The following is a 70096-nucleotide window of genomic DNA, read 5'->3' as shown; positions in this document are numbered from 1 at the left end:
GGTGGGGGGACTGCCTGAGGGAGTGGGGGGTGCTGGGTGGAGGGGGGCAAAGGGGGAAAGATCAGGACAACTGTGATAGCATAATCAATAAAGTATAATAAAAATAAATAAATTGGGCCTCTGAAAAGAAGACTACATTTTACCATCCTAAAATTATGAATGCATTTTAGTTTCTTCAGAATGTGATATGTTTTTGCTGACTAAACAGCATTACCTCTTAGCAGAGGTCCAAAGCCTAATCTTCTCCCTCTGGCAAATTAAATACAATTATGCAAACTACTAGGATTTGGGCATAATCTAATTAATACGGTGCACAGGAAGCAGAGAATAATTTCCCTGGTTGAAAACTAGATTGGCTTATTTCATATTTGAACTGAGTTTTAGAAACACATTGTACTATGTAAGCAAGATTTCATTCTATTTGCTCAGTTTCATAATGGATATGTTTAGAAAAATAAAGCTCAAATTGAAATCTTGAAACAATGACTATTTTTAGAAATTTATAATTACGAACAGTATTTCATGAAACCAGGAAAAATAGTCAATTGGAGATGATTGTCATTAAAAAAGTGTAAATGTAATACTACTATAATTTTTCTGTTTATATAAGCAGTGTCAGGATTTAATGGAAGTAATTCTGTTCATTTAAACATAAAAGTTTAGGAGCTTAAAATTGATCCGGATTAAATTCGTACCAATAAATTCCAATTACAGACTTTCTGAATGACATTTACAATCACGAGATCGAGTGCACGCTGGTTTAAATACGTGAATCCCATTAGCATCAATCAGCACTGACTACGGGTGTGCGCTGAGCAGAAACCAGGATTTCTTTTTTAGAGTCCCTTACCAAGGAAACGAAAGACATGATCCCTCTCACCCAAAGAAAAGGGAGGCTGTGGTTTTTCCTTCCTCCTCTCACAAAAGTGAATTTCATACGTAAGAGAAGTTCTGGCTTCGCAGCGCTGCCCGATTAGTCTTTCCCAGGAAGGAAGTGTACAGGGTGTACCGGGGCCTCCGGTGTGGACTTGTCCTTTCCGAGGGCGTGGACACGGGCCCTGCTCATTTGTTCCGTGGCTGCTTGGGGAGCCCGCCAGCAAGCACGCCCGCTCGCGGGCTGTCCTGTGCAGAGACGCCCAGACCGCGAGCATCTGGGCTTTTCTGCACAGGTAATGTCGGTGTCACAGAGACCCCCGACCCCGGACAGCTGTTGGGGGGGGCAGGTCACAACTTTTGGAAAGCAGCAGTCTGTGTTAACCCTCTGTTACATTTTAGTGGAGAAATGCTAGTTCGGCGGATACCGAGGAAGAAAAGATTCTGTCAAGGATTCGAATGCTGTGTTTCTGAATGTGCTTGTTAACCTGGAGGGACAAATGCCTTCCTGAGAAATAAAGCGGGGTGAGCAGTGTTTGTGCTGTGAGGGTTTGTAAAGGCGCTAATAAGTCCTGGCTGGTGTAGCTCAGTGGATTGAGTGCCGGCTGGGAACCAAAGTGTCCCAGGTTCGATTCCCAGTCAGGGTACATTCCTGGGTTGCAGGCCACGGCTCCCAGCAACCACACATTGATGTTTCTCTCTCTCTATCTCCCTCCCTTCCCTCTCTAAAAATAAATAAAATCTTTTAAAAAAAAGGCGCTAATAAATAGGCAGGGCTCTCAGTGACATTTCCAGCCATTTGAATTATGCCAGGAGCGTCCTGCCCTGGTGCAGACAGACCCCTTGACGGGCAGTGTCAGAATCTCCGCCAAGGGGCGGGGGTGGGGTGGGCAGTAACCCACACGCCCATCTAGGTTTTCTTGATCAAGTCTTATTCAAAATGCCGCCACTGCAGTGCAAGAGGGGAGGGCTCTCAAACGTTTCATATTACAAACAAAAAGAAATCCTCGAGTATCTGGAATTCGCTTGGGAATAATCTGGGTGGAGTTGGTGGGTGGAGTAGATAGGAAATGAGGTTGGCCGTGAGCTGGAAGTTGTGCCGCTGGGCGATGGGTACACGGAGGAGTGGTCTGGTCTTCGCTTTCACTGTGTGGTGTTTGAGATTTTCCCATACACGAAGCCCCACAAGTATTGTACTCAAAGTGTTGGGAACCAGCGCTTTACGTGGAATTATGAAGTCATTTTTTAAAGATGGATTTTATATGTATATATATTTTAAAGATTTTATTTATTTATTTTTTAGAGAGGGAAAGAAGGGAGAAGGAGAGAGAGAGAGAAACATCAATGTGTGGTTGCTGGGGGCCGTGGCCTGCAACCCAGGCAGGTGCCCTGACTGGGAATCAAAACTGCAGTGCTTTGGTTTGCAGCCCACACTCAATCCACTGAGCTACGCTAGCCAGGGCTGGAATTATGAAGTCATTTTGCTTTAAAATTTTTCCATTGGATACTCAGCTGTCAAGTTGTTAAAAGCAAAGATTAAAGTTGAGAGTGCCCGGGCCTACTCTTGTCACCCTCAACACCAAGAATTACAAAGCGAACAGCCCCCACGCACCTCTGGTGGGGCATGAGACGTATGGGAATCAGAAGGAATTTCTCAGCGGCCTGCTAAGCCCTTGTCCCTCCCGTCTTCCCTGCTGTTGTTTTCCAACACAGCTGTGTGTACCCCACGTTGCAGGAGAATGCCCCATTCCAAAACGTAAGCGGCGAACACAAACGAGAATGCATCCTTTCGGCCTGTCCCAGCCAACCCGTCTTCCGCCGCCGTTCCACTTTCTGCAGCCTTGGCAAGCGGCTCGGAACAACATTTCCTTCTTTTCATTCTGGGGCTGGGCGATTGTTCGCTGCTGATACTGGCTTTTCCCCTCATTGAGCCGAGTGTTTTGCACCAGGGAGTTTCAATGTGTTCAGACTGTAGAACTTTCCAGAGCTCTCTCGTAACGGAACTCCGTGTCCTAAGAGCCCCAGTGAAGTTGTTTTGTTTTTTTTTTAAATACTCTTCTCCTGACTTTTCACCAAAAATCAGTCCCACTTTAGCTTTGATGGTTTACATTGTCACTTGGCCCCCCCAGAGAGTTTAAATCCTGCAGCGAGCCCGTCATTTCCTGTCTGATGTGTTGTCTTTCCTGTGTACAAGGTCCATCTTTTTCACTGTGGCAGATGCCATTCCATGGGGGTCAGTAACTTCCCGATGAGTCATCAGGGAAACTGATGTAACCCCACACGTCAGCCAGGTGAGTTAGGACGGGGGTCAAGGTCATGGGGTCACGTGTGTGTGTGTGTGTGTGTGTGTGTGTGTGTCTTTACACTATATAAGAAAATCATGCATATTATTTGTGGCTAATCACACAAAGTTGTGTGATTATTTTTCACTTCTGCTTCCTATAGTCTTATTTCTCCCTGGAGTTTATAGGGAGCTTCCTCTAGCTTCCTCTAGCCTGGTCCACGGCGGAGCCAGCCAGAGGTTTCAGGCCTAGTCGTGGAAGAACCGGGCAGACGGCTGTTGGGCGGGGGCTGGCTGAGACACAAATGCGGCCGCAGGTCCCGTTTGCTTTAGTAATGAAGTGCTGTGATTTCGGAGCTTCTGTCTTCTTCAGAAATGACTGCGTTTCTCACACAGCTATTCGACAAGGTGCTCTATTCCTGTAGCACAGTGGTCTCTAAACGCCCCTGGTCACACACAGCCTGATCGGATTTTGAAAAACCTTGCGTCCCTCTGGTGTGTTCTTACAGCTGGACATTTTTAAGTGTAAAGAGTTGCGGAGAATGAAATTTCCCTCATGCTGTAAATTCTACTTAGAAATGGAACTGCTCCGTCACTGTTTTTAATAGTAACTCGTGTGACCTAAACACCATGTCAAGTCCATACCCCACCATCCATTTCGAAAGTAAGTCATGAAGCTTTCTTCACAGACATTTACACTATTTTCCCCTTAACTCATGTTTCCATCCCCCTGCACCCACGGAACTTTGTTCTAATATGTGCTCATGCTTGAACGTCTTTTATCATGACCATGACACGTTTCACTCCAACAAACATATTTTTATAAGTTGACACTGAAAACGAAAAAATTGTCCTGTATTCATGAAACCCAAGTTTCTTTTGGAATGAGTCACCATTACAATGACTGTTAATACATGATTGGTCAAAAACGTTACACTCTTTGACTGAGAAGTCAATCTAATTCCACTAGAAATATATCTCGGTGACGTGAGCCAGGCTAACAATTGTAAATTCTACTTTTTTCGGTTTTGTTTGGGGGCTTTTGTTTTGTGTTACTATTAGCACGTGTAGCATGTGAGCAGTTATTGCTTATCGCTGGATGAGACAGGGCCTGCATCGATGAAATCTCTGGTTTTTACTTGTATAGACGCGTCTCCTAGGATGCCTTATCCATATGCATAAGTAGCTTGCTCTGGAAGGAGAGCTTTTTGGGTTTTTAAACGAAAATTTACTTAAACTCTTTCCATTGCGTCTGGGTCTTACACCCCAGCCCACTCTGCAATCTTTCATTAAAAGATAACTTGGAGATTTATCAGTGGGCAACTTAAAAGGGATTTCACACTTGGCCACTACTTCCCGTTGCTTTTCTTCTAGGATGTCTTAAGTGAGAGGCTGGGATCTCAGAAGGTTCACCAAGACCTGTCAGCCAGAGTGCAGCTTCTGTCACTGCTGCTTGCTTCTCTGACTAGTGGGTCTGCAGGGGAGGGGTCCGCAGGGGAGGGGTCTGCAGGGGAGGGGTCTGCAGGGGAGGGGTCCGCAGGGGAGGGGTCTGCAGGGGAAGGGTCCGCAGGGGAGGGGGTCTGCAGGGGAGGGGGTCTGCAGGGGAAGGGTCCGCAGAGGAGGGGGTCCGCAGGGGAGGGGTCTGCAGGGGAAGGGTCCGCAGAGGAGGGGGTCCGCAGGGGAGGGGTCTGCAGGGGAGGGGTCCGCAGGGGAGGGGTCCGCAGAGGGAGGGGGTCCACAGGGGAGGGGTCTGCAGGGGAAGGGTCCGCAGGGGAGGGGTCTGCAGGGGAGGGGGTCTGCAGGGAGGGGGGTCTGCAGGGGAAGGGTCCGCAGGGGAGGGGTCCGCAGAGGAGGGGGTCTGCAGGGGAGGAGTCCGCAGGGGAGGGGGTCCGCAGGGGAGGGGTCTGCAGGGGAAGGGTCCGCAGGGGAGGGGTCCGCAGGGGAGGGGGTCCGCAGGCAGCACACCTGCAGCCTGGCTGTGTACCTGCAGCCGCCGAGAGGCCACCTTGCCCCTAGACAGAGCCACGGCAGCCCCGGGGCTCAGTGAGTGCAGACCCACCCGAGGAGCTTGTCTTCAGTGGAGTCACGTGGTTCCGTCCCATCTTCGTCTGTCAGTGTGGACACGGGCACCATCCAGCTCACAGGGGCGATTCCGGGCTCAGTGGAGACGAGGCCCGTGAAGCTTCTCGGGAACTTGAAAGTGCTTCACAAATGTTGGCTGCTGCCCGCGGGGGGCGTTTGAATGTCACGTGTCCCAGCCCTCTTGGTCTCGTCATCAGATAAGTGACCTGCGCTCCCAGAACAGGATGATGAGAAACATTAAAAAATGCAGCCCAGCACCTCTGGACCTGCCACCGCATGGTGCGCTCCCGAAAAGGGTCTCGTCGGCCACCCTAGGGCCCTCACGCTGATGAGCCTTGGGACCGGGGCAGGCGCGTCAGCAGACGTCTGTCCTGCAGATAGTTATCCCTGACGCCTCCCCTCTCTTTCCCCAGGGCCCACCGTGTGGGCGGGAGGCCTGTGGTCTCTTCCCTCAGGGTCCGCAGGCCGCACGGATCTCAGACGGCCCTTCCCGGGGAAGGTTGGAGATGAAGGGCATTCGAGAACAGCAGCCTGCCCAGTAGACACCCTGGGCAAAAATGAAGACTCGAAAACACTAAATCTTAGGGAAAAGTGACCAAAGGGATTTAACAGCCAGCTGTGTGCATCTTTGGGGGAGGGAGAGTGTTAACGGCTCATTTTTATTTAAATAAAAATATCAAATTATCATACTTCCATGGGGAAAGATTAGACAAAGAATTCAATAATTCTTAACAGAGTTTTGGTTATATCTTTTTTATGTATTTTTTTTCTTTCTTATTTCAAAGCTCACTTTGATTTACTGACCAGAATTTCGCCTAAGATGGGAAGTAACTGCTGCACTAAATTCAGTTGTGTGATATTGGAAATCCTTTCCTCGCTCCAGGGTCAAGATACGATTTGACGGCATTTCATGCCAAATACCATGATGCAAAGGTGGGGAAAAGGCCACGAGTCGCTGACACTCACTGGCACTGGAGTCTTTATTAACTCAGCAGCAGGGCTACTCACAGTGCGACCGACTCACGGCAGCAGCCGAGGCGCGCCTGTGCACCGGAGGCCGCAGCCCGTGGCCCTTATCTGCTCGCTGCTCCGAGGCCAGCCCGTCCGGCCTTTGCTCGGACTCGGTCCCAGGAGACGTGGCATGCAGTCCTAGGTAGAGAAACGCGCCAGGAGTGTAGGGAATGGTGTTCGGGAGCTGCGTGGAGTTAAACATAGGTAGCTCCTACCTACCTAAGTGTAACTAGCGCAGATCTTCAGGCTGCCCGGTTATTGCTTGCTGACAACGTCATTCACACACCCTTCCTTTCCCCCACGTCTCTTCAGACAGCGCACTTGAGCTTGTCCGAGTTCTGAAGTTCATCTCGTAATACTTTCTCTGCACGCAAGGAAGTGCGTTCTGAGGCCTTTCGAGACTGTTGGAGAACCTGTAAACTCCTTTCTCTGGTCACATTTATAGTCTCCCCATAACTTCACTTTTTTCAAAAATCTATCGATGTTTTCCTTTGCTTTTATTTTTTTTCTTTTTCTTTTTCTTTTAAAAAGATTTTATTTATTTATTTTTAGAGAGGTAAGGGAGGGAGATAGAGAGAGAGAGAGAGAAACATCAATGTGCGGTTGCTGGGGGTCATGGCCTGCAACCCAGGCATGTGCCCTGGCTGGGAATCGAACCTGCGACACTTTGGTTCGCAGCCCGCGCTCAATCCACTGAGCTATGCCAGCCAGGGCGTCCTTCGCTTTTAAAAGTAAGTTTTATTCTGCTAAGATATATACCCCAATAAGTTAACCATTTTTAAGTGTACGACTCACGGGAACTACCCTGTGCCTCTGACGGAGAGGGAGGAAGTGTTCGCTACAAAACAGTTGCCACCCGCTGGAAGGGCGTTTCACAACCACAGAGCCCCGATGAGGACGCGCGAGCACGCACAGTGGCTGGCGGAGCTGCGGAGGCTCTCGGACGCCGCCCGGAAAAGCCAGGGAAGCCGGGGACCGTGGTGCGATGTGCAGCGTCAAGTCTGCGTCGGAGCGGGAGTGTCTCATGTCGGGCCAACAAAAACTTGGCCTTGGTGCATAATTAATGAACTGGGAAATGGATTACGAGATTTCGCTCTCATTAATGTTGCCCTCCTGTTTGGCATGAAAACAAAGCCGCATTAATTAGTACCAGGGGTGCTGTGTGTGGGCGCGGCGTGTCCGTCTGTGGGCGTGTAGTTCGGCGCATCTCATTTGCAGCCTCTTTTCTGCCTCCGTTCTGCACCCCTCACTGGTCCTCCTCTTCTTCTCGGGCTGGGCTAGCCCTTGGGTGCGTGGATGGGGGAAGCGGGGCCAGAGGGAGCGATTCCATTTGCAGCCCGATATCTGGGCATGCGTGAAGCAGCCGACCCTTCAGAGCGGGGCGGGAAAGCGCCTCCCGGTCCTGGAGAGAAGAGGACCTCGCGCTCTCCGTGCGGCTTCGCGGCCATTAATATTAATTACGTCTGCAGGCGCCGCACCTTCCCCGAGCTGATAAGATGCGCCTGCGCGCAGCTGGTCGATTACACGTCGGCCCCAACCGCCCGGGGCTGCGGGACACTAATCCCTCCCTCCGCTGGGCCGAGGCGCCTCGTGGGGGGGTTATTCGCCAGCATCGGGATCGGAACTTAAAGTCTTCATTTTTCCTTTTCCTTAGAACTTACTCTGCTATCGTTAATTAAGTCAAAGACTCCCCTAGGAAGTGAGCCAATGTGTGTGTGTGTGTGTGTGTGTGTGTGTGTGTGTGTGTGTATGGATCGGGCAGGGGGTGGAGATGAACGAACACAGGAAGAGTGTTTCTGCACCCATATATCGGGGCTACAGAATGCGTAGCTCTGTTTTGCAAAATCTTGTAGTGTACGTCTCTGCAGACTTAGCTCCTCCGTGTGGTATACGGTTCTGATAGTTTTAGTTCGGGGTGTGAAATAGCCACCATTGAAGGATCCGCTTCTTACTTGGCTAAACATTTCTTTATTCAACAGATACTTATGAACGCTCTTCTGTGCGGATGATACTCAGTGCTATAAAAATAATGAAGACTAAGTTCTTGTCATCAAGGAGATTCCCGACCAGTGGGAGAGGTGGACACATACACAGGGATTTTGGTTTAATTTTTTGTTTATTGATTTTGAGAGAGAGAGAGAGGGAGAGAGAGCAAGGGAGAGATATCTAACTGTTGTTTCTGTTACTTTTGCGTTCATTGGTTGCTTCCTCCATGAGCCCTGACTAGAGATCAAACCCACAATTTTGGTGTATCGTGTAGAGGCTCTGACCAGCTGAGTTACCTGGCCGATGCCATAAATGGGTATTTTAAAGATTTTATTTATTTACTTTTAGACAGAGGGGAAGAGAGGAAGAAAGGGAGAGAAACATCAGTGTGTGAGGGACACGTGATCAGTTGCCTCTCGCCCACCCCCAGCTGGGGACCTGGCCCGCCACCCAGGCATGTGCCCTGACCGGGAATTGATCCGGCGACCTTTCCATCCACAGGTCGGTACTCAATCCCCTGAGCCACACCAGCTGGGGCCATAACCAGGTATTTTAAAACGTAGGCGTAAGCAGTGCAGTTTGCCAGAGCTGAGGTTCGAGCCGGAGGGTAACGAACAGCAAGGCCGAAGAACCAGAGAGGCCACCCTGTGGGCGGGAAGCCCCGGTCCCGTGTCGTGTCCGCCTCTGGTCAGGGCGGGAGCTGCTGTCACCACAGTGGTCGGACACGTCACAAGTGCTGCTCCCACTGCCGGAGGAGTTGAGTGGAAGCCGTCTACCCCTCGCTCTATGCAGGGGGCGGGGGCTCCTGCCGGCGCCTCCCCCCTCTGTGGACAGAGCAGGGGTGGGAGGGAGAGGTAGGCCCAAACCCCTTCACGCCTCCCCATGGTGGCCACACGCCCCAGCGCACACCAGAATTCCCCGAGCAACGGTCAATACTGTCCTCTTGCACTCTAGCAGTGTCCCAAACTGGACACTGAACCATCCGATCTCCCTAAGTTCTCCACCTTCCACGAGCCAGGAATCAACCACAAAGTGGTGCCTGACGTCAAGCGAGGCTGGTGAGGCAGTGGGTCTGGGCGAATGCAGCGCCCTCCGGGCCTCGCCTACAGGGGGCTAAGCTTTACCCTTCACCTCCGTCGCCTTTTAAGCATTTCCACCTGGACTCCAATAGTGAGTTAACATTAGATCATCCTAAATTTTAGTTTAGGATAAAACTATCCTAATAGTTTAGGATTAGATTATCCTAATTTTAGTTTATCCTAAAAATCCACTTGAATTTTCCATCTTGCTGCATAACGTATTTGTGCTTTCCTTGAAGGAAAAATGTGCTTTTTCTCTATCTTTAAAAATCTTTACAGATAAACAATGCCCCAGGAGTATTTGCCGTGGTTAGTTATTTATTGACCCGTGGGAGATCCATGCGGAAGGCCCAGCCTGGGACTCGAGCCCCTGCACGGTCTTAGACAGAAGCCTGAACTGGTCAGATTTCCATTTCAAAAAGAGCGCTCTGGCCCTGGCTGGGTAGCTCGGTTGGTTAGAGCATCGTCGTGATATGCCAAGGTTGTGGGTTCAGTCCCCAGTCAGGGGATGTCCAGGAATCACCCAGTGAATGCATAAGTGAGTGGAACAACAAATAGATGTTTCTCCCTCTCTCTTCCCACCCTTCTTCTTCTTCTCTCTCTCTAATCAATAAAAAATAAAAAGTAAACACTCTGACAGCTGTGTGGAGTGTAGATTTCCAGGGAGCAGAGCCTGGGGCCGGGCAGAGAGACTCGTTCAGATGGTCGTCGTAGTTCCCTGTGCGGCAGGTCACCAAGGAGCCAATCTAACTCAGTGAGTGACAGGAGGCATGCCAGGAGAGTCAGTCCATAGGGCTGGGCCAAAAAAGAAATCCCTGGCAGATCTGATGATGTAAAAGTCACAAAAGTAAGTTTGAAAAGCCAGGGACAAACTGGGAAAAAACACCCCGTGACACTTGAATGACATGAAATCGGGGGGGGGGGGGGAGGAGGGGTTGGGGTCCCTGATACACAAAGGGGTCGTATGAATCAACGGGAAAAAGCACTCTGATGAAAACCGGACACACAGTGTTATCAAAGACACAAATACGTAGGAATAACTTCCTGGGGCTGTTTTCCACATCAGCCCTGGGGGGCGGGGTGTCTCGTGTTGGCACACACACTGAGTGTGCGAGTGCTAGTGCCACTGCCGGCATAACTGTCAAGTTAACCAACACTGTCCTTCCGTGGGTGGGTTGTCAAACACACGATGGTGTGCCTCCTCGGGGGAATATTACACAGCCATCAAAAATGAGCCCGTACGCCTATATTTGTGGACATAGACAGCTATCCTCGCCCTGTTATTAAGTGGACACAGAAGGTCCCCCAGTGCTGGTATCACACGTCCCCCTTTCTGTAAACCTCTGTGGGCACAGGAGCGTCACCAGCACCATCTAGAGACCTGTCACCACAGTATCAACACTGTTCTTGCTTCTGGAGAGTAGGGCTGGAGATGATTTTTACTTCTTCTCTGTGTTGTTTCTACATTGTTTTGAAATGCAAAAAGCACATGGGTTGTTTATATAATGTTTAAGTCACTAAACCCTCATTGTTTGCGGGGGAAAACCAGCAGGTGTTTTCGTCCCTGGCAGTGGAAAACGAGGAGGAGGACTGGAAGACGAGGCGTGGGCCGGGAAGGGAAAGGCTGGGTCAAGACCACCTGCCAGGCCCCGGGCCCCCTCTGGCCCCGGGTGGAAGGCGGCCCTCCCCACGGGGCCGCCTGCGCTGCTCCCCGGCCACACCCTGTGCCCGGGGGCTTCTCAGCCTCTGCTCCTCCTCAGCCCGGTGTCTGTCCCAGCACTCGCCCCTCCGCGTCGCCTCCGCGAGTGGCGGGAGAGCGGAGAGGAGAGAGGCCCCTGGAACGGACCGGCCCGCGGTTCTCCACTAGGCCTGGGCTGTTTTGATGCCGGCCCGTCCGGAGGCTGCCAGCAGGCCAGACGAGGACGTGGAAGAGGGGCTACCAGGTGTACGGGGGGGTGAGCAGTACTGGGAGGCTGCGACTCCTCGTGTTCAATGGGGCGAAGAGGCCTGGGGGCAGGGGGCAGGGTCCCCAGAAGTTGCCAAGTTCAGAGACAGGCAAGGGAGTTCCGGTTCCCGCCTGGCCTGCCTGTCGGAGCAGGAGCAGAGAGGCTGTGGACTGGGGGGGGTGGGGGGGGGGCGCGGGGGAGAGTGGGGGGGCGCCCCTGCGGCGGCCCCGCCGGCTCCACGTTCCGCATGAGAGCCCTTCGCCTGTCAACAACAAACATCAAAGAGGGAGACCGCGCCGTGTCTGCGGCCCCCGGAGTCGCCTTTTCTGGGGCCACCGCTCCCCAGGCTCTGCCTGCCAGTCTCGGCATCCCCGGATTCCGCCGAACTCCCGGCTGACTCATCCCGGCCCGGCTCGCGGTTCTTAGTCTGCGCTGAGCCCGCGCCAGCCTATTGTCTCGGCCCATTGTTGTCTAAAGACAGCGTGTCCTAGAAATGTGAGGCAGGAAATGTCCATCTGACCTTTCGCGGGAGAGGAAATTTTCCAGGGTCCATGTGCTGATGTAATTATTGTGAGGGTTTTTTTAAAAAAGTGTTTGGTGGCCAGAGCTTTGGAGCAATTGTTTTTGTTGCCGTGTCCCTACATGTAGTTTATTGTCTCTCTTTTAGAGGAATAGCACACTGTCATTGCCAGCAGAAGGTTTTATGTTGTTTTTAATTAGGTTTTAAAGGATTTGTGTGTGTGTGTGTGTGAAGCATATGTATGGAAATGTCTTGCTTTTTCTCTTTTCTCTCTCTCTCTTTTTTTAAAAAAGATTTTTTATTTATTCACCTTTAGAGAGGGAAGGGAGGGAGAAAGAGAGAGAGAGAAACATCAGTGTGCGGTTGCTGGGGGCCGTGGCCTGCAACCCAGGCATGTACCCTGACTGGGAATCGAACCTGCGATGCTTTGGTTACCAGCCTGCACTCAACCCACTGAGCTATGCCAGTCAGGGCTTCTTGCTCTCTCTTTTTTGGAAGTGTCCTTAATTCACTTTGCACAGAAATTTTTTTCCGTCCTCCAAACCTGTGACATAGGCACCCCGATCCCTTCAGTTCCAGGGGTGCGATTTGTACAGTTTCCCGACAACGGCAGCGGGCGACTCCACGCACCCGGGCGGGCTGGCTGGCTCTGTGCCCTGCGGCCCCTGCGGGGGACGTGGCTCAGCGTGGCTAACCTTTCCGTGTTGGTTGGTGCCGTCCTCACCAGCACCTGCCCGGTGCTCTGCGATGAGCTCTCGGAATGGACAAGGAGCAGGGCTTACGCCCGGTCTGGTGGTGAGGTGAGGGGGTCAATCCCTCCCAAATCTGCTGCCCCTGCCCCCTGGGAAGTCAATGGCAGTGAACCTTCATCCGTAAAAGAAAGGACCCAGTGATCAGGAGCTTTCCCCAGCTTTTCCCAGCCTGTTTCCGTTCAAGGTGTGATTCAGGGAAGTGCGGGCCACCGAGGTCTCAGCTCAGGCGTGACCCGGTGGCCTTCCTCTCTCATTTGCAGTCAGGAGCTTCGCCTCCTTGTTTCGAGTTTGTTTGACCCCTTGACCCCTTCCCACCCCCTGTGTCATCGGACACACTCCGCGCCACCCCGTCTGTCAGCTCTTCGTTCCCCCGGTGGCTTACAGGGCCACAGAAATCCGCGTCTGCGGCCGCGACGCCGTCGCTGGCAGCCCGTCCCCACGCGGGTCGGATCGTCTTACACCCCGCAGGCCCCGCGCAGGGCGAGTGCTCGGGTGTCGCTTTAGAGGGTGAATGGGTGGTGCTCAGCCGAGCTCCGCCCGTCCTTCCGCGACCAAAAGCAACTAGGGGAGAGGGGAAAACTCGGTCACCCTCTGGTTTGTCAGCCTGGTCCCAAGCAACCCATCGGGAATACCTTGGAAAAATTTATTTCACCACGTGTATATATATTTTATGTACCTTGATGGTTGAATTTTCTGTATGTAGCTATATAGTAAAAAGTGTTGAGTGAGAAATGTTTTTTTTTTTTTTAAATAGCCATTTCAGAAGCAAACGAGGTCACTGTGCCTCCGGTTTGGGGGTGGGGGTGGGGGTGGGGACGTGGGGCCGGAGGAAGCCCCGCGTCAGAGGCTCCTCCACCAACGTGCGAGCCTGCAGGCTGCTCCTGGAACTGATCGCGACTGCCGTTTGCCCCTTCTCGCACTGAATTACAAAACCAATGCCTTGTAAATACGGTGAATCTTTATTTTTCAGAGATTCCTTTCCCTTCTCTCCCCAACGACTTGCCTTTCCAAAGACCTCCAAAGCTACTGAAGTGCTGTTCAGGAAGAAACGCGCTCTCGAAGGCCCCGGCTTGTTGGCTAGAGGGGCGGTCCTTCCCGGCGTCCTCCAGGTGGCCGGGAAGAGTGCCCGGCTCCGGCTCCAGGCCAGACCTGCCCGTGCCGCGGCGCTCGGGCAGGTGAGGGGCGCGCCGGAACGGCACCGGGGGAGGAATGAAATGGTACCAGTGCCCTGTGTTTCCACGCCTCCAGTGGAAGCTCCCCGTTCAAAGGACACAGGACTTGGGTTTTCCCTCCCAGGTGGGGGTGTTTCAGGTCTGCACTGAAGCGTTTCCCGGACGCACGAGATACTTAGGAACCACACAGAGAGGAAGGACTTGGGGATCGAAGGCTCCTTGTTCACACGACCTGCGTTAGGTGGATCGGGGAAGCAGGCTCCGTCCACAGCCCGCGGCTGGTTTCCCTCCACGCGGTGGGTGCGGAACGCCCAGCAGCGCCGATCGGCTCGGCCCGCGGAGGCTGCCGGGGTTGGGGAGGGGGCGCTTTGACCCACAGGGACAGGAGAACTGGTTTTCAGTCTCAGGAACGACTCATTCCCGTGTGTCTACTTATCATTTACACGCTGACGTAATGTGGCTGCGTGATATTTAAGGTGTCACACCCGGTGGTTCAGCCGCCAAACCCCAAGCCCCGCCCCTCCCCTCACACGGGGCCTGGGGAAAGTTACTAACCTCCTTACCCATCAGCCTCCTCATTTGTTGGAAGGAATAATTCTTTTTTTTTAAATATTTTATTTATTTATTTTTTAGAGAGGGAAGGGAGAGAGGGAGGGAGAGAGAGTGAGAGAGAGAGAAACATCAATGTGCGGTTGCTGGGGGTCATGTCCTGCAACCCAGGCATGTACCCTGGCTGGGAATCGAACTTGCGACACTGGAAGGAGTAACTCTTTATTTCATGCATCCAGTACAGGGCCTAGAGTAGAAGAGGCATTCAACCAAAGGTCATTGGTGTCATCACTAGGCATTTTTTATACTTGACAACCACGTGGGCATAGGTTGTCTGGCGTCTGGACGCAGGAATGCCTGCAGGAACGAGTGAGTGGGTGCATTCGAGAAGAAAGAGCTCCCTACCACACACGGTAGGAAACATGCCATGTGTGCAAGGAGTCAGGAATCCAGATTCTGCTATGGGTTGCACGTCCTCCGAACTGGGCACCGCTGTGTGGACGAGCTCTCCCACCTCTGAGCCCCACTCCCCTCGTCATTAAACCTGCCCTGCAGCGCACCCTAACATCCTCAGATACAGGCTGTCTTGAGGAGCGCGGTCCCGAGTGTGCACAAAGAAGGCACTTCATTCCTCTTTCCCCCCAGACTCACAAGCCAGGGTTTATGTCAACCTCACCTCAGAAAAGTGAGGCTCCATATGGAACTGATTTTAAGAGAAATCTGCTGCTGAGACAAGTTGCCAACTCGACGGACATTTTGTTTAGAGAGGAGAGGCAATAAAGGCGCCCCCACCGAGTTGGGGCCCATCCCCCTGCCCAGGGGAGCAGGAGAAGGGACTGGGAGAGGGGCAGGAGAGGCCTCCTCTCCCCCCCGCCCTCCTGACCGCAGCTGGGGCCAGGACACAAGAAGCGAAGCAGACTTTGCGTGCTGTGTGTTCGGCGGCTCCTCTGGTTTGCAGAGCCACAGTGTCGCTCAGACGACCCTCTCCGAAGTGCTCCTACTTGGTGCCCTCGGTCCCAGCTCGGAAAAATGAGTAGCTGGTGTTTGTACTTTGTATTTGTAAATACATCACAGTGTGGGAACCAGAGAAGGCCCTAAACTTTTAAGGACTAAAGCTTTTAAACAGTTTAAAGTTATGTCTGTTGAACTATTTTATATGCTTCTAGGATGTAAAAAAATTTTTTTTACATCCAAGAAGATGGTAAGACTATATAGTAAAACTATATTGATTCACATTTCTCTGATTTTATTTTCTAATGACTACCTCGACATGTCTCCTGTGTGCTGGTCGCTTTTTGAATACCTCCGTGGTTATTTCTGATTGATTAATGAATATCTCGATCAGGTCCTGAATTTGCATTTGTTTAAGTAAAGCTCACCTTGAAAACTAGTGCAAATAATTTGTGCAAGATTGGGGAAAAAGGAATGTTAAAAATACTAAACGCCAACTTTGGAAGAGACTCTTCCTGTACAAATACCTCACAGGCTGCTGTATTCTAGGCCCGAGTTAAAGGGATTCTGCTTCCAGGTCTGCTTGCCACGCACTTCAGTTCCGAGGGGCATCCCCAGTGGGAGCCCCCGGCTGGCCTGCCTCCTGCTGTTTCTCGAGTCTCTCCTGGGCTTTGCCTCGTCCCCCACCTCCCCTCCTGCCCTTCAACTCCAAGTGTGCCACTTCCCTTGACCTTGCTGTACTGTGCCCCTGCCCAAGTGTGTGCGCAAGCTGTGGGCGCTGTCCTGGTCTCTACGGCATGTAGAGAGAGAGAGAGAGAGAGAGTGAGAGAGAGAGAGAGAGAGAGAGAGAGGGAGAGACAATATTTATTTTTTGGTGGAGAGCTCTCGAAAGTTTTCAGGCATGGGAATGCCACAAGCAACTCCGTATGGTGGGGTAGGACAGAGCCCGGTGGGGGCCAGAGACCAGGCGGGCGGTGTAAGGAGGCACAGAACCCCGAGCTGCAGCACGGACAAGAAGTCGCTGAGTGAGAGACGAAGACTCCGCTCTTTGACACGCTGTCCGCCATGTTTTACGGGACCAGCAGGGAGGCGAGTAGACCAGACAATGACGTTGTCCTCGTTCACTTGGTAGCACACTAAGTATCTGACCCCTTGGAACACAGTAACGAAGAGCACTCAAAAGCAGTCTCTCAGGGTTCAAGGTCAGGCGATAATCTCCGCGTCAACCTCTCTTGCAGCCTCTCCCTGGAGCAATGATACAACAATTTTTAAAAATCTTGTTGGCGCTTAGGAGCCGACTTCTCTTTTCCCTCCAGCAACCCCCCTGCCCCTGCCAGCCTGGGCTGGGCAGCACGTGCAGACCGGACCACAGGACACCTTCTTTCAAGTCCACGGCCCCTTATCTGTGACTCCACACTCCAAAAAGCTCTGAAGACCTCAAGTCTATTTCATGATCGGTGCCAGCTCCGATTTGGCAGCAAAACCCGCCCTGAGCTGACACGAAGCTCTTCACGAGGCTGCGGTTCACTACAGAACTGCTGTGTGCTCACACAAGGCTGCCCTGCGCACTGCTGGGGGGTGGGGTGGGGGTCGCATTAAATGTAAGATAGTAAATTGTCTTTTCTAAAATCTATAAGGAGTGTTGGTGCAGAAACCCTTGTGGCCCAGGTGCTCTGGGTAAAGACGGGTGGAGATGCACTGTCACCTGCCTGCTAGGCGGTGTCCCCCCCAGGTGGAGGGGTCCTTGGGTCAGCCCGGATTCCTTACACCTGCCTGGCACCTGGTGGGTCTCCATGAAGGCTGAACCAAGGAAGAAGCAAAGGAATATTCGCTTTCAGGGTCACAGATTCTCATGTATAGACTCTCTTCTGCTCTTCTTTTTTCCATGTTACTATTTTGAGAAACAGAGTCAGGGCTAACAGTTCTTTTCTATTTCTTTTTTTAACTGAAAACATAAATATTTGGCCAGATTGAAAAGTCAGCCGCAGAACCAAGAATAATATTGTATTTCCTGGTTTTCGCATTTTTTTTCTTACCTCGATAAGACGAACCTTATGAATGCCAGATAACTCCAAGGCCAAGAGAAACAGCTTTCTTTAGAATGCTATCGAACTCTTACTAGCTAAAAGGATGAAAAAACAAACAAACCACACCATGCTATCTGCAAGGACGCGGCACCGTGGGCATTCTCGGTCAGTGCTGGGTGGATATGGAGTGTGTGTCCGGCTGGGGAGCACCCCACCCTTGAGCCGCAGACGGGTAATCCTTTGCCCGTGTGATAGGACGGGCAGGAGAACATTTGGCACAGTTTACCCAAGACACACTTCTGTGCCTGAGGCCTATCGATTTGGTTATCGCTGTAGGAGATTCCGGCAGAGGAGTTACTTTCTCTAAAAGCGGCTGATATTTCATTTTGCAGGGCCTGCTCTGTTCATATGTGTTTTTTGTATGAGAAGTTTTCAAGACTTCCTTTAGTGCAAACCTCTTTTTAAGATGCTACAGTCCCTGTTCCATATGTTTGAACACGTTGTGTGAGCACAAGACAAGGGTGGTTTCAAAACGCCTGCTGGGTGCATGAGACACTTTGTTGGTCTTGGCTAACCATGCTACCTACGCCGAGGTGGCTGGTGAGGTTTGAGCGCCCTGCCGAAGCAGTGTGGACTGCGCATAGTCACCCCCACCTCGTGCAGACAGAGTCCACAGCTGACAATCGGAAGTTCCTGGGAAGGGGCTTGCACAGCCATCTGGAGGGCCGGGAGAGTAAAGATCAGGGAACCTGTCTGCTATAATGTCAGTGGGCATTGTCAGGGTGTTCGGGCCTGAGGACTTTCTTGGAAGCCTGTCTCTTTCCAGAATCTCGGGGAAGCTCCCACCAGCTGTGCGGTGATGCAAGGAGCAACTCTCCAGAGGCCGCCAGCCCGCTCTGGCCTTTGCCCCTGGAGTCCCCGCCCCCTCAGACTCCCTGGAGTCCCCGCCCCCTCTGGCAAACCTGCTACATAGCTAATTATCATTTCAACGAGCATGGGAAGCTCTTGCTACTGAATGGCCAGGAAACTCCTTGTTTCTTCTTATTCCCTTTAGTTAATTTGCTTCTAGTTTTCTCCTTTCATTCGATTTTTGCTAAGAACTCCTAAGTCTTTTATAATCTATGCTCTCCTTCTTGGAAGTGACATTTATCAATAAGGTTAATAGGTAAGCTGTTACTTTAATTTGATAAAGCGTGTAATCGCTACCTTGTCAAGTATTTCGCAGGCCCCCAGAGCAGAGCTGCCGGGGCTGCGCGCACAGGCAGAGGGAGTGATATTTTAAGGTTTCCTGCGTCTAGAAAGGTGTGGAAAGTTTGACTGATTTATATTGTGTCCTGACTTCCTGAGGCCGTTTTCCTCACGGCCTTCCATCTCATTCAAACCCTGGAACAAAGCTTGTTGGGTTGTTGTTTTTTTAAATCAAAATTCTATCTAGAACTGTGTGTTTCATTTTTGGGTTTTGGTCTCCTTAATTTCTATGGAATCTTATATAATAGAAATTTCATTTTATAAAATGAAATTAGTTAGGGGGATGATTCTGGAAGCGTTTGGGGGAAAGAATTCTCAGCTTCGTTTTCAAAATTACTTTTAAAAATCAATAACTTGACTAATGCATGTGTACACTTGCTATTCCGTACTCGCATTTATTGTCCGAGCCACGTCGCTTAAGATTTTATCGTTTGCCATCTGCTCTGATTACTTTGTGGGTGAGAGTCACGTCTTTTGCAACGATGCCTGTGCTTTCCTGTTCCGAAAGCCCGCGCCATGGTGACCCCAAGGCGGCCCTGAGAAGTCGGCGCTGACGTGACTGACAGTCTCTCCCAGTCTCACGAGCCCTGCCCAGCCGCACTCTGTAGAAACACTGCAGGTTGTCCTACGGCCTGGCTTAGTCATAAGGAGCACGACCAGCTGCTTGTACCTGGGTCTCTCTGGTCTGCGCCTTTCCCGTGCGCATTACAGCCGCGATGGGAAACCGAACCTTTCTGAAAAGACCTCTCTCTGTCGTCTGCCTTCCCATGCATTTCCCTTACTCCACTGCAGCGGTCCAGAACGTGGCTCTGGACCCAGACGACGCGGGTTCGAATTCTTGTTCTGCCATTTATGATCTCTGCGTCTTCACAAGGCAGCTCTCTGTGCCTCGGTGTCCTCCATTTCAAAAGCGGGCTCACAGTAGTAGTAACTGCTTAGTGCTGGTGGGAGGAGTAGATGGGTTCGCTCCTACAGGCCAGCGGAGCAGTTCTTACGACACCGTAACGGAGCGACAAAGGCTAGCTGTTGCTGCCGCAGTTCTGTTTTGATGTGATCGTTTCCAGGCTTCGCTAATTGTGTCTTCTTAACGATGTTACGAAAGGCCTTTTGAAGCCATTACGTTGTGAAAATGATGTAAGCACACAGCTGAGCTGTCATCACCAAGCTGGTTTCTCAGCTGCTTTCTGGAGGTTAAAGAAAAAAAAGGCAGGGAAATTTGGATTTTCCAGCCCCAGCTCGGCATCCCCCCATCCTTCCTGGGTAAAAACCCTAAACCACAGGTGGCACGCACAAGGCCCGTGGGCCGGATCCAGCCCTCCACCTTGTTTTATCTGGCCCGGCGCCTTGTTTTTACCTGGAGGCAGCGCCGAGCTCTTGCTTAACTGTTGAGGAGCAGCTACATGTACACAGTCCTGACATGACATTCGGCCCTCGGAAGGCAACCACCAGGCTGATGTGGCCCCCGGTGACAATGAGTTGGACACCCCTGCCCTAAACCATGTGTTAGAGACACTGCTATGACTACATGCCACGCCCCTCCGCCACGCCCCCCCCCCCCCCCAGATCCTTATGCTGGAGCCTAATCCTCCTGGTATTTGGAGGTGAGGACTTGGGGGTGCTTCGGTCCTGGAGGCGGAGACTCTAATCGGAGAAGAATCGTGAGAGCTGATCTCCTGTCGCCACGACGTGAGGCAAGGCGCCCGTCTGCAAACCCGGCTCTCACCAGGACCGACCGAGCCAGCCAGCACCTTGACCTGGGGGGTCCCAGCCTCCGGGACTGTGAGCAGTAGATTTCTGTTGCGTAAGCCGCCCAGCTTTTCGCCAGAGCAGCCAGAGCCGACTAAGACAGACAGATGCCGGCTTGAACACACACAGCCTGTAGCTGGGAAAACCCCACAGTACGAGTCGGAGCACAGGCAGGCCCCCCTGAGCCGGGTGCCCCGTGATGGAGGGCGTGTCCTCGTCATGACGTGCTCAGGAGGACCGAGCCACGCGGCCTGGGGGGTCTAGGAAGTGTCCGCGCGGGTGATGTTAACAGCAGCCTCAGAGGTTGAGGAGAAGCGTGTTGGGCGAAGAGGGGGGGCGGCGCGCTCCAGACAGGCCCAGCCTCTGCGGGGGCTCTGCCGGCCAGGCCTGTGGGGGGCGCACGGCACCCCGAGGGGCTGGAGGTAGAGGAGGCTTGGAAAGTGGAAGGGGTTACCCTGGGGAGGGTTTCTGTTTGTTCTGTGTCGAGTCCAGGAACGTACATCTGTGCGTGGGAGCCAGTTGTACACCCCTCCCCCCACTCCCCTGCTTTCTTTAAGGCAGTAAGATAACTTGACCAGCAAGCAGGTGAGGCTCTCGGGAAAACAGCTTAGTGTCAGAAGGAGGCGAGTTGAAATGCCAGCTCCAGCACCTAGCAGTTCCTAGAGCCCATTACTTCATCTCCCTTAATCCCCTGTGTAGAAATGCTATCGTAATGCAGCTCAGCCGCACACGGGCGCTGTCAGCGGTGGAGGGGAAAGGTATTTGAAAGGTGTGGCGTTGCCCTTGGCCTAGAGCTGGCCCTGGAAGAGGCTCCTCCCGGCTCCCGGGCACAGAGGGGTCTGAGGGCGGGGCGTCGGTGGGCGGGGCAAACCTGTCGGAGAAGCGTGGGACCGGGGAGGGGCATGGGCTTGGGCACAGAACTGGGAAGGGTGAAGAAAGGGAGATTTAGGAGCTGTTTTTCTTCTAAGGTAAAAACACTGTGGCTCTTGGAAGCAGCCGTGTGAGAGAGAAACTGAGACTTTGGAAGCAGCCATGCGAGAGATAAAGCGAGACTGACTCGAGGAGTGACTGTCTAGGAGGCCCGCCACACCCGCTGTGCGGGCCGCGCTAGGTGCGGGCGTGAGCAGGTGGAGGGAGATGAGTCCGTCTCTAGCGCGCACAGTCTGTGCGAGGGAGGACTCCTCGGTGATCAGGTGCCGTGTAAAGATCACTACTCCCGCGGGGGGTGTGTGTTGGGGGGGTGTTGTGCCAGCAGCACCTTTGAGGTATTTCCTAAACGGAGGGATCACCTGTCGTGGACATTCGACTGAACCGCTGTTAAATTTCGTGAGCGCTGTCAGACTCCTGAACCTCTTCCTGGTCACCACCGTGCATTCTCAGCGCTAACGTCTCCCCATCAGCCTTTTTTATCCCTTACACCAAACCGCTTTAAACGCACGTCCCAGTCCCGAGGACCGTTAGAGGCGTCTCACTAAGACTTCAGAGAAGCACGCTAAGCCCTTGCAAGGTCTGGTAATCACACGTCTCAGAAGTCACCAGTTCTTCAAAAGGCAGGACATTGAAAGGAAACAGAAAGAACCGTTAAGAATAATAAAAAAGAAAATGCTGAAATTCAGTGACACATACAGCGACGAGACATTTCCAGATAAATGGCCTGTCATTCTCATTATGAATGTCCCTCCTTCTAAACTGACTAACTGTCACCCCGACAGTCAGTTGTGCCTTACGGGCTCTCTGCCTCGGTGCTGTCCCCGGGACACGTGGGTCCGGGGTACAGCTTTTACTGGGGACCCCGCTGTTGAGGCCAACAGTGGTTTCAGTCTCTCTGCCTCCTCTTCCCGGGCACCCAGAAAGGGAAGTCGTTTCCTCTAAACTGTCATTCTTGCTGCCAGATCGTGGCCCCGTCTGAATGTGCCGGGTTCTCGGAGTCTTCCCCGTCTGAATGAGGTAAAGCACCGCCTGTGGGACTTCTCTGGCGTGCTCCCCACAGCCCCACTTCCTGCGGGACCCGGGGGGGGAAGCCTGTGATGGATGCCGGGGGGGCCCTGGGGGCGCCCAGCCCCCGGTGAGCAGGGCGATGAGAAGACTGTGGGGGCCGTGCACACCCAGGAAAGGAGGCAAAGTCGGACTCGGGGCCCCCGGGGATAAGAGTCACAGGCACAGAAGTGGGGCGCTAACTGTATTTCTTTAAGATGATGACAGAATGTGAAAAGTGGGTGCCGTGGAAAGATTGGGGCGCACGACCAACCATCAGCCCAGTGCCACGCAGCCCGTGATGACAGTGGGGGACAGCTGTGGTGTTCCCGGAGGGGAGCTGAGCCTCTGGAGGCTCAGGTAAGCTTTCCCCACAGAGGAAAAGGCACAGACGGACACGGGAGGGGACACGGGAGGAGACCCAGGAGGGGCTGCTGGCGCGTCCCAGTTCTTCCCCTGGCGGGGGCCCGGGGCTCATTTGGTGACAATTCGTTGTATAGGACACTGACGTTTCAGGCACTTTTCTTGATATGAGTGTCATGTTTCAGTTTATGAAGAAAATATCGGACTTCTAGCTTATTCAATCCTCCTGTGCATTGTGAGCACATGGCAGATGTTACCTAAATCTCTTCGCCACTCGTGCCTTTCTAAACAGACCTGGCGTTTTCCTTCCAGCTCAAGTCAGCTCGGCAAACACTCCCTGGGCGTCTGAAAGCCCCAGGTCCCAGAGACGACGGGCGTGGATGACAGTGCGAGTGAGGGTGGACTGTGGGAGTGGGAGGGGAGGCTGGGCAGGTGGGGGAGGGCAGGTCGGGAAAACCGGGGCAGCGGTCGTAGCAGGAGCAGGAATAACAGTAGAAAAGACCCGCTTTCCGGGCTCTCACAGTCCAGGGGGAGGCGTGGGGCGGAGGGGCTAGAGCAGCGGCCCAGGTGCGCGCGTGGTTCTAAAGCCGGGAAGGCGGTTTTGAGCCGAAGAACCAATTCATGCTCAAGCAGAAACCTTCCAAGGTGGGAAAAGGTGTTTCAGACCCAGGTAAAAGCATGCTCCTCACACGCACACCCACACACACTGCCAGCGTGCCTTGCACGCTGCACGTAGGAGAGTACTGCTGAGTTACACGCCCCACGTGGCCCCCACGTTGCGGGGCTGATGTAACCCCCAGGCGGCCCGGCGTCAGGAGGGGACACTGCCGCTCTGCACCTTGTGTACACACAGCAGCACAGGGACCCAGCCACCCCAAACCAGGTTGGGAAGGTAGGGAAACCCAACAAAGCTCTCCTTTTCCTAAGATTTCTATTCTGATGCATTTTTAATAGCCACCATACCTGGCTGGCGTAGCTCAGTGGATTGAGCGCGGGCTGCGAACCAAAGTGTCACATGTACGATTCCCAGTCAGGGTACATGCCTGGGTTGCAGGCCATGGCCCCCAGGCCCCCAGCAATGGCACATTGATTGTCTCTCACGCTCTCTCTTTCTCCCTCCCTTCCCTCTCTAAAAAATAAATAAATAAAATCTTTAAAAAAATTAGCCACCATAAAAAGTGTTTTCCTGATATTTTCTCTTTTTAAGCTATGTTAAGAGCTGAAAGCTAAAAGCCAAATAACAACAGCAGTTGTAGCTAACTTGTCCTGATGCCTTGCTACTCCTATTCCAGGAGCCACGATAGACCTTTCACGTCGGTTATTTCATTGGCCACCCCCGCCCAGCAGCCCTGTGAGGAGGGTACTGTTCTTGCTACTGTTATTGTTACAGATAAAGAAACTGAGGCGTGGAGAGAGGAGCTCACCCGGGGTCACATGGCTGCGGCGAGACCGAGCGGGCGGATGGACGGGACCGGGACCGTCTGACTGCGGGGCCTGCCGGGAGTGGTGGCGCCCCCATTCCGCCGTGCGCCCCGGCAGCTGCGCTGGGAGGGCCTTTGCCCCGTGTGCTCCTCCAGCCGGGCTGGCACTCCTTCAGTCAGCATTTATTGAGTGCCTGCTGTGTGCAGACACTGGGGGTCAGAGGTGGGCACTGGGGGAGTTTCCTCGGGCCTCCTGGAGTTCTCGTACAACGAGAAAACGGAAACGGAAATGGGAACGGAAATGAGTGGCCGTGCACAGTGAAGTGTGACGAGGATCGTGACAAGGACCGGACTGAAGAAATGGGGGCAGGCGGCCTGCTAGGGAAGCCCCTGTCTGGGGATTTGAAAAGCCGGAGTGAGAGCCACACGGAGGGCCGGGGGGGGGGGGCGGGAATGAGTGGGGACTGCAGCGGGGAGCTCTGGGCAAGGCCGGAGGTGAGGGGACTGCGGACGACCCACGCAGACCCCTCTGAGGAAGGACGTGCAGTCCCGGGGGGCTGGCAGCGCCGGCCGCCCCCGTGGGCCACGCCCCAGCTGCGGAGAGGGGCCTCGACCACGGTCATGGTCACGCGTCCGGCCAGCTAGATGGTCTTTCGGTTTCCCAGCACCTGGGGGGTTGGCTGGGCTGGCCTCCAGGGCTTGATTTCTCCCCTCCCCATTCCCGCTTCCGCCCCTCCCTTCCACGGGCGTTGCTCCCGGGAACACTCCCTAATAAACATCCTGACCGTCTACCCGGCCCAGGCCTGCTTCCTGGGGAGCCCCGCAAGGCGCACAGGCTTCCCTGCGCGAGGGCAGGCACCGCAGGCAGGCCGGCCGAGTGGCCCTGCGCGGCCTGGGAGGCGGAGGGAGATGGCTGTGGCTGGAGGGTGGGCCAGGGCCCCATCCTGACGCCCCGCCCACCTTGCCAAGGACTCTCCTAAAGGCAGGGGCGAGTAGGAAGCCTCTGTGAAATTTTCAGCAGAAATAGGATCAATTTTGTCATTTTAAAATATCACCGTGGCTGCAGTGACCAATGCACTGTGGGAGTGCGCTCGACACCAAACGCCTATCTTTCAAAAAACCTTTCTCCTTCTCGTAGGTATTCATCCTCTGGGAAGGTACCGGCCTGTCTGGCCTGTCCTGAGTCACCGCTTTTCCTTCCCCTTCCCCGATCAATCCGCGCTGCTCCCTCCGCTCCAGGCTCAGCCCCCGCAGCCCCAGGAGATGTCTCTGCCCTTGACCCTGAGGGGCCGTGGAGCCGCTGTCCCCGCGCGGTTTGCCCCGCGCCAGTGAGGCCGGCTGCCAGCCTTGCTGGCCAAGTTTAAAGCCATGAACTGCCTCGGACACAACCTGCAGGTAGAGAGCATCAGAGGAAAGGCCCGTCCCCTGCCAATCACTCGTCGGTGGTTTTCTTGTTTTTATTTTCTCCCTAATAACCCGTATGTGTGCGGTGCATCGTGGTCCTGTTACCGCAGCCCGTCTGGGCTGGAGCAACTCGGCAGTCCAGACTGGAGATCCGTAAGGCTTTACGGAGGTATGATTGGCACAAAATAAACTGCGTGTGTTTAACGCATACAGTTTTGATGTGTTTAGACTTAGGTGTCCATTGTGAAACCATCATAATTAAGATCAAGGTCTGTGGCATCCCAAAAGTTTTTGGGGGTCCCTTTGGAACCCCTGCCCCTGCTCTGTGCTCGGCCCCAGGGGACCGCCGGCCCACTTTCAGTCGCTGCAGACCATTTGCGTCGTGCAGCACCGAAATGTGTAAAAGGAATCGCCAGCATGGGCTCTTTTTCTGGTCTGGCTTCTCACTCAGTCTGAGGATTTGGGGAAATAGATGCACAAGTTTCATTAAATCATATTTCATAGGTGATCAAACTGGATCCTCATAAAAAACCTCGTGTTTAATTACACGGTACTGCATGCATTGTAAACATCACCAGGGAAGGTGACGCTCGGCTTTTTAAGTATAATTATCTGTCCGTTCTGCCTCAGACTGAAACTCCCCTGGTTTCGAAAGCCATTGCCTTTGAAAGCTTACACGAAAAGCAGGTGACCTGTGAGGTTCACCGACAAGCCTGTGTTTAAGAGAACATAGATAAGGCGTTTGGTAAAGGACTCTCCTTGCACTAACACTGCGGCAAGGGATCTAGACAAGCGAAACGGGAGGAGGGCGGTTAGGAGGGGTGGTCTGCCCGCTCCCTAACCTGTGCTCAGTGAGCTGGAGGCTGCCCCTGACCACGGGCACTGTGAGCTCACAGCCCCCAAAGTCGCACGTGTGAGCATTCAGTCCATCTGCACGTGTGAGCTCGCAGCCCCCTTGTTTGCACGTGTGAGCTCACAGCCCCCTCACTCACACGCGTGAGCATTCAGTCCATCCGCACGTGTGAGCTCGCAGCCCCCTCGTTCGCACGCGTGCACGGGCACCACCCCACTGCTTCCTTCATAAACGGCTTTTGCCCAGACGAGTTCCGCCATCGCTTCACGTTGCTGGTTTATTTTTCTTGTATGTCTAAAAAGGATTAAAACTAGAAATAATTTCAAAAGGGAATTACATGCAAACCTCAGAGCCAGCCTATGGTGCGTGCAGGAAACGCAAGCCCGACAGCAGGTCACCAAGTCACACCTTCTGCCTTTTGGAAGAGCGTTTCCCAGGCAGCGGCGTGGTGCGTACGAGCGAGGCTCCCGGGGAACGTCTCTGAAGGGAATGGCACGGAGCTTTCTGCTCTGCGACCGCGTCCCCTCTGCCACGAGTTCCCCGACTTTGGTCACCACTTCCTTCAGCAGAACATGCGCCCGATCGGACTGTAATTCTTGTAAAGTTCACTGACACGCTCCTCTTTATGAAAGCGAACACCCTCATCCTTTAATCTTTCCCTCTTTTCCACGTAGCCCAGGTCCTTTTGCATTGCTCCGGAGAAGGGACGGGCGACTACCTTCCATGTCTTGGTGTCTGCGTTATTATTTCGCACGTTGAACTTCCATGCCTGAGAGAGAATGCCTCTCACCTCGTGGCCCCTCAGAGCCTTGTGCCACGTACCGTGTAATAAGTTCCCAGTGGGTTAAACCCGACCCGTGTTATCTTCCGGGCAGGGACAGTGGGATGGGTCCAGGTTCACATGCGCAAACCTGGGCTGTTGTTTCCTTTCACGCGTCTGGACTCCCACCCACCCAGAGGAGGGAACCTGCTCTCTCTGCGGTCCGGGAATATCCTGCAGCTGCGGTTTCTGTGTGCTGCAGTTCAAGCTGTCTTTTTCTTGTCGAATGTTTTGCCTACTTTTCATCCTTGTGGCCATGTTTTGAAAGATCCTTTCTGTATGCTTCACTGTGGATGCGATCATCTTTCAAGGACCTTTACAATTTTTAACCCTTCGGTTCAGCCACCAGAGAAGGCCATTCCTCGTGGGCCTGCACGTGTGTGTGTGCGGGTGCGTGGCCAGTGCCCGGGGGTGGGGGCCTGGCCTGGGGCCCTCAGAAACTGCAGTGTGGAGGGGGAGTGGAAGGGAAAGAGACGTCCGACTTCTGGATACGTGTGCGAGTCGTTTGCTTCTCGCAAACGGGATGAGTAGAGGTGTCGGCGCCAACCAACTGTGTTTGCAGGCAAATACGCCGAAGACCGAAAATTGAAAACGTGCTTCTTCCTGGGATTTCCTCCTACCGTTTTCTCATAAGTTGTAGCTAAGACACAGCAGAAATGAGTGTCGAGAAGTGATAACCAGAGTGTAATGTTCAAGTGCCGGTTAAGCCAAGGTAATGATACAGGTCATGTCAGTTTTGGTTTTCTTACTACTTCAAAGAGAAATCCCGTCTGACTCTGGTTTGCGCCAGCCACCACAAACGTCCCCAGGCGTGCACGTGGCTGGCTGTCCCACCTCCTCCCCCTGCAGGAATGGGCCCTGGGGCAGCAGCAGCAGCAGCAGCAGCAGCACCTGTCCCCATTATCCCCTCCTGGCCCATCTGCTCAGTTCCTCAGTTCTCCCGAGGAACTCGTTCTGTCCGCCCCGCCCCTCATTCGCACTAAGTAATTCCTCACCGAAAAGCTGGTAAGTCGGCTCGGCCGTGAGTGCATAAACTGAATTTTCCCAGCTCCGCTGGGGCCGGGACACAGTGGAGGGCTGGAAAGCCCGTTCGGACCGTGAACAGGGACAGCAGAGCGAGTGATTGAGACATGGCCAGTGACTTCCTGGAAGTGGAGCCTCCGTCCTGGAATCTTCCTGAAGGAGCTTCCCGTGAGCCCTTTACAGGCGGGTTTTTAAGACACTGTCTTGCCCTGTCTGGTCTCAGCTGGAAAGCACACCAGTTTGTTTGAGAAGATGCGGATAATTAGGTTTACTTTTTAATGCAAAAGCAGCTATGTTATTCCAATCGTCATAGTCTCTGAGGGGGGCCTCTTGTGCAACTTACTCTCCTTCGTCTGCATGTAGATCCCTCCACCTCTCAGGCCATCCGTATGCTAGACCTTTCAGGCGTCGTACCAAATACAAACTGATTCCTGTCATTGACTGTCACTTCAACGGATGGCAGAGCAGCACCTGTTCCAGTTTCTAGGCGTCTGACCCGCGGGAGGCTCGGCAGCACCAGCGAGCTCCAGCTGCGCTGCGTCTGTCGGCGTTCCGTCTCGAAGGCAGGCATGCGGCCCACGGGGACAGGCCACCTTGGCCCCTGCCCTTTCCCGACTGTCCCCTACCCAGGGCCGGGCCGCCTGCGCTGAGTGGCTCTGATGCCAGGCTGGCTGCAGGGCGTCACTGGGAAGGGACAGCAGGTGCCGGTGAGCTGGCGCATCTGAGAAGCAGCGGGAGGGAACGCCAAGGTCAGCCGGTGCAGAGAGGGCCGCCTATGGTCATGCGCCGTCCACAGAAGCCAGGCCAGCCTGGGTGGTGTGGGCTGTGCCGCCGGGAACCGGGCCTTCTTTTGCAATTGGGAAGCTGGTGGGGGCTTTTGAACAGTGACTGACTTGATCTGGTTTATGGTTTTCAAGGCCCACTGTGGCGGCTCTGTGGACCACCGGAGTCCAAAGCAGGGGTGAGGCTAGTGGTTTCCGTAACCCAGGTGGGAGTGGGCGGGTGGGATTGACACGGCAGATTCAGAGGCAGGACTGACTAACTTACCTGAGCACCTACCACACCCAGGCTCAGCTCTGAGGGCTCTGTACGAGCTGAGGTCACTTCTGCAGACAGCCGCGGAGTAGATGCTCCTGCCGTCTCCACTTTGCCAGCAGAGACCTGAAGCACTTGCCCAGGATCCCCCTGTGGGGCGGGGTGAGTGGTGGAGCCGGCGTTCACAGCCGGGCTCCCTGGCCCCTTACCTTGCCGGCCTGCTCTCCAGGACGGATTTGTTGCTGAGCGTGAAGGAAAGGGCGGGATTCGAGGAGACGTGCATCGGAATGGAGGAGACCAGGCAGGGAGAAGGGCATGCGTGTTCTGCTCAGAGCACAGCCCATGCCGCAGAGACAGTCAGGCAGGCGGCCAGCAGGTCCCTGGAGCCCTCTGATCCCCGACACAGGACAGCGCCATCTGAACGTAAGGCAAGAGCATCTGTCAGGCACGTGTGCTGCTGGGGCCGCCCATCAGCCTTCTCGCATGGTCTCGGTCAAACGCAGCTGCCACCTGGGCAGGAGCTGGGACAGTTTGCTAACAGGACAGCGAAACACCCAGGTCAGCTGCAGGCTGTGAGCCAATGTTCTTAGTAAGAGACTCCTAGAAGCCACCTCGCCTGCCAGCGCTGGCAGAAGCGCCACGGACCAGACCGCACCCTCTAACCTCCTGGGGTCTCTCAGAGCGCGGCTCTCCCGCTGGAAATCAAAGTGGCTCCAGCGTCCCCGCCCCAGGGCCCTGCCTCCACCACGGCCTGTGGGTCGCTGAGCCTTGCCTGTAAAACACACAAAATTGCACAACCCCTGACCTGCTGAAACTTACAAAATATCGTCCTCTTGTCCCTGCTGTCCCTGACCTCCGTGTTTGACTAGTCCCTGCCCTCTACCTCAGGTGACAACCCCTCTTAGACAGGCCCCGCTGCAGAGCCCTTCTCCCAGGCGTGCCCACAGCCCACTCCCGCCTGTGCCCAGCCTGCTGGCCCCTGAGCACGTTGGGCAGGACGCTGGGCCGCAGAGGCCGTCCTGACAGTCGTGGCGGCTGGCGACACGGGTCTGTGTGTCCGTCAGTACTCGTCACGCTCTGCTCTTAGACACCTCAACTTAAAAACAGTGTTCCTCCCTCTGGGAGCTCATGCCCTGAGGAAGGCACACTACTGAGCAACAGCAGGCTGTGTGTGCGTGCGGCTGCGCAGCCGGGCAGAATCGCTGCGGGACCTGGATCGCACGGGAGACGGTCACAGAGAAGACAGCGCTTGCCTGGAGTGTTGGCCGCTCGGGCGCCTGGAGAAGCAGCGGGGAGGACGGTCGGCACAGGAGGTCGTGCGAGCCGAGGGGCTGCTGCGGGAGTGGGAGAGAGGCTGGGAGACAGCGAGAGGCTGGGAGACAGCAAGAAGACCAGCCCGGATGCCTCCGAGAACCAGGGGGGATGAGCATTTAGAGAGACATGATTCATTGATTCCCGATCGCCAAGAGCAGTTTGGAAAGTGCTGCGTGGGAAGTGGGGAGTTACCGAAAGTGATCGGACAGCAGGAGGCTGTGATCTGCGTTTTTTGAAGGAAACCTCCACCCCACCCCCACCACATTCCACGGCCAATCATCGTGACTCACAGTCTGAGGCCTCTCGTGCTTCCCATCCGCACGCCTGGATGAGGCCTTCCGGGGCAGGGGTCAGATAGCAACGTCCAGCTCTCGGTGGTCAGCCTTCCCGGCAGCCGCAGCCTGCTTTTCACCCCATTCCAGACCCCACTGTCTTTACTCCGAGTCTGCATCTCCCCATTCTCCTCTGCACCCGAGTCTGCTAGCCCCCTTAAACCCTGTAGGGGCCTGTGTCGGGGGGCCTCAGGCTCCTCTGCACGTGGGAAAACATTCCCAGAGACAGAGAAGGAGTCAACCCCCCCCCCCCTCCCACCACAGCGCTTGTTTTCCTGAGGCCCGTGCCTGCACTGAACACTGTCAGCCTCTCCCGTTTCTCTGGAACTCTCTCCTCCCGTGGATCCTGGGATGTCCTCCAGCTCCCTCAGCTGACCTTCCCTGTCCCTCACTAGCTTTTCTCACACGCCAGCATCCCCACAGTGACCCTTTCTTCAACGCTCTGCTACCGTCCTTGGCCTCCTCGGTGCACCTCCCAGCAGGCTGCCAGCACAGCCTGTGGCCTTGGCCGTCGTCCCTCGTGTGGGACTCTGGCCACCGCCGGTTCCTTTCCCGGGCTATCACTTGGGACTTCTTCTATTTTTAGCCCTTGTAGCGGTAGCTCCCTATCTTTAAATGATACCCATATTGTCGTTTCTCAGTTAACCCACTTTAGACAGGGCCACCGTCCTCCCACTAAGAAGTGAGAGAGCTGATAAGCCTGTTCTTTACAACGTGGACTAGAAAGGCGATCAGCACGCTCTCTGAAACCGTCTGTTCTCTCACTGGTTCCCTCATCAGACGCCAAGTGACCAGAGGATGACAGTCACGTCTCTAACCCCGTTTCCCCCAGACACGCGGTCAGTGCCTTCCAGGGTAGGGGGCACGGGCAGACTCACCACGTCTCTTTATTGAGTAAATCAAAGACTCCAGGTGATAAAGTGACTGACGAGCTGATCAGCCGAGAAAAAGGGAAGATCTCACGAGGGACGGGTTCTCTAAGAAGGAGTGAACAAGTGCTTTCAGGGCTGATGGCCGAGCCGCCCTCCCTGCCGCCCCGACGTCCCAGACAGGATGTGGCCGCAGTTGCCCGGGTGCGGGAAGCCTGCCGCTCGGGGAGGGAGGGTTCTCGTGTTTGCAGATGAACAGCACTACAGGGCGCGAAGCGTTATCTTTCCTGGCTCAAGGTGGTTTTGAGTAATACCATCTGAGCTGGGACACAATTTTACTGATGATTTCAATGAACTGATCTGTTCAAAGAAGAGCTGCAGAGTTATTCCACTTTTAACGATACTTCCAATTCTAATTTTACTCCACTCTGGCTTCGTTATGGTCCATCGTGTAGGGTCGGACCCTTAAAGTCACATGCCCAGGGCCACCGCCACCTGTTTGGGGAGGACCTGTAAGTCCCAGCCCTCATCTTTCCCCTCATTCCCTGCCACAGTCCAAGGCAGCTCCATGGACTGAGCCCTGCAAACCTGAACTTGTGCTACTGGCCTCTCCCTGGTCCCTACATATATGCTGTGACCAGGTCCCGTCGGTTAGTTCTATTTCCATCACCGTCCTCGTATCTGTCACCTCCCACCGCCCCCACTGCTACGCCCTTCATTCAGGCAGGCTGTCGTCACCTCCTGCTTTAGTCTCTCCCGCCACACCGAGCTGTCCCTCTGCCACCCGCCTCCAGAGCTGGCTTCTGAAAGCACCAGCTTCGTTAGGTTGGGTCTTAACGGTACTCCGGTTATTTTGTTTGATGCTCCATATTTCCCTTAGTCTGGAATGCCTCCTGCTGTCTCTCTCCCCTCCTCTCCTCCATGGGGCAGGCTGGCCTAGAGCTTAGCGTGAGTTTAACTATTAACCCATATTTGTCCAGAACACTCTCAACCTAACGTGTCATCTCAGTGTATTGACTGATAGTGACCCTGATAGAAACTTCTCACAAGTCCCCAGCGTATATGTGTGCAAGGGCTGCGGTCACAAAACACCACAGATGGGGGGCTCACCCAGCAGAAAGGTATTGTCTCACAGTGCCAGGGGCTGGGGGCCCAGGATCAAGATGCTGGCAGGCAATGCTGAAAAGTAGAGGCCCTTTGCACCCGAGCCTACTTCTGGGTGCACCCGACACACAGGGCGTGCGCAGCAAAGCCCAGGTCCGGGCCTCGCCCCCACAGTGGACTGATGCTCGCAGTGTATACTGCCTGCTCCACCCCCACCCCCAGGATCCCAATTACTGGATCCTGGAACAAGAGTAAGTCTCAACTCTGGGGAGCAAGAATCAGCATGCCCAGAGGTTGCTCCTAATTCTAGGAAACTCAGGTCTCTTGAATCACATGACAATATAAATCGTTAGCTTTACCACCAGGGAAAGTAATCATCGACACTGCATTAAAACATATCAATGTCTAATAATCCCATGAGAGCTAAACTGTTACCTCCAAGATACACTAAAAGTCAAAACACTACCTGAGTGGAGTCTTGCTCCAAAAAGTAAGAATAACTGTTGTATTCTTTGTAAGCTGTAACTTTTATCAATGATGTGATTAGGTATTTTAAAAATCTTACAGTTTTGGGAGGATGACACTCGACTTTGACTCTTTAAAGCTACTCACTCACTCAATGAGTTTCATGTAACTTGGTCAATCAAATGTAAAATCAAATTTTTCTTTGAATCAGGTGTCCAGTCCGTCTTTGAAAGAAGAGGAGATGGAATCATTAAACTCAGTGACTGCAGCAAAAACTCACCCGTCTCACCCACCCGTTAGGGAAAGGGTAACGCAAAAGCCAGCGTTGGTTTTCACACAAAACAGACTCATTAATGTAAAGACTACGTCCTGTCAACTTGTTCTCCTTTTAAAAGTGCTAAATTTCGTTTTCGTTGTATACAGCACATCTATCACTGATACACCTTTCTTTATCTCTATGTAACAGAATATGATAGTTTATTGTATTTCATTTTCAAATTACTTTTGAAGAACTAAACCCTCAAGGGACACTTCATTGAAGAGAGAAGATTAAGTATTGAAAAGTTTACCCTAAACTCACCTGCAGGTGGGCCAGGGCCATGCAGCGCCCTCACCTGTGGCCAGGGCACGTGGGCTCAGGAGGGGAGGGGCTGGCCTCCAGAGAGGAGTCTTCGTGGATTTTCATAGCGTCCGCTGATGTCGTGCTGGATAAAACAACGACAACGACAAAAAGTCAGAATCACAAGTTTCTATTCAAGAGGGACCCTGGGAGGGTCGGGAAGCCCCTGGATGTCATCACGTGACTAGGAATTCTTATGGATAGAAACGATTTTTAGTGACTGCCTAGGAGGAAGAAAGGGAAAAATTTTATTATAGAATGAGAAGACTTCATCTTCCCTCAAAACAGCGTATGAAACAGAACCTTGTTTTTAAACTACGAAGAACGAAAAAAATACTGCTTTAAAAAGATTGTATTTCTTTTAATGATCAGCTTCGTTGTTAGTTTCAGTGGTTTCCTGAGTAATTTAAGGGCTGCCTGCGCTCCTCCGCTGTGACCCCTCAGTCACAGCGCCTTGTCCTGACGTGGGTCCCTCCGCCCCTGTGATGAGGACCCTTGTTCCTGTGATGAGGATCACATGGAACCCATCTCAAGGTCCTTAACACAGTCACGTGTGCCCAGTCCCCTTGGCCCTGGACACAGCCCGTGCAGGAGGTTTGAGGGTTAGAATGTGGGTATCTTGGGCGGCGGGGCCGGGGGGGGGTTCAACTTGCCATGCCTTTATCTGTATGTGTTTTTATCCTATTGCATTATATTTTTCTAGGTTTATGTTTTACCGTGAGGTATGATGACAGACAATATCATTCGAGTGTGTTTCAAAGTCACCCAGTCTACACGATGGTCGTGCTTTTTTTGGCGCCCCCAGTGCGTGATAAGGCTGACAAGAGACAGAGCCCATGTTCTTGCTAACGGAGTTCAGGAGGCCAGACTCTCCCTGCCCCCAGCCCAACCCCCCCGTCCTAGCACCTGGACTGTGGTCCTGTGACCTCCGCCCAGCCCACGTGGGCTCCGGCTGCAAGTGGCTGAGACCACTTAGATGTCCATCCTAGGCGGGCGGGCAGTGGCAGCCGGGATCCAGTGAGGCCCGGCCGGGGCCGAGTGCCCTGCTGCCTGACCCCCCCCGCCCCGCCCCCAGTCAGCGGGCGGATTCCTGGGCTTGCAGACCCCCCTTTAAGGGCTGCTCACTATCCCTCCGAAGTGGTTCTTTCATGTTCGTGTAGTCAATTCATTTTCGATGCTTTCGCAAACAACCTTCATGGGCGACAGGGTCTTTTCTTCTCCCCTAACGACTTGTGAAAATGACTGATGGTAGCCTGGGGGTCTCCTTGTAATTCTGAATCACTAATTGACGATGAAAGATCAACGTCAGCAGGAGGGACGGCATTGATGGATCCCAGCTCTGGCCCCAGCGAAGAGCCAGCACAGCACCACGCAGTGATGCGTGGCTCCGCAGTCATCAAGGAGTGATGTGCATTTGTTCGGTTACTGAGTTTATTTCTAACTGATATTCCCCCCATGGACGTAACTCTTAAATAACCAAAATATTTGACCAACTGGGCTGCGTTAGCCTTGAACCACGAGATACCCAGAAATGTATCAAATGGCTCTGCCACATCCGCCCCAAGGTGTCGAGGTTTTTTTCCTTCCACGGCCTCGGGGGTGAGAGCGAGTCCCGAGGCTGCACGCAGCATGGTCGGCAGTGGCAGGAAGGGGCGGAGCCCCTCCGGTGAGCGAATTCTCCCGGTCACGCTCGCTGAGCCTCGTGCCGGGTCCAAGGTGAAGGAGGACAACGCCCGCAGGGGGCAGGGGACATTCCACGGCAGCTGTTTGAAACAGTGACGTGATCTCTGCCTGCAGGGAGCTCTCTCCTGCGGGACGTGCGGCAGGCATGCGGGCCGCGCAGGTGCCCTGAAGGGGGACTGAGGAGGGCGGGTGTGAGAGGGGCTGCTGGCTCGTTTCAGACGCCTCCAGAGCTCTCCTGGCTGCGCACCGTCACACTGTCCCGTCCAGTGACACCTCCTGGCTCCCTCAGCATTGCTGCTGCGGCCCCTCCTTCCCGTCCGGCTCTTCTGCCGGCCACGCTGTGTTTGGGCCCCTACTAATGGGCACAGTCAGCTCCTGGGTGGGTCGCATCCCAACGTCCAGCAGCCCCATCCTCACAAGGACTTCTAGGCGCAAAGCCAGCCCTCTAAGATCAAAGCCATGGTCCCTGATAAAGGCTGGCCCCGGATTCCAGACCCACCAGGGCCCTGGAGCGAGATGCATTCCTCCAGGGCCGCATTCCTCCAGGGCCGCATTCCTCCGGGGCCGCGGGGCTGCCCGGGAAACCGGCAGCCCTGCCGGTGCTGGTCCCGAAATGTCAACCGCGGAGGGCCAGGTGCAAGAGGCGCGCAGCAACCTGGGAAACAAGTGTAACCGGTGTCCCCACCTCGCCCCAGCCTGCAAGAGCTGGAGAAAGCGGGGGCGCGGGCGCACTGTAAACGCTTCTGGCTGGAGACCCCGCCCGGAAAACTGCGGGAGCCGGGTCTTGGCCCGGACTGTGTTAACGCGGGAGACGTGTGCGCGTCTCTAAACGCGGTCTCAGCCCTGGCGGTGGTCTCAGGCGAACCGGTCTCTCAGCGCCGCCCCCCGGAGTCTGTAAAAGGAGGGTGTGAGGCGCCCCCCCCCCCCCGCTCCCGCCCTCCTGGGTAGCAGCAGCGCGTTCAGAGCGTCCCCGGGAGATACTGTTAGTGAGAGCTGCTCGTCACGCACGCCGCCCGCGGTCCTCCTATCAGCCCTGTGACCTGGGTGTTTCCACCCCAACAGTGAGTCGACGCTCAGGTTCACTACCCGACTTCCCAGACAGGGAGATGGACACTCACTGGCTGCCTGCAGCCGCCCAGCTCCTGCTCACCTCCGGCCCCTCCTCGTGGCCTGGCCTCCCACCCCCGGCTCCCCCCTGCCCCCCTACCCCCCGCAGTTGCTTGGTGACCCCAGTGGCTCCCTGTGGGCCTCCCCGGGACAGGGCAGCCGTCCTTGCTGTTGGCTCCCCGGGTTGATGAGACAGTCCTCCTTGGGACGCCACCGAGGGCCTCCTCAGGGACCCTCACGGAGTAGCTCAGCTTGAAACAAATACTCAGTTTGACCCCAGCAGCAGAGGTCCCCTCCATCGTCAGCGTCGAGGCTACTAACGGCAGCACGGGCTCTGGAGGGCCTGGGAGTGTGCATTCAGACCTCGCATCGGGGTCGTGCGCTGTGCAGACCGAATCGGGCGCTTCACCTCTCCGCGCCTGATCTGTCCTGCGTTGACGTGTGTGGCTGGGTGTCCTCCGGCTCTTCCCAGACGCCCCTGTCCCCTTCTCTGCTCGTCTCCGTGCCCCACAGTCGCCGCCCCCTCCCCCCACCACCCTGCAGGACTCCGGGCCGAGTGCTCCCCGTGGCATGAGCAGTAGGGCCGAGGGTGGGGGAGAGGGGCAGCGGGGTCGTCCGCCTTCTCCCCCACGTGGGCACCAGCTCCCGCCCCTCCCCCTTGCCCTGAGTTTTCATGGGGCTCCGGGGACACAGTCTCTACCCCTTGGCCCTCGGGTCCCTGTCCACTCCTGCTCACCCCCTGCCTCCGCCGCAGCCTCTGAGTGCCCCTTCCGTGGTGACCAACCCTTCTTCACCCCGTCTCTCCGCTGGGCCCTCGCGGGACCTCCTCCGCCCGGGTCTCGCTCGGAACCGGCGGGTACGGTGTGCAAAAGAGTTTGGGAAAGCTGTGAAGCATGATCTACAAAGGGACAGCGTGTCAGCTTCGTGTTGTTTTGTGATAATTGGCCACATTTTCACCATCAGTACTACATTCCGAAGTTTGCAAAACTTCCCTGCTAACAGCCAGATACTGCGCTGGGCCGGAAATGAAAAAAATGTGAAGCGAGAGGGATGGAGGCAATGTGGATACAGCGGCAATGCGGGTCTGGTTCCTTCCTCTTCTCAGATTAGGGGAGCGAGGCCAGGAAGCTGAGCCGTGCTCGGAGCGCCAGGGTGTCCAGCCAGGGTTCGAGTCCCCTCAAAGAGCGGGCGCCCACGTGCGGAGGGGACGAGCAGACACTGTTCTGGCGCAGATGTCAACCTGTGTGCGTCCAGGCCCACTTACACGCACCTCGCGGGTTTCCAGTAGGGACGCTGTGGCAGCTGCTCCCCCGTCCAGCTGGGACCCTGGCGCATTTTTGACTCCCGCTCTCAGTGCCTCGTAGAAGTTTATATTCATTATAACGCTCGCTTGCATATTAGCAGTTTTGCATCGACACGTTAATGTTTTTAAATAAGACTATGGTTTTTCTAAACACATGGAGAAAAGTTATGCTCACTGCGTATATATTTTGACTGTGCTTTCGTGCCCCGGGGAGTGCATTTCTGAGTGATTCTTAAGGAAAACCAAAATGAATTCTCATTTTTGCCACTGTCAACAAATGTATTTCAAAGGGTCGAATGATTTTTCAAAACCACAGTCTCCAGCCTTTTTCTGCAGGTAGCTTAGGGTTCCTTGGTCGCAGAGAACAGAAGAGCACCCGGACGTATGTGAGGGACAGGGGTTTTCCGGGGAGGATGAGGGTGGCCGCTCAGGGAAGCAGCAACTGGGGGACCCCGTTCTTCGGGGTTCCGCCATCAGAAAGTCTTGGCTACAAAGCCTTTCTGACCTTGCGCCGCCCTGCTCAAGGTTCAAGTCCCGGGAGCACGGGCCTGGCGCGGCTGAGGGCCCCGGCTCCCGGCTCGGCCCAGGCCGCTGGGCCCCAGGACTGTGGTCCTGGTGTGTGGGATGCAGAGGGGAGGTTTGCCCGAGGAAAAGCGGGGTGACGGCCGGGCGGGAGGGAGGAGAAGTGAGGCCAGCTGAAAGGACAGTTGGCACCAGAGAAGTCTTTGGAGCCTTTCACAACTTCCGAAGGCCCTGGATGTGGTGCCTTTCCTTCTGAAACCAGAAAAGCCAGCGTTCGGGCTGCCTGTCATCACCTACCAGACCTAATAAGCAATGGTAGGGATTGAATGTTTTTTTTAAATGTTCTTTTAGAAGACGTTATTTAACACTTTCCTTTTTTGAAGATTTTATTTATTTATTTTTAGGGAGGGAAGGGAGGGAGAGAGAGAGAGAAAGAGAGGGAGAGAGAAACATCAATGTGCGGTTGCTGGGGGCCATGGCCTGCAACCCAGGCATGTGCCCTGACTGGGAATCGAACCTGCGATGCTTTGGTTTGCAGCCCTCGCTCAATCCACTGAGCTGCGCCAGCCGGGGGGATTGGATGTTTCTGGGCGCTTTATTCAGAAGGCCAGCAATCTGAGAAGACGGCGGGTTTGGACCCTAACAGACCGTCTCAAATTCCATTTTAAACTGACTCTTTTTATAAGGAGAAGAACAGCGTAGGTAAGGGGTTTGGAATTCGGCGGAAAGGTCACTCAGATAACGCGCTGCAGCATTCTTTCATCCGTGTCCCTGGGCTCCTGGTCTTTATCTGTGCCCCTGGGCCCAGGGTCCTTATCTGGGCCCTGGGCGGTGGTCTTTCATCTGGGTCCTGGGCGGTGGGCTCTCCTCCTGGAGCACAGCGGCCCCGACACCATCTGGCCGGCGTGCAGTCCGCCCCAGGCACGAAGGTGGGACTGCTTATGGTCTCCCCGAGTCAGGGTGGGTCACTCCTTCAGTTCCCGGAACAACAGCCTTTACGTGCATTGATGACTAGGCTTATTCGCTGTTTCCCCGAAACTAAAAATTTTCCAACATTTGAGTCCCTTGTCATTTCTTCAAAATAATTTTTGCAGTTTGGACATGGGGACACAAAGAGGGTGAACATGAACCTGGGGCTGAAAGAGAGCCGCAGTCAGGTTCTGGGAGATTCCTGCAGAAACCACCGTCCCAGCACCCGGCAGCCCCGAGGGGCTGCTGCAGTGGGGGACCGAGTTCCGTTCCCCACACCTCCCTCTGTGGGCAGGTGAGCTCTTCCTGGTTGAGGACAGCGTAGCAGCGCCGTCCTCATCACCGTGGAAACCAAACATCAGCAGCAGCAAAGCCTGTTGCCTTTTCTTCATCCCTCCAGTTAGAAGCAATAGTTTGGATTTCAGGATCCTTTGGGTGGACAAAAAAACAAAAACAAAAACCCACCCCCCAAAAAAACAAAAAAAAGCAACCCACAAACAAAGTCTTTAAAAAGTAGTTGTTACCTTGAGGGCGAGCACGCTTTTTCTGATCCCCTCTTGCCCTGGAAGTTCCTGGACGAATGTAAAGTATTTGCCCCGGAGGGAGAGCGCGTGGAGGGATCCTTCGCGGTCATGTGCCAAAGCCGGCACTTGACTCCTGTTCGGGGAATGAGTGGATCAACGACACCTATTCATAAAAAAGAGTTCGTGACTGGACGCTTTTTCGGGCAGAAAACGTCTTTCACAGGTAAGACGTTTTTGCTCTTAGTATGCAGACCTTAGAGACCTTTGAAAGGAAAAATATATACATTTCAACCATTTTATGTGTTTTAGATTAGATTTATTAGGTTTAACTCTTTCTTTTTGTATTTTTTTAAAATATATTTTGTTGATTATGCTATTACAGTTGTCCCATTTCACCCACTTTATTCCCCTCTGCCCTGCACACCTCCTCCCACCTGCATTCCCCCCGTTTACTTCATGTCCATGGGTCATACATATAAGTACTTTGGCTTCTCCATTTCCCATACTATTCTTAACCTCCCCCAGTGTATTTCCTACCTACCATTTCTGCTGCTTATTCTGTGTACCTTCCCCCCTCCTCTCCCGCTCCCACTCCCCTGCTGATAACCCTCCATGTCATCTCCATTTCTGTGGTTCTGTTCCTGTTCTAGTTGTTTGCTTAGTTTGTTTTTGTTTTTGTTTTAGGTGTGGTTGTTAACTGTGAGTTTGCTGTCATCTTACTGTTATTTTTTAATCTATTTTTTCTTAGATAAGTCCTTTTAACATTTCATATAATAAGGGCGTGGTGATGATGAACTCCTTTGATTTGACCTTATCTGGGAAGCACTTTATCTGCCCTTCCATTCTAAATGAAAGCTTTGCTGGATAGAGTCATCTTGGATGTAGGTCCTTGCCTTTCTTGACTTTCAAAACTTCTTTCCAGCCCCTTCTTGACTGCAAGGTTTCTTTTGAGAAATCAGCTGATAGTCTTATGGGCACTCCTTTGTAGGTAACTCTCCTTTCGTCTTGCTGCTTTTAAGATTCTTTCCTTTTCTTTAATCTTGGCTAACATAATTATGATGTGCCTTGGTGTGTGCTTCCTTGGGTCCAACTTCTTTGGGACTCTCTGAGCTTCCTGGACTTCCTGGAAGTCTATTTCCTTTGCCAGATTGGGGAGTTCTCTTTTATTATTTGTTCAAATAAGTTTTCAACTTCTTGCTCTTCCTCTTCTCTTTCTGGCACCCCTATGATTTGGATGTTAGAATGTTTAAAGATGTCCTGGAGGTTCCTAAGCTTCTCTTCATTTTATTGAATTCTTTTTTCTTCATTCTTTTCTGGTTGAATGTTTCTTTCTTACTTCTGGTCCACACCATTGATTTGAGTACCGGTTTCCTTCCCATTACTGTTGGTTCTCTGTACATTTTCCTTTATTTCACTTAGTATAGCCTTCACTTTTCCCTCTATTTTGTGACTATATTCAACCAATTCTGTGAGCATCCTGATTACCAGTGTTTTGAACTGTGCACCTGATAGGTTGGCTCTCTCTTCGTTGCTTAGTTGTATTTTTTCTGGAGCTTTGATCTGTTCTTCCATGTGGGCCATTTTTTGTCTCTGTAGCCTGTTATGGTGTAAGGGGCGGAACCTTAGCTGTTCACCAGAACGGGGCATCCCACAACCGTCACTGCATTGTGACGCTGTATGTGGGGGAGGGTCCGAGAGGGAACAATGCCAGCTCTCAGCCAGCTTTCCGTCACTTTCCCCACTACCCACAAGCAAATTGGGCCCTTCTGGTGCTGAGTCTGGGTGGGTGCATCTGTGTACATTCTAGGACCCTGTGGGTCTCTCCAAAGAACTCTCCTGTGAGGCTGGGAGTTTCTCCCACTGCCGCAACCCCCACAGGTGTTTTCAGTCAGAGGTTTGAGGCTTTATTTCCCCAAGCTGGGGCCCTGGGTTGCGGGTCTGTCTCACTCCCCAGTTGTTCCTCCCAGTTTGTCTGCAAGCGAATGAGGGTCCACCCAGTCCTCCAACTGCCTCCTGGCCATGTGTCTTCCCCACCAGGCTCTGGTCTCTGCCCCTCCTGCTGGTCTGGATGAATGTGTCTTCTTGAACTCCTTGGTTGTTCGACTTCCATACAGTTGGATTTTCTGTCCGTTCTGGTTGTTTTTTGTTTTTAAATTTGTTATTGTCCTTCTTTTGGTTCTGCGAGGAGGCACAGTGTGTCTACCTACGCCTCCATCTTGGCTGGAAGTCTGTTACATCCATGTTGAACTATTTCTAATGTATATGTAATTTATTTATTATATTTGTTACATACCTCCCCTTGCTAGAAAGTGGAGTACACAGGAGTAGAGATCTCTGCCTGTTTTGTTTACTGCTGGGTTTCAGTATGTGCTCAATAAGTGTTTTTGAGTAGATTAACACTATGTAATTCAGTTATTATGATATTGATGGTTAATTGGATATTTCTCCTACAAGGCTATAATCCCCACAAGGGCAGGAATATTTTTCTGCTTTACTCAAGTACCTAGAACTGGACCTGGTACATTTTGGGTTTAAATAAATATTTAATGGGTGAATGAATAAATAAAATATTTGAGTAAGAATCAATCCATCTCTATACCCCAGTTATAGAAATATAGTTGGAAGGTATTTACTGTGCGGCTAAGCTGAAGTTTTGCATACTATCTCCTTATCTAAAGAGCTTTTTAAACAACTTTAAGATGCAATTGATATACAATGCTTTATAAGTTCAGGTTATGTAAGTGGCAGTTTGGGGACATTTACATGTTGCGATATGATTAGCGCTGCACTGTTGGCTGACACCCTGTCACATCGCACAGTTACTTCTTTTTTGTGGTGAGAACGTTTCAGAGGTAGTCTCTTAGCAACTCTGAAGTCTGTGATGCAGTGTTGTCGCCTGTGCTCACCGGGCCATGGCTCTCCAGGACTTGTTCGGCTTCAGGTTGCCAGCTGGTACCCTCAAACAATGTCCCCCCAAACTCCTCCCACCCCACCTCCGGCTTAACCGCCTCCTGTAACCACCATTCTGCTCTCTGGGTCTGCAAGTTCGGCTAAGGGAGCTTGGACAGAGAATGGATGTTAGAGGGCCTTATTCTTAGCGATTTTCAGAGCTCCCCCAAGACCGAGCCTTACCAGCTCCTCCTCCCACATCCTGTTCCAAGGACGCACCCTGAGTGGGCGCTGGCTGAACCTCCACCTCCTCAAGTTCACAGTCCTGAAGGTCATTTACAATCTTTAATAGAACTGTAAATGTTGCCTCTGCATTTTCATGTAGTATCAACGTAAGTTTAATCCTTAGTAGAAATAAGTCAGTGGTGCCCACCTTCCAAGATCAGTTACCTTGGTGGGGATTATGCATTCGTGTGTCTAAGGAAAATATAAAAGGCGTGACAGGGTGAGTGAGGCGAGAACCAAGGGACCCTCTCACCAGCCCGGTTCCTCTCGGTCTCTGCGGGCAGCAGGGCCGCCCGCTCTGCATGTGGCCCACAAAGTGCTGGTGGGTGGGCAGTTCACGGGCTGTTTGCCAGGAGGCCCCAGAGGTCAAATAGCAGCATTATAATCAGGAATAATAATTTTCTTTTCTGCAGAGTATCTCTTTCAGAGGGAAAAAAAGGTATGTTATTTGACTTCTTATTATTGCTGTAGTCATTCTGCAAGCAAGAAAACCCAAAATAAAATGTCGTCTTATGTTACCTAATTACTAGGCAAATGGGTAAAAATGATTGTTTATATATCGGTTTGGTTCTTGTGAATGTCTTCTAGTGTGGAAAAGACTGATGGGTTCACTTGGGGCACACACTTGTCTTGTCCTCATGTGCGTGATGATGATGTCATCATGGCCGCACTCACTCACTTGCCCAGCTAGTGCTTACCCACACCTGGCCGGGGGCAGGCTTTGTGCCCGGGAGAGCACAGTAGGTCCCTGGCCTCATGGAGCAAAAGACCTCGTAGGATACCCATCCTGCAAAACAACAACACACGCAGAATCCATCGTGATTTAATATGTGCTAAAGAGAGAGAAGCGAATACATGTGAAAGGCAAGCATGGGCCGTGGGCGCCTGGGCCAGTCGGCAGGCTCGCGGAAGGCTTCCCGGAGGGCGGAGTTTAAGGTGGCACCAAAGGCTACACATGAAGGTGTGAGCCTGGGGCGGAGGGTGGTTGGCGTGGGGCACAGTTGTCAGGAACATTTCCTGCCACGAAAACAGCATGCGAGAAGGCCTTGAGGTGCACAAGGGCGTGGGGCATTCTGAGAAGCAAAGGAACATCCTTCGATGAGAATGAAAGGTGAGGAAGGGTAGGAGGGGACAGAAATGGAGAGGTTCAGAGACGGCCTTGGAGGCCTTGTTCAATATTTTGGACTTCACTCTAATAACAAGAAGAAGGCTTTGAAGGATTTTTTTCCCCAAATTCACTTTTTTAATCAACTTCACTGGGGTGACATTGGTGAATAAAATGAAATGCATTTACGGTGTACAATTCTATAATACACCCTCTGCACAGCGCACCCTCTTAAAACAGAAGTAATGTTTTTACAAAACTGCCGTTGAAGGCTTGACACTACCCGACTTGAAGAGTCAGTGCAAGTCTGTAGTGATGCATGCGGCACGGTCCTGGCGAAAGGAAAGGCAAACGGGAGGATGCAGCGGAAGGGAGAGCCCGGAGACAGGCTCGGCTGACCTTTGACATGAAAGCCAAGGGAGCCAGACGGTCTCTCCGGCAGCTGGTGCTGGAGCGGCTGCACGTCCATGCGCAGAGGAAGGAACCTCGACGTGGGCCTTGCTTCCCTCGACCACAAGTAACTGAAGACGGATCGCAGGCCTGAAAGTCAAACGCAAAAAAGCTGTGAAGTCCAAGAGGGTAACGCGCAGAAAATCTAGGTGACTTTGGGTATGATGGTGGCTTTTTAGACACAACATCAAGGGCACGATCTATGGGAGAACACATTGATAAACTGGACTTCATTAAAGTGAAAAACTCCACGGCCCTGTCACGAGAATGGGAAGACTAGAATGAAGTGCACACAAAAGACGTATCAGGTGAACGACTGTTATCCAAAACACACAACAAACTCTAAAAACTCAACAGTAAGACAATGCACAGCTCAATCACAAAAGGTCCAAAGACCTGAACGAAGACCTCACCAGGGAAGACGTACCGACGGCAAGTCGGCGTATGGAAAGGTATTCCACACCCTCCATGGAAGGTGTTAGGACACGATCGGTTAAAACAACCCGGAGGTGCCCCCGCACGCCGGGTAGGAGAGCCAACACCCAGAACACCGACAACACCGCACGCTGGTGAGGATGTGAGCGGACACTTTGGAGGGCAGCCTGGCAGTTTCTTACAGACGTTCTCCCCACGTGAGCCACCGGTGGTGCTTCTCGGTGTCGACCCGCTCGGATTGCCCGGTCTGCACAAAACACCCGCCCGCAGATGCTGGCGGCAGCTTTGCTCCCGCTGGTCAAAGCTTGGGAGGCGCCAGGACGGCCTTCAGTGGCGAGTGGATGCATGCGCTGTGGAGCACCCGGACGACGGAATATTACTCCACGCCAAAAATAAGTGAGCTGCCGAGCCGTGAAAAGACACGGAAACACTAAAATGCATATTATTACGTGAATGACGCCAACCTGAAAACACTAAGCACCGTTTGATTCCAACCATTGGCCGTGCCGGGGGAGGTAAGAGTGCGGAGACCCTGAAAACACGGGTGGGTGTGAGGGGTGAGGGGTGGGCGGGGCGGGGGGATGGACAGGCAGGGCCCAGAGGGCATCTAGTTCCACGTCGTCCTGTCACAGCAGGTGCGTGTCCGGATACAGTTGTCAAAACCGTAGAATGCACAACACCCAGAGTGAGCCTCAGCGCCAGCTCTGGAGTTCGGGTGGCAGTGACGTCAGGGTAGCGTCATCGGTTGTAATGGATGGACCCCTGGGGGGGGTCCCAACATTGTGGGGATGTTGGCGTTGGGGGGAGGCTTGTGCAGGGTCAGAGGGCACACAGGATCTCCTCAACCGTCCACTCAATGTTGCTCTGAACCTGAGGCCGCTCTGAAAAAATAAAGTTTATTCATTTAAAAAAAAAATGGAATTACCAAGTTAAAGAGCAAAAGCAATAGCCCGTCTCCTCCCGGTTCTCTTGTGGAGAACGGACTCAGAGGAGCAGGTGTGGAAGCTGAAGAAACAGTGACTCAGCGAGAGGCGACCACAGCGCAGACGCAGGGCCGGGCCGCCGTGGGCAGAGAGAGACCTGGACAGGTTGGGTTTCGGTCACAGAACTGGCGGGGCCTGCCCCGGCCTGGACCATCCAGGTGACCCTGGTGACTAATGACATCGTCCTCGCAGCCCTGCGAGGAGGGAGGTCGTGAAGGGTGGCCGGGCAGCGTGGCGGCTTTGTGGGAGAGGAACCACTGCGCCCCGGTCGGGGCTGAGGCGTCTGGGGCACTGGGTTAGAGATTACCCAGGCTACTTTCACTGATTTGTTTTGACTCTGTGGTGATGGAGTTTCACTAACGCCGGCTTCTCAAAAGTGGTCTTTCCTGGGCTTTAACTTTTCATTTGCATAACCGAAGGGCTTATTTTGATGGTTTTTCAAGAATAAAAGAGACTCTGACTCAAATATGTATCACGCATCAAATTCCCCAGAAAACTGCTAGCAGTTTTGAAATGAGTTCCCCCCACTCTGTTTCCATCCCTGCGTGAGGGCTGCAAGGATTCGGGGGCCCTGTTTCAGACCGCTGGGGCTCGGGGGCTGGGCCCTCCTGCCGGCAGTCGGGGCAGGAAGGCACGGTCTCAGGACCTGGGGCCACAAGGACGCAGGCTCCCTGGGCACACACGGCCGCAGGGGAGGCCGGGGGTGGGTGGTGCTGCGCGGACGGGTTCCTCTCTCAGTTGAGCCCGTGAGCCCGTGAAGACCAGCGATTCCATATCCTCAGCAGGGTTAGCACCTGAGTCTGTGCGTCGGGTCAGCACGTAACTAAAGCCTCCTCGACGTGCTCCGTCTGCAGAGCACAGGCAGGGAAGGCGCGAGGGAAACAGGAGGGGCCGGGGAGAGAGCCGGCCCCAGATGCAGTGGGAGACTCCACGCCGTTTGACCTGAAGTCGAGCCGGTGGCGGTGAAGCCTCTTACCAAGCACCCAGCGGTTATTTTTTTGCACGCAGTGGTGAATAGCCAGTTTGACCGATTTCTTCCCCCAAGTTGACAGAACTTTTGCGGTAATTCAGCCTCCATCTCTTCTTTTCAGGGTGTTGGAGGGGCCATAGACGCTTCTGGGGAACCTTTAACCAGGGGCGTCCAGCCTGTGGCCCAGGGTGTCTATGAATGCGGCCCAACACAGGATCGTAAATTTACCTAAAACATCGTGAGATTTTGTGTGTGTGATTGTTACCATGTATTTAACGTGTGGCCCAAGAAAACTCTTCTTCTTCCAGCGTGGCCCAGAGATGCCAAAGGTCGGATCCAAGTCCTTCGATGTTTAAGGAGCAAGAAACAGCGCTGACTTTCTGTGGCTTTCCCTCACTAGCTCAGCAGGTGTTTGAGTGACCGCTGTCTCCCGGGGACCCCTCCCGGCCACCGACACAACCACTCACTTGCAGAGTTTGCACCCTGGCGGGAGCAGACACACAAACTGCACACTGAGCATGTGCTGCTGCTGCTGATGTGAGTGCTGTAACAGAGTGGAGCAGGTTTAAGGAGGTAGAGGGTAGAGAGGAAGTGTGTGTTTTCAGACCGGGGACCGACTGGCCTCTCTGAGCCGCTGACATTTTTTGATCTGAGGGCGACCTGCATGGAGGGAGGGTGTGAGCCGTCCGCGAAGAACGTTCTAGAAAGAGGAAACAGGGCGTTGAAAGGCCCGCGTGGGCACGTGATCACTTCTGAGTGCAGTTAAATAACAAGCTTCAGTGATTGTTCTTTGTGTTGCTCCAAACAGATGCTCATTTCAAATAAGCGAGACAGCCAGGAGCATGGTCACCACGTGACCTTCCAGAAGTCCTCAGTTTCCAGCGGTTTAAATTTAGCGACAGAGACAAAGCTCCAGGGGCCGGGAATTCTGGCTGATCGTGGGAACGCACCCAAGATGCTCTGTTTGTTCCCGTGCCGCCGACGATCAGCTCCCCTCCTGCGGCAGGAAGGGGATTTTTAACAATGACAAACAATGCGTTCTGTGAGAGTTAGAATGGACTGGGGAGGGTGGGGGGGGGGGGAAGGATGCAGAGCGAATGTGTTAAGATCCCGTAGGCACTTGCAAGCATTTGTTTGCTGGTCCTGAGTCGGAAGGAGAGAAGTCACAGTGACGGACGATTTTTGTCGGGAAGCAGGACCCGGAAGGCCGGTGGCCGAGTGCTGGGGATGGGCAAGGCCTTAGAGGCCCAGAGAGGGGTGGGGACTCGCCGCAGGCCCCTGGGTGGGTCCCCTGGGTGGGACCCAGGGCTCCCGCCCTCCTCACTAGGAGCTGGGCCGTCTCTGGCCGTCCAGACGCTGAGGTAGGGGGACCCCCGAACCCACAGAGTGTGCCCGTATCCGAGGCCACTCGCTCAGAGAAGCCCAGCCTGGCCACCCAGTGGGACAACGCAAGGTCACGTCGTCCTGTGTCAGTGCTCAGCGTGGGACCCATCGCCTGCTGATACGTCCTTACGTGCTCTGTGTTTGTTTCTTTACGGTCGGTCTTCCCTGCAGGGATGGGACGTCTCCTCCGCGGCTGCGGTCCCCGCCTGAAAGAAGGCCGGCTGGTCCAGAGCGGGTGCTCTGTCAGGGAAGCACCGCTGAGTGAGCACACACATCTCCACTTTTCTCTCTGCGGCCTCAGGATCGCCTTCCCCTAGTTCGTCCTGGCAGGCGGTTCTTGCTCCTTGAACAGGTGCATGAGATGGCTCTCACCCGGTCCTGCCACCCTTTCCTCGTGGGAGGCAGCCCCGCCCTCCCGTGGAGCCCACCTGCAGATGGCGGTGTGGCCTACGGGAGCCCAGACCAGCCCGAAGGAGGCTGTTCTCAGTGTGGGGTGGGCACCTGGCAGTGACAGTGACAGTGGAAGGAGGTGAGGAAGTGCATTTAGAAGCTCCTTCAGCGGACGCAGTTGGTGGCCAATTTGACACGGGCGATGAGAAGGGGTGGCCCGAATGGGGTCTCAGGTCTAGTCTCACTGAGGAGCGGAGGGGAGACACCACGGAGGGGTGTGTGACGGCCACAGGCCCCGTGGGCCTGAGAAGGGAAGGGCAGAAACCACGCGGTGGCCTCGGAGGTTCCGATCTTGGGGCGCGTGCGATACACGCAGAGGCGGGTCTGCAGGGGCTCTTCGGGCTGAGGCTGGAGGGCGGGGGAAAGCACAGAGCTGAGATGCAAGTGCAGGGCGTCTGCACACCGCGACTAGAAGGCCCTCGGAGCAGGTGAGAAAACCAGCGGGGGGTGAGCGGATAGGACGGCAGACGGGGACGTGGCCTTAGAGAGGCAGTGCGCACAGTGGGAGAGCGGGCACGTGGGCCAAGCTACTGAAGCTTCCTGAGCCTCGGTTTCTTCACCTGTAGAATGGGCAATAGGACCCCGCTTGTAGAATTGTAGAGATAAACAAATTACATACCACATGCTCATTTAGGACAGTGCCTGGCACTTAACGTAAGCTGTGTCATTATTTCCACTCTAGAACAGGGTATTTAAGATAATACAGAAGAGAAGTTGGTTAAGGGTGTGGAGAAAGTGCCATCTGAGGGAGAAGGCAGTGCGTGCTGGGGCGGGGTGACGGAAGAGCAGAGGGCCGAGTTCTGAGTTTCAACTAGGCGTAGTCAACAGCGTCAACTATTACAGAAAGCTCCCGGAAAGGGGACCGAGGAGCCCCTGGCTCAGCTGGTCAGGGAGTCATGGCGTCCTTAGAAAGGTCAAGTTCAAGAGAACCAGTTGCAGCATAAGCAGCCTGCCTGGGTGTAGGAGAAATATGGAAATGACCTCAGTTCAGAGATGGTGCATTGAACACTTTCACTTCCTCTCGCCCCACGCGTCACACACAATAGTGAAGAGATTCTTGTTGTTTGTTTGCTTAAACAAAGAAAGAAAAGGCAAGAAGTGGCAGCAACAGCATTTTGGAAACTGAAAAGCAGAGGGATGAGACTTAATGGTGTTAGTGGAGTTAAGAAAGCTGAAGACTAGGTCGAGGTGGGGGTGCCCAGGCGCAGGCCGAGTCGCTGCACAGAACCCCGGGCGGGCCTGGCACTGGGAGCTTTAGGTCCATCTGACAGTGGGGTTGAAAGTTAGGGTGACAATGAAGCCTGCATTAGAAGCGGTGAGACTCCTTCCCTCTCCGCGCCACGCCCCACCAGGACCTGGCCCAGCCCTGTCTCTCCCACACTGGGTAGAAGACAGGGTGACCACCGAGGCCAAAACGGGAGGGTGCATTGGAAGTCCACGGCGCAGGGTGGCAGAGCCCGGCTCCGCCCCCTCACTGTCCTCCCAGGATGCTGCAGCCGAGTCCGAATCTTCTGGAAAGGAGAGTGCAGATTTTTTTCTTCTGGATAAATGAATATCCAAAAAGAAAAAGACCCTAAAGATACTGATGGTCAAGGGTCCTTGTAGGTTGGCTTGTAATAGTACAAAGTAGCCATGGCACATAGCTTTTTGTTTTAGTTTTTCATAACCCTGACTGGGGATTGAACCCACAACCTTGGTGAGTTGGGACGACACTCCAACCTACCTAGCTACCTGCCCAGGGTGGCATATCCTTTTCAAAGCGATCTAAATGTAGCCCAAAGTTGACTTCCCCTCAGCCAGATTCCAAAAATGCCTAGAGTGACTCCAAAATCATGACCACACAGAGGACACTTCCTGTTGGGAAGACAGTCATTGCTGCCAACTGTGGTTCAAATAACTTACTTCTAATGTTTCCATCACTGCGGGGGCATCTTGTTAGGCCCCTTTCAGGACCTGGGACACGACACTCGGAAGCTTCCGCTACACCAGCTTCCAGGTTCATTTGCCTCTCACAGTAGCGATGCCATTTTGGAAAACAAATGAATGTTTAATTGAGAATTAAAAGTGGGATAACAGAAAGTAAGGTATTCATTGAAGAGTTGAAAGATAAAGTTAACAAATCTCCCAGAAGTCAGAAAAAGTTAAAGGCATAGAAAATAAAAGTAAATACATGTGAGGGAATTTAAAAATCAGCCCAGATGGTCCATAATCCACATGGGGGGTAGTTTCAGAATGACAGGATGGAAAACCAGAGAAGATGAACTTATTGGAGACATAATTTCCAGAGATTTCCACACCAAAAAGGGTCCTTGTCTGTCTAGGACAAAGCTTGGAAAAGCAAGGCGTCTCAGAGCGCAGTCCTGCCCGCTGTGGAGAAAGAAGAGTTAAGAAATCTGGAGAAGGAAAAAGGAGTCACGTGCGGAGCTGTGGAATCAGACAGAGTAGCTTTAGACCTTTCATCGGGGGCCCCGGTGTTAAAAGGCAAGGCAGCAGTGCATTCCAATTTCTCAGGGAAAGTTTCAACCTATAACTCTACCTCCAGCCAAAAATATTATTAGTCGAGTGGAAACACTGGAGCTTGACAACATCAGACATGCGAAGATTTAGGAAGTTTATTAACACAAGCAGTGTCCTCTTAAGGATGAGTGAGTTTAATCCTTCCACATGGCAGAGAATCTACAGGTGCTGTTGAACACTGGTAACCAAGGAAAAGAGATCTGAAATACGAGACTTAGAGCCTTTTGGGAAGGTCCAAGGGCCAGGGGGCCCCTGAGGACAGACGGTCTTCCCTGCAAGCTTTGTGCTATTTGATTTTGTTAACCGTGTGCACGTATTAATTTTACTAACAATAATTTAATTTGAAAATGGGAAAGGAAGTGGATGGAAAGATGGAAAGTGGATAATGAAGCGACGACTGTGACAGAGTCAGGGACGGAGGCGTGGGAGGAAGGGGAAGCCCTTTGTCCCTACTGCAGAGGGTTCTTCACACCCACGGAGCTCTGTGTCCCTCCCCGGGGCGGCCGGAGGGAGATGCCAGCACGCCATTGAGGGACGAGGACACCGGGGCGCAAAGGAGTTCAGGGAGCTCGCTCCAAGTCACGTGGCCGGGAGCCGGCAGCGCGAGGGCTGATCCCAAGCCCGTCTGCCCCACCAGGCAGTTCAAATGCTGGCAAATAAGAGAAGGGAGATCTCTACGGGGACCTAGGACACGAGGAAGACAGTGAGTTTTTGATCGAGGAAAACACACAAATGTTAATGTGAGTTGGAGGAAAAGAGTCACCAGAGGCCAGGCACGGACACCACAGGAGAGCGCTGGAAGCACCGGTGTGAGTCTTAGAAAGCTGTGTGTGTGGCAGGTGGGGGGGGGGGCGGGCGCGGTGCGCAGCCCGTGGCCATGGGCCAGAGTCTGCGCTGGGAAGCAGCAGCCCCGTGGAGGGAGGTCACTGCCGAGCTGGAGCGGGGGAAGCTCGCTGAATCAGTGGTGGTGGTGTCTCCAGGAGGCAGGACGCTGGTTCTTCTGTAAAACACTGAGGAAGGGGGCTGGGCTCCTTCCCGGGGAGGCGGGAGCAGAGGAAGCTGAAGAGTGACTGGCACACTTAGGAAAGCGAGGAGGGTTGCTGGACTTCTCGAATAAAATGACAGCTCTCCCCACTGCATCGAACTGCACTTCAGCAACCGATGATCGTTTTTTTCTTTTGTTTTAGTACATGTTCCAAATGTTGGATGGTACTTCCTCTGGCGAGAGCCTCAAAGAGAGAGACTGAGCCTGCATAAAGAACAGCCCAGCTGCTCTGATGCCCAGAATTCGGAGTAGGGCCCCCTCAGTGTGATCTGGTCCCCCTCAGTGTGACCTGGTCCCCTGAGGGGACAATGTGACCCCTCAATGTAACCTGGGTGCTGTGGGCAGTCAGGCAGGAACGTGGGCACGGCTTCCGGGCAGCGTCGGAGAGGGGGCCCGGCCGGCAGCTGGGAGAGAGCCTGAGGAAGCAGTTCTCAGTGGCTCTCCCGAGAGTAATGATGCCACCCTGATGGGCACGTGTCATCAAGCATTTGTCCAAACCCACAGAAGGCTCAAGGTCAAGAGTGAGCCCCAAGGTGAGCCTCGGACTCTGGGTGACGCTGATGTGACCCTGTAGGTCGGTTGGTTGTGACAAGTGCACCAGGCTGCTAGCGAGGGATGTTGACAGCGGGGAGGCCGTGTCCGGCAGGGGCAGAGAGCACGTGGAGAACCACCTCTGTACCTGCCACTCAACTGTGCTGCGGACCTACAACTTAAAAAAAAAAAGTCGTACTAATAAAAACATGGTGAAAATGACGCTTATAAAACATTCCAGCCAAAAGATGATGCTTCGTGGTGAAAAGCAAAGGGACATTCATTAGCACGCTTTTGCTGCAAGTTTTGCGTAACAGATTTTCAGTCAGGGGGTCCTTTTAAAGTCGTTCTAAAAGGCATTCACTCGCGTATCTTGGGACCCATTTCGTAGACACGTGTCGGCGGGACATTAGTACCCATCCTACACTTGAAAGCTATCGTTCTGTCCCCCTTTCTGTTCCTTTGCCGTTTGTTTATCGGCCGAAGCCTGGTGACCCGGGAGCCTGGCCTCCGCAGTGTTTCAGTTTTGGAGCCCGGCTCTGCCGCTCGCTAGCTGGGATGGAAGCCTCATGAGGGGGCAGTTCCCTCAATGAAATCAGGAACGAAAGGGCTCTTGGCAGCGCTGCGGTGTTAGATTAGATAATCAGACCCACCTGACACCGGCCGGGTGTGCATGTGGCGCCCTTGAAGAACTTTTCAGCTAGTGGGTGGGGTGGAGTTTGACACGTCCCCACGTTGCCGGTGCTGGGCTGACACCTTTTTTGAAAATGAAACACGCCCTCAAACCCAATCAGCGCAGTTCCTTCAGCGTCTAGAGGACCCCTGCTTTGTTTCTAGGTTTCGTGCAAGGTGCTGTTGAATTTGTGGGTAAGGGCTCAACGGTTGAGGAAGGCTTTCAGGGAGCTGTGAATTAACTCACACTTGGCTTTTTCTTTTGCAAACTCATGAAATCCCAGACGCTGGGGGTCTGTTGTTGATTCATGCAGCCCGTTCTGAGTCATTCAGGTACAGGGCGTGCCTGTCAGGGGAAACTGCACAGCAGAGTTTTGCCCTCGCATCTGCAGGGATGAAAGGCCGGTGTCGACCAGGCCCTGGGTGGGACTGTCTCGCAGCAGCGGGGCAGGGCAGGGCGGGAGGGCCTGGAGCTGGTCACACAGCCGGAGCTGACCAAGGCCAGTGCCTCTCACGCTCAGGTTCAGAAGGGGCATCTAAGTGGCAGAAAAGTGGGCGAGGTGCGTGCCCTGACATTTGGGAACGCCTTCCCACCAGAAAGGGAAAGGGCACCAGCCCCAAACCGGGCCCCCGGGGCTCTTCCCCTTCGGAACTTCCTGAGCTGCCCGCGCTGGCCAAGCAGCTGCCTGCCCACCTCCGGAGAGGCCTCTCAGCGTCGGCCAGAATCTGGGGCACCCTAACCGGCCTGGCGCTCAGCCGTGGGGGGGGAACCCCCAGCAGCAGCTTGCCTGACCGCCGCTGGCCCATCTCACCCTGCGCCCCGGGAAAGCCACTTTCTGGCCCGTGGACCTCAAGTTTCGAGACAGCGTTGGGATGGGGGTGGGAGTGGAGGTGAGAAGTGGAGGCACGTCCCGGGGGTCCCTTCCCCGGTCCCTCACCTCCCAGGCCTCCCGTAGCCGCTTCTCAGCCTGTTCCCCGGAGCGCGGCCGGGGTCCCGTTTCCCGCGACTGCGACTGCGCAGCAGCGGCCCGCGGCGCCGGGCCGCGATCTCAGGACACCGAACCCCCAAGAGCTGCGGGGGCGGGGGCCAGAGAGGCGAGCTTCGAGATGCCGGCGGTCTTCTGAGCCCCAGGACTTCTCCGGGGGCGAAAAAAGTTCCCAAAGGCCTTCCACCTCCGCTCCTCCCCAAGGCTCGGGAGAGTGGTCTGCAGCGCTGGAGCCACTGCCAGCCGGGCGTGGGCGCGACTTATAATTAGAACCCAGGGGGCACCAGGCTCCGCCCCTTCTGTTGTGTGTTTTTTTCTTCTTTCTGGTGGTTGTTGGGGGAGGGGCACTTCTGCCCCACACCTTGCCTGGACGGTGCAGCCGACTCGGGCAGTGGGTGCGGGAGATTGGGGCAGAAGCTCTCCCAGGTCCTTCCCAAGGGGCCCGCCCCCTTGGGCTGGCGCTCCGCCCCCTCCGCTACGGCGCCCAGGCGGGCCAATGGGGAGGGCGGTTGGGGAGGAGGGGACCCCGACTCCACAAGTGCCGAGCGCCGCTGTCAGGCGCGGGCAGCAGCAAGATGACGGGCGAGCAGCGCGGACCCACAGCTCTCCGAGTGCCACTCCATCCCGCCTGAGCGAGGTAGGGGCGCGGGGCGGAGGCCCGGGCTGGGGGCGCTGCGTGGCTGGAGGGCTTCGGGGGTCCCAAACGCACTGTTAGATCGGAACCAAGCAAAACAAAAACTTTCCGAGCACCCATCGCTGGGCGATGAAAACGTACCATTCTGGGCAACGGAGGAACCCGGCACGGTCGGGTTGCTCTTGGGCACTGGTGATTTATGGAGTTTGGAAAAGGGTCAAGTCCCAATGGTAGAACCGACTGGCGGTAGGAGGTAGTGGAAGCTGCGCTTGGCCGGAGGGGAAGGAGGGAAGGCGCTTATTTCTGGAAATCCTAAAGACAAAGAATATTGGGGGAGGAGGGGTTAGGGCTGAGACTCGCACTTGCGGGCCGGCGGAGCTCGCGGCGCCAGAGCTTCTGCTGTCCCGGGATGGGTGGGAGCGCCCTCACCCCCATTCCTCCACTTCGACCCCACTGCCGCCGCCGCACCTGGCACCACCTAAACAACTTACAAGTAGACCTCTGCTAACGAAGGCCACAGCCAGGTCCCTCCACACTTTGTAGAGCTCTGCGGGGGAGGCGACGTGCTGGGGGAGGGCGGCAAATGGAACTGCTCCGGGCAGCTCTCCTGTGAGTTTCTGCAGGGCAGCTTTGCGCTGGGCGTCAGGAATGCAGAGACATGCATTGTTGGGGGGTGAGGGAGGGGGGCGCGGGGAGGATAGCTTCTCTGTGTCGGCGATAGCCACGTTAACTAAAAATACTCCTCATACAATCAAGGAGTTTCCAAAACTGAGGGGGTTTATTACAGTCTCTCACAAATGGTTTTTGCCGGGCTGCTGTAGATAGATGTTCTTGCATTGGGGATGAGAAAAAGAAGAAAGGAAGGGCAGTTGCCCGGCGGTTCCTGTTTATCTCTAGGCCAGAGCAGGCTCGGCCACCCAGAGCAAGAAGCGCCCTCGAACCCCAGACACACCTGCTGTGGAGTTATTAATAGAGCCCCAACATGTTTTAGCTGTCAAATGACTTTCACGCCTGTCTCATTTCTGGCAGGACAGTTAGGAGAGGTTTCTGGTCTCCCTGAGCCGGATGGCAGCGGTGTGCAGAGATGTGCGCCCCCACCTCATTGGAGCGGTGGGGTCTCCTCCTAGAAGCCTGGGAATGCTGCTGGCCGGGTGGGGGGAGGAGAGGGAGAGGGAGGGAGTGGGGTCGGAGGGTCTCGTTTCTCCATTTTTCCCATTTTCTTTGGAGTGGACGTGACCCCAGGGAGAGTTTTTGTCAGGTTGGAGTTTTCAGTTGGGGCGAGTTTTGGTTGGTGGTCATTCTCCTAATCTTTCGTCCCCTTCTTCCTTTTTCCTATTTTTAAAACCATTTCTTTTTTGCAAGAGATAAGAATGTGATTATTTAAAAAAAAAAAATCCCTCTCCCCGCGCCCTCCCTCCCCACGTTTCCTTAAAGCAAGTCCACGAAGCTGGAGCAGTGCCCTTAGCTCGGGTGGATTGTGCCAGTGTGCTGTGGCTTTTTTCCCTGACTCGGACTCTCTTTGTAACTCGTTTAAGGCTGCGGTTCCCGAGACCTCTGCAGCCCAGATCCTCGGGAAGCCTGGATCTCCCCCGCTGAAGCACCGACGGCCAGCAGCAGGCTCTCTCTCCGCCTCGCCCTGCCCTCTAGCGTTCTCGGTGGAGCACTGCCACCCGGGCGCCTGGGGACGCGGAGCGCAGCATGGGGCCCACCGGCTCGCCGCTGGTCAAGGCCCTCCGCCGCTCGGTCTCCGACTACGTCAACTATGACGTCATCGTCCGGCATTACAACTACACGGGAAAGCTGAAACTTGGAGCAGAGGAGAGCGGCCTCAAGGTGACCTCGGTGGTGTTCATTCTCATCTGCAGCTTCATCATCGTGGAGAACATCTTCGTCCTGCTGACCATCTGGAAAACCAAGAAGTTCCACCGGCCCATGTACTATTTCATCGGCAACCTGGCCCTCTCAGACCTGCTGGCCGGGGTGGCCTACGTCATCAACCTGCTCTTCTCCGGGGCCAACACCTACAAGCTGACGCCCGTTCAGTGGTTCCTGCGGGAGGGGAGCATGTTCGTGGCCCTGTCCGCGTCCGTGTTCAGCCTGCTGGCCATCGCCATCGAGCGCTACATCACCATGCTGAAGATGAAGCTGCACAACGACAGCAACAGCTGCCGCTCCTTCCTGCTCATCAGCGCCTGCTGGGTCATCTCGCTGGTGCTGGGCGGCCTGCCGCTCATGGGCTGGAACTGCGTGGGCGCGCTGCCCGGCTGCTCCACCGTGCTGCCGCTCTACCACAAGCACTATATCCTCTTCTGCACCACGGTCTTCACCGTGCTGCTGCTCTCCATCGTCATCCTCTACTGCAGGATCTACTCGCTGGTCCGGACTCGCAGCCGCCGCCTCACCTTCCGCAAGAACGCGTCCAAGACCAGCCGCAGCTCGGAGAAGTCGCTGGCGCTGCTCAAGACGGTGATCATCGTGCTGAGCGTCTTCATCGCCTGCTGGGCGCCGCTGTTCATCCTGCTTCTGCTGGATGTGGGCTGCAAGGTGAACACCTGCGACATCCTCTTCAAGGCGGAGTACTTCCTCGTGCTGGCGGTGCTCAACTCGGGCACCAACCCCATCATCTACACCTTGACCAACAAGGAGATGCGCCGCGCCTTCATCCGGATCCTGTCCTGCTGCAAGTGGCCCCGTGGGGAGGCGGCGGGCAAGTTCAAGCGCCCCATCGTCGCCGGCGTGGAATTCAGCCGCAGCAAGTCGGACAACTCGTCCCACCCCCAGAAGGACGATGGGGACAACCCGGAGACCATCATGTCCTCTGGGAACGTCAACTCTTCTTCCTAACGCCGGAAGCTGCTGACCCGTGGGGAGTGTTCTTTCTTGCATGGTCGCCCACCACCCAGGGTTTGGGAAACGTCTCTGTGCCTCAGTGCTGCGGGGGAGGAGCTGCGGAGCCAGGGAGGGTGGGAGAGGAAGACGCGCCTGCCCACCTGCCTGCCTGCCTGCCTGCCTGCCGGGTGGGGTCCTGGGTACAGTCAGTCCTGTGAACAATGCACTGGGGAAGGGTGGAGAGCAGGTCCGAGCCCAGGAGTCTGTTTCCTCCCCGCACCGGAGCCTTGATTTTGCACTGAGCCAAAGGTCTAGCCTTGTCACATGCCCCAAGGGGCTCCCTTGGCCCTCCTCAAAGACCAAGGGCCCCTTGTGGGAGTGGCCGTCTGGAGCTTTGAAGAGGAGATGTCACCTTTCACTTCAGTTTCCAGCCACGTGAGTGTGCGCCCTTCTGCTTCTCTGGCAATGCTCCAGAGCCCACCCTCCCTTCCCCTTCCCCTTCCCCTACCTGGCGGCCGGTGGGGCCCCGGGGGTGTGGCACGGCCCGTTTCTCCAGCGTCCACAGCTGATGGGCGGAGTCCAGGAGGCAGACTCAGAGGGGACAGTTTGCCGTGTCTGGCAGTTTCATTTGCTGAGGCCAAAGTTTCCACGAAACCTGGATCTGTTTTTTTGGAATTTGGTTGTAGTCACTTTGATGTTTTTGTGGACATCTGTACAATGGAATGTGTCACAGTACCCTGCCCTTGTGGCTGGAATCTGCCCAGGGAAGCCCAGCTCATCGAAACGGTATCAGCCAGGGTCCCGGGCGTCCTGGGAGAAACAAAGGCACAAAACATGGTGAAAAGGGACCGAGGGGCGGACTTGGTGAACTGAGAGGGATTCGCTGATGAGTTCGCCTCATGCCTGCCACATCCGTCTTTGGCACTTTCGTTGATGTTGTCATTTCAGAGTGTGGTGTGGGTCACTGCAATGGGACGGTTGGATTTGGCTGTGTTCCAAGCGTTTTTCATGATCTTTGAATGTATTTGTTTCAGCATTTCATTGGGTTTTTCTAACCTGTGTTAACACCAGTGAATGTGTACTTCTAAAGAAAGGATCATCACCCTTTTTGTGCCCTTTAAAGCATTACTTTAACTGACGGGGACACGAGGAATTTTCCAACTCATTCCATAGTTCATGGAACAGGAGTGTAAATGTTACAAAGAATAAAAATACATTGCTGTTTGTTTAGAATGGTTTTCAGTGCAATTAAACCAAGAAATGTCTTTTTTAAAAAAAAGTATTTAATAGGTTTCTGACTTTTGTGGATCATTTTGCACATAGCTTTATCAACTTTTAAACATTAATAAACTGATTTTTTAAAAGAGTCCTTTGTGAAGAGTATTTTAAAAATAATGATCAAGAACTTCTATTTCATTCCGTGGCTCCTTAGAATCAAAGTCAGGGGCAAATGCCTGTTACTGTTTAAATGATTTTTATCTTAACAAACCAGGCTATAAAAAAAAAAACGTGTCCTGGCTGGTGTGGCTCAGTGGACTGCGCACCGGCCTGTGAACCAAAGGTCTGCCGGTTCAATTCCCAGTCAGGGCACATGCCTGGGTTGCGGGCCAGGTCCCTGGTATGTGTGGCGCGTGAGAGGCAACCACACATTGACATTTCTGTGCCTCTCTTTCCCCCTCCCTGCCCCTCCCTCTGAAAATAAATAAATAAAATCTTTAAAAACACTTTAAAGCATGTGGTTTGTTTAAAAAAACCACCCTTTCAGGAAGAGAAACTTCAATATGTGAACCTGAGCGCAGCAAAGAGTGAAAACCACCTCCCTCTGAATACCGCACAGCAGGGAGATGTAAATCTTCGACTCGAATATGGCTTCCACGCCAAGCTAAATTTGGTCCGGTAATTCGGTCCCAAAACATGGGTTTTTAAAGAATTAACACAGAACAGTGTGGTGGTAAACCTAATGTAAATTTTTAAATGATGACACTCAGTGGTCAGCTCAAACGCATCAACAAAAGCTTGCATTCTTGGCTTCCTACCAGCCTGCTGGGGCAGTGGGGATGTGGACCCATACGACAGATAACAGCGAGTCACTTAATTTTTCAAGACGCTGCCTTGGTCTCTCCCAGTCTACCCCCCGAACTTTCTGGAGCTCCGCAGTGTCCCCTGAAGCAGCGAGTTGTAGCGTCAGGCTGAGTGGAAGTCACTTTCTGTCTGCAAATGTCCAATTCATAGTAGCTGCAAGCCCGTCACATCTGCAGCCACTAATTTCTCCAACCCTGAAACAAGGGCAAGCGTCCTTTACAAGCAAAACAGAATCCTTGCCCTCGTTACCGCTCATGGTGTGGTCATCTTCACCGGGGGGCCGAATGGAAGCGTTTTGGCGTGCCCGGCCCTCCGGTGCGATTGTTTTTCAGAACGTGTGCTTCCCAGTGTCGGTGGCGAGTGTGCACAGGACACAGTTGGGACGTGAAGATAAACCTCACGTAAGAGGGTGGATGTCATTTCTGGGTAAGGTTAACTGTGGGAAACAGAAGTGTGCTCACTCAGGAAGGCCTGGGTCGCAACCCCCGGCTTCCTGAAGGAAATGCCGAGAATGCTCCCGAGACAAAAGGCTGGAAGCGGGCTGGAAGGCCTGCCCATCTGTCTGTCTGCCGGGGTGGGCGGCGTGAGCTCACGCCACCCTCACTTCCTAGAGCTCTCATTCCACAGCCAGGCCTCCTGGCGAAGCCAGTCCGTCTGGGGGCTCAGGGAGACGATAAGGGGGTCCTGCCCCGGGAAGTGGCTTTCTAAACACCACAGCGGGACTCGCTCATCCTGGGGGAGATGCGGCAGGGCAGCTGGCCTTGGTGGGGAGGGGGCTGGGCGCCAGGGAGGACGGCCTCACTTGCCTATTCGGGAGCACAGGGTCCAGCCATGAGATACGCTTTTTTCCTGGAAACTGCAGGCCGTGCATTTCATTCCGAGAAAGCCGGGCCGTCACGGACGGTTTTCCAAGGCGGGGGTGGGACAGACCCCCGGTTCCAGTCAGGGCACCGTGGCTGGGGGGAGGGGCATCGTGGTTGCACCCCAGTGTGAGCGAGCGTCTGGGTTTAATTCAGTATGTTCTGAGCATCGGAGATGGGAAAAGGAAACAAACAAAACCCCAGTAACTGTATGTTTATACTGAAATAAATCAACTTTTGATTAAAACACGTAGAATTTTAAACAGTCTGCGCAACACTCGACATATTCCTTTTTTTATTTTGAGATTTTATTTATTTACTTTTAGAGAGAGGGGAGGGAGGGAGAAAGAGAAGGAGGAAAACATCGGTGTGCAAGAAAAACATCAATTGCTTGCTTCTCATATGTCCCCAGCTGGAGACCTGGCCCACAACCCATGCGCGTGCCCTGACTGGGAATCAACCCAGCAACCTTACGGTTCACAGGCTGATGCTCAGCCCACTGAGCCACGCCACGCGAGGGCTTGACAGATCCTTGTAAAAAAGTACCATTGGCTCATCAATATTTAGCAGAGTTACAAAATGACATCAAATAATACCTTATTTCCAACCATATCAAGTCTGATTATAACTTTACAGAAACTTCAAATAAAAATCTCCTTGCCCTGAAGCCCTGGCTGGTGTAGCTCAGTGGATTGAACACAGGCTGCAAACCAAAGGGTCACCGGTTCGATTTCTAGTCAGGGCATACGACTGGGTTGCAGGCTAGGTCCCCAGTGGGGGCATGCGAGATGCAACCACACACAGATGTTTCTCTCCCTCTGTCTCCTTCCTTTCCCCTCTGTTTAAAAATAAATACATAAAAATCTTCAAAATCTTCTTGTCCTGTGGCTCAGTGGGTGGGGCATCCTTCCGCAAACCAAAAGGCTGCTGGTTCAATTCCCATTCAGCGCGAGTGCCTGGGTTGCAGGTTTGGTCCCTGATCAGGGCGCTCGTGAGATGTGACTAATTGCTGTTTCTCTCTCACATCGATGTTTCTCTCCCTCCCTCCCCCTCTCTCTAGAAATAAAGTCTTTTTAAAAAATCTTGTTTTCGAGTATGATAAGTAGAAAAATTACTTTCACTTGAGCCACTATTATTAGAAATTCATACTTTCGTAGTAGTGGGAATTTTGCATTCATGCTAACTACATACTGGATTCTATTTTAGTAACATCAGCACTTGGGTTGTGATTTATGGCATCTCTCCTTTTCCCCTCAGAAGGGGAAAGTCTTGTAAAGATTTTGGTTTTAGTTTTCTTCAGCTTGGGCTAATTTCTGCCCTGGAAATGGCCTGTGTTAAGGATGCGCCCAAGGCCACGGTCCTCCTGTAGTGCTTCTAACCTTGACTGTGCTTTGGGGTGACTGCACCTCCTCGCGCCTCCATTCAGTGCATCCCTGGGACCCCCCGGGTTCGCCAGGCAGTGGCGAGTGCAGCTCCGTTGGGAGCCACGCCCTGAAGTGCCGCTTCAGAAGGACGGCGGGCTCCCCTGGGTGAACCCTCCGAAGCGAGGACTGGACGTTTAAGTGAACCTAAATATTAGCAACGGCGTTTCCGACTGAGACACGAGGGATAATACTCAAGCGACACATGAAAATGTTCTCACTGTAAACCAAAGATTTGACCTTATAGATAGTCACTGGCTCACAGGTTAATCCACGGTACTGGCGCTGATGAGTCTGTATGATCTCCATGTGAGGTTGAGCTCCTGCTTTTTCAGTCTTGCTCGCTGCTGCACACTCAGCTGGAAAGGTGTTTGCTGAGGACATCTAACTGTTTAGAGACCAAACTGCACTGGTCTCGTTTGTCTCCCAACTAATTAGAGCCAATGAGATATGTCTATATTGGTCTAACTAAGTTTTAAACATTCTGAGCAAGGACTCACGAGTATCCAAAAGAAACCTTTATGTAGGATCTTTTATTCTTTCCCTGTGGGCACCTTAAGTTCTGATGAAGAATCATAGTAAATTGCATCATTTCCCCCACCCTACCTTCCTGCTTTTTTGATGTGTGCTGCATGTGGTCCAAAAAAAAAAAAAAAAAGGGACTCAGAATATCCTTCTATGTACACTCTGGCTTTCACTGCCGACTTACTGAGTGGGTAGAGTCACCTTGCGGAACACCTTAGCAAGCAACGCCCACTTGAGTCAGGCAAAACCTCTCTATCTACAAGGAACAAGGATTTGGACCCAGTGGTTGGAGGAGCTAGGAGAGCCAGGAAGAGCACAACTCTGAGTGAGGGTGAGACCTCCTTTAATCCAGTCTTTTCTCAGCCCTTGAGCAGAGCTGGGGCCGAGAGCAAGCTTGGTTCCCAATGAAGAGAGCGCCCCTGATACATCCTGTGTCCCCTGTGCTTGCTCCTTGGATTCTGCCTTTCAAGCGATTCCTATTTCTCCCACACTCTCCTTTTTATCCTTTTGAGGACTGAGGATTAAAAATCAGAGTTAGCTCTGTGTAGATCCAGAGCCAAGTGTGCATTGCTGATGTGATCAGGAATTGCTTACATCTTGTTTTACTGAAGCGCCTTCCTGTGACCAGCCACCAGCCTCTGTGTGCACAGCGGGTCAATCTCATGGTGAGTGCACGCTGTGGAATACTAGTCAGCAATCAAAATGGAACCACGAGCGCTGCTCGCTGCCCCTCGCCCAAATCTCAAAGCCTTAAGTTGAGCTCAGAAAGCTGGCGCACCGCATGATTCCACCTGGGTGAGGCCCAAGGGTGGACGAAACTGGTCTATTGGCAGCAGCCAGAAGCGTGGTTGCCTGGGGGGGAGGATCAACTGCAGGGGAAGACAAGGGAACTTTTTAGATGGTTAGCAATGTTTTACATCTTCATGTTTTAGGGTGTTGTTTACTTGGGTATATATACATGTGTCTGAACTTCTCCAACAATATTTTTAGGGACCCGTGAAATTAAAAAAAAAAATCAGTGTGGTGGACTTCCACTTTTGAGCCTGAGGACTATTTGGGACTTTCCCCGTGAAATGATCGAGCAAGGTCGCCAAGAGCTCAGTAGAGTGGGAGCCCAATCCCAATGTGTCTCACAGAGGGGACAGGCACATTTCAAGTGTCCCCTGAGGCCCCTCAACCAGAACACGAAAGCGCTCAGTCATTGAGACCCGATGACGCTCTCGCTGCTTCTACAGGGCAACACTTTGCGCTCAGAAAGATTTCGGTGTCCGCGGGTGTGGGGGTGGGGGTGGGGGTGGGGGAGTCTTGGGGGTTGTGATGCGGCCTCAGTCTTAGCGATCCATGGTGGATTGTAACGCCGGCACGCAGACGGGGGTGGGGGTCAGGTCCCCACCCGTTTCTTACCACCTGAGCTAATGTAGGAAAGGTCAGGTGATAACACGCATGTGGGGGCAATGCTGCCTTGCTAAACGGTGCTGGGCAGAGACGGGAGACCAGGAAGGCAGGCTTGTGCTCTTGAGGGTGGCGTAAGCTTTTGTGACGGGACAGCTTGTCTCCCAGGCTCAGCCGGGTCAGTGGGCTCCTTCCTGCACGCAGCCCGCGGAGTCGCTGCAGAAGTGCCGTGGGCGCTGTGGCGTGCTGGCGCCCACAGATTAGGAAAACTAGACGGGGTGCAGGGGCGAGGAGTGTCTTATCTACTTCCCTCCAGCGCCAATCCCATTATCATTCCACCTTTCTGCTTCTTGTTGATACCGGCACAGAAAGAACGGCCCTAGGGGAAGCCCTGGCTGGCTCCTGCTCCCTGCTCCCACTCCTCCTGCTGGGTGCACCCAGCGTTCACCCATCTGCTGCCGGATGCTTGCCCCGGGCCGTGCGTTTGCTGGTCCTTGTCTTCACAGACGCCGAGGACCGACGCCTTCCCGGGCTCTGGCCCTGCGGGGACTCCTCGCCTTTGGGGTCCGGAGAGCCTGTTGTTGATGTAAGCGTGTCCAAGCCGGTGAGGGACTTTTCAATACGAGTCTATGGGAGCCCAGACGGATGACAATAGCGGGGAAATGAGATTGCCAAGTGCCCCGGAGAATACCAGGGTTGCAGTTTCTTTTGTGCGCGTGATACCCAGGAGGGAAGATGAAGGAAGGCGACCTGAAAGTGGGAGGAAGCCAGGCAGGCAGGGGATTGCAGGAGAGTTACCTGGATTAGCTGCTCTCTCCGCACTGCATGTTCACCCAGACGCACGTGAACAACGCACAGGGATTGCTTAAGGGAAAGAGAAACCTCTTACTCCAAAGGCTTACGTGCCTGCGACGTGACTGCATGCCGTGACTCACCCAGGTAGGAATTTATGATCAGGTCACCCTGTGAGGTCGCTTTCCCCAGGACCCTGTACGTCCCCACGGACGTGGCAAGAAGCAAGCTCTTTTCCCGAGTGTGCCCACGGTGGTGGTACGCCTGCGCCCACGCACGGCCTTCTTTGGCGGCGTGACATGATTTCAGTTCGCAAATACGGTGCATGTGGGAAGCTTCTGATCTGTGGCTTTGATTGGACGAGGAGTATCTCGAAGTCACTTTAAGGCAAATACAGGGACACGAACACTTAGAGCGGGACAGGAGCGACGTCCTGGGTGGAAATACCGGCGTTCAGTGCCTCGGGGTGCTCTGGGCCCCACGGGAGACCAAAGCAGTCGACGGTGTTTTCAGCTTCCCCTCCCCCAGCTTTGCGCTCTGCTTCCCAGCACCCGGGCACCAAGGCTGCTGTCGGGTGGAGCTGCTGGGCCCCGCTGGGTGAGTGCGGCCTGAATCTGAATGTCTTCCCTCGGAGAAGCCTCCTTTGACCCGGCTGAAAGAGAAAGGACACAAAAAAACACCAGGCGAGAGGAAACGGGACAGCTGTCCTTAATTCTCAGTGTCTTGACCTGCAAACTTATCTCAAGGTAAAAAAAAAAAAAATCACAAATTACCTAGAAGACCAGAGAGAGAGGTCTCAATAGGTTTTTGGTGTGCAGTGTGTTTTGGGGGTGACCTGGCCGGGGGCCTGGGGTGGCAATTGGAATAGCTGCCCAGGAGCCAAGGACTCTGTCCCCCCCAGGCTTGCACGCCGACCCCACTGAGACCCAGGGGGCCCTGTCCCATCCGAGAAGGCCAGCAGCTCAGATGCCCACCCACCATCACCAGATCCACCCCTCAGACGTGCGAAAGACAGAACCGGAGGCTCAAAATGGTGTCACTTGTGCTAAAAACCCAGGATCCCAAACCTAGAGCGAATACCTAATCTCGCCGCAATTTCAGCCTCTCCCAGGAGTGGATTTCAGACCAGTCAGTTTGGAATTTTCTGATTCTCAGAGCCAAGGAATCTGTCTGATCAGCTCCCCTGGCTTTCCTCTACAGGGGAGTGTCCTTGCCTAAAATAATCTGCTCAACTTCTTTGTCCCATCTTCCTTCTGCCGCAGAACTTTCCTCGGCGTACCACCCCCGGGAGAACGCTTTTCGTTGTTACACGGAACGCCACCCGATTCATGAATCGCCTAAGGAGGCCAGTTAGGTCTTCAGATTTACTCGGTTGAATCTTGTTTATTAACAAGGGTGTGCCGGCGAGAGGAACCAAGGTCTCATTCTTTTTGCACAAAGGAAATCGTATTTTTTTTCTAATTTCGGAGTTTCTCTTGTCCCCCGTCTAGACACTTCAGACAAAAACAAATTTAAGTCGCCAGTGAAATTGTGTTCTAAAATAGGGGAGGGCTCACGCTAAATCACTTGTGAAGACATTAAACCAGATCGTGTGCCTGGAAGGCGATCGCTCCCCGAGCTCCTGCAGCTACTTCACGGCGCCAGAAATAGCGGTTGGCGCTCACATGCTGTTCTGCTTCAGCTGGTTCGAGCTGCCACCTGCAGAAGTAGTTCTTGGTTTCTCTTCCTCGTCTAGGGCCTGGCCAGGGAAGCATTTAGAAAACACAGATTTTCATATTCCTACTCGCATGCGCAAAGTGAATTAGGATATCCAAGAATGACCTCGGTTATTCCATCTCTAAGGTCCTTCACCTCGATTCTCTGAATATTTTACTTTATATTTTCGTGTTGGTTTTTAGAGAGAGAGAGAGCAAGAGAAAGGGGAGCAGAGAGGGAGAGAGAGAGAGAGATACATTGATTTGTTGTTCTACTCATTGATGCAGTCATTGGCTGCTGCTTGTACGTGCCCTGCTGGGATCTACCTGCAACCTTGGCCTTGGCGTACGGGGATGATGCTCTAACCAAATGAGCCACCTGGATAGGGTGATTTTCTGAATATTTTTTTGCCAATAGTTTTCCCAGCCAAATTATTATAACATAGTAAACACCATGGTTAGGGGTTGCAGCATTATTAGGAGTTCAGGAGACCTAATTTCAAGCAGAAGGACCCCTCCTCACAAAGTGTGACAAGCAGCTTTATCTACATTATCTCACTGTATCTAATCACTTTATTAGTTTTTCTTTGACAAACATGCTCATTCAGTGCCCCTAACTCCCCATAATTTGTTATTTTGAATCGTGGCCCTGACTAGCAAAAATTGAAATGTGTTGAAGTAATTTAAAGATCTGTAGGTGATTTGTGTAAAATAGATTTCGGTTCTCTGCTCATTTTTTTTTTAAGGAATTCAATACGAGCTAGTTTAGTTACTGAACTTGTTAACAGGGTGAAGTTCAAGGAGATTCCTGACTGCACTCTCCTTTCCTTCAAGGGCTACTGCGGGACAGGGGCTATGCCCCGGTAGTGGGGCCTGCAGGTGAGGAATTCTGGCTTGAGCATTTGGTTGACTCATCAGGTTTTCTGTGAGACTTGCAAATGGGCCAGTGCTGGCTCTTCTCCCAGAATCTAGGTGGCATGCTCATCAGGGCCCTCGGTTATGTATCTGACGAGTGTGTGTGCTAATAACTAAATGTTCCCAGCAGCAAGCGATGAGGGATTGGTCAGCTGTCATCTTTGCTGCCTACGTGCACTTCAGATTTCCACTGGAGAAAGATCACTCTGTCTTTTTTCTCCTCAGAACAGGGATGGATGAGCCACTTTCTCCCTGAAGGAAGCATTTAGGAGAAATGGATTAATTCAATGAAATTCTCAACACTGAAAACTTAAAGTATTTTTAACTTAACAAACACACAGTTAGGGTTTTTTTTGTGTGTGTGTTTTCAAGTAGACTTTTTTTCCCGCAAAGGGGAACTCTATCAAACTTTTAACGGCAGAATCTCAAGCAGTACAAGATGGAAAATTTGCAATTATTTCCATCAGGTTTTCAATATAAAAACCTAGCAAATACCACACAATAAAATAAAATTATAACAACTCCCACAGTGAACATTAGTGCTAAAATCTTACGGGAAATATCAGCAAACAGAATCTAGGATTATAGCAAAGGGTTTATTATACATCACAACCAAGTGAGATTTATTTCTGTAATTAAAAGATAATTTGAGCCTTGGCCGACATGGTTCAGTGGACTGAGCGCTGGCCTGTGAACAGAAAGGTCGCCGGTTTGACTTCCACTCAGGGCACATGCCTGGGTTCCGGGCCAGGTCCCCATCGGTCCATGTTCCTCTCCTTCTCTTTCTCCTTCCCTCCCTTCTCTCTAAAAATAAATAAAATCTTCAAATAAAAAGGATAATTTAATATTAATCAAATTCCTCATACTAATAGGACTAAGGAGGAAAATATGACGCAAAAGATGGACTTGATAAAACTTAGTGATTATGCGTAAAGAAAACATTCAAGCTAAGAGTTTGTGGCTATACCATCAATAAATGAATGCATTTGTTTTACCCCAAATCCTATCAGCAAGCTTCTTGAATTAAAGCTTGAAGCACTAGCTGGTGAAGCCAGAGACAGAAAGATATTTCTGCTGTTACCTCGGTTATTCAGTGAGAAGAGAAAAGCAAGCGAGAGAGAAAAGGCAGATGTTTCTTTTTGGGGGAACTTATACTAGATGCTGTGGGCATGGTTGTGTATTGCTTTGCACAGTCACTGACCGAGATTGGTGACACCCGATGGCCATGGATGGGGCAGTGCAGCATGACAGCCCCGGCCCCCTCAGCACACCCTTGGCCCTCGGTGGTCCAGCCCCTGCTGCAAGGTCAGGATGAGGGGGCCGGGGGACTCTCCCACTGGCGTCCACCTTGTTGCTCAGCCTTTCTGCCTCTGGGACCCCCCCTGGACCACGGAGACTGCTCACCCAGGGTGGAAAGTGCTCCCTAGGCTTTGGATTTGCTTCTTCATCTGAGGTTTTTGTATCATGGCTCTGAGCCTTTTGGAATGACAGGATGTCAACTTTGACGCTGAGAAAGGCCACTTCTTGGGGGTGACAAGAAATCTGGTTCTTCCAGATACACTATGTGTTTTGAACTGATGGCCTTTGTAGGGGCCAGTGTCCCTGATAGGACCAAGGGTAAGAGTAGACATAGGAGTGGCCCCTCTCACGGTGTCTCGGTGACCTGCTGGGGGCCGGTGCCTCCCGTTGCTGCAGCGGGAAGCGCTGGTGGACGAGGTCTTCTGTTGCTTCCGGAAGGGGACCCTACTCTTCAAGCAGGAGACCCAATAGGCACCCCTCTGAACCTGACCCTGACCGCCAGCAAATTGTCTGAGGCACGTGCGTGTGTGTGTGTGTGTGTTCAAATCCTGTTTGTTTTTTCATTAAATGTATTGGGGTGACCTTGCTTTATAAAATCACATAGGTGTCAGGTGTAATTTTGTAACTCCTCCATTCTATGGCCCAACTCTATAATACCTCCTCAGTGTGTGGTAGTGGGGGTGCTCCCCTCCCCCCAGGTCAGGTCTCCTTCCGTCGCCGTTTGTCCCCCTTCACCCTCTCTCTGCCACTCTTCCCCTTGGGTAGAGGGATGGCTTTTTGGGAGCAATCCACGATTTTATCAGAAAGAACTATTCACACGGAATGTTGGCCTTAGGGATGAAATAAGCCCATGGAGAGTGTGGGGGAATTAAATAAACATCGAGGGGAGAAAAGCATGAAGAGGATGCGTCTCCCTGGTGGACCCTCTGTGGCCTTGTGCTGTGCCCGCCGCCCTGGTGAGGCTGGCCTTGGGGCGCAGCGCGGCTCTGGTCACGGCAGGGCGGGGGTGGCCTGGCTGTCCTGGG

At 53.4% G+C, this 70096-nt stretch overlaps 1 protein-coding gene and 1 long non-coding RNA gene across 2 annotated transcripts; one reads left to right on the top strand and one right to left on the bottom strand.

Moving 5' to 3' along the window:
* Nucleotides 1-18849: 18849 nt before the first annotated feature.
* LOC123804639 lies at nt 18850-30873 on the bottom strand. The gene is made up of 4 exons (XR_006783185.1): nt 30721-30873; nt 29780-29888; nt 29326-29533; nt 18850-19661 (listed from the first exon to the last, which is right to left on the bottom strand). It is a non-coding gene; the product is annotated as an uncharacterized LOC123804639 (long non-coding RNA).
* A 24243-nt stretch (nt 30874-55116) lies between these two features.
* On the top strand, nt 55117-59455 carry S1PR1 (sphingosine-1-phosphate receptor 1). Its single transcript, XM_045817101.1, has 2 exons — nt 55117-55265; nt 56798-59455. The coding sequence occupies exon 2, from the start codon at nt 56961-56963 to the stop codon at nt 58104-58106; it is 1146 nt and encodes a 381-aa protein (XP_045673057.1). The 5' UTR covers nt 55117-55265; nt 56798-56960; the 3' UTR covers nt 58107-59455.
* Nucleotides 59456-70096: the final 10641 nt, after the last annotated feature.

This window comes from Phyllostomus hastatus, unplaced genomic scaffold, assembly GCF_019186645.2.
Source record: "Phyllostomus hastatus isolate PE091 unplaced genomic scaffold, TTU_PhHast_1.1 phas_scaffold_216, whole genome shotgun sequence".
NCBI lineage: Eukaryota > Metazoa > Chordata > Mammalia > Chiroptera > Phyllostomidae > Phyllostomus > Phyllostomus hastatus.
This window is presented reverse-complemented; position numbering and strand designations above follow the sequence as displayed.

Coding starts and splice junctions, on each gene's coding strand:
- S1PR1 (XM_045817101.1), top strand. CDS start 56,961: ATGGGGCCCACCGGCTCGCCGCTGGTCAAGGCCCTCCGCCGCTCGGTC.